This window comes from Saimiri boliviensis, chromosome 9, assembly GCF_048565385.1.
Source record: "Saimiri boliviensis isolate mSaiBol1 chromosome 9, mSaiBol1.pri, whole genome shotgun sequence".
In the NCBI taxonomy this organism is placed as follows: Eukaryota; Metazoa; Chordata; class Mammalia; order Primates; family Cebidae; genus Saimiri; species Saimiri boliviensis.
The window spans coordinates 14,989,520-15,061,608 of NC_133457.1; the positions used below are offsets into that span (position 1 = coordinate 14,989,520).

The 72,089-nt window shown below is 41.1% G+C and overlaps 1 protein-coding gene across 1 annotated transcript; it reads right to left on the reverse strand.

The window, feature by feature from the left end:
* Nucleotides 1-9,786: 9,786 nt before the first annotated feature.
* Nucleotides 9,787-48,688, reverse strand: CLRN1 (clarin 1). The gene is made up of 3 exons (XM_003925037.2): nucleotides 48,310-48,688; nucleotides 23,909-24,088; nucleotides 9,787-10,320 (listed from the first exon to the last, which is right to left on the reverse strand). The coding sequence occupies exons 1-3, from the start codon at nucleotides 48,560-48,562 to the stop codon at nucleotides 10,055-10,057; spliced, it is 699 nt and encodes a 232-aa protein (XP_003925086.1). The 5' UTR covers nucleotides 48,563-48,688; the 3' UTR covers nucleotides 9,787-10,054.
* Nucleotides 48,689-72,089: the final 23,401 nt, after the last annotated feature.

Below are 72,089 nucleotides of genomic sequence, written 5' to 3' on the forward strand. Positions count from 1 at the left end.
AATGGGAAGGCATACTAAGATTTAAAAAAAAGTGAGAAAGAAAGCATAATGATGAGTTGGGCATAGTGAGGCTTGAAATACTCACTGCGCATCTTCTTGTCCCTTTGGTCTGTGTGGTGGGACCATGTACAAAACAGAGTTGCAAATGCCCACCTGGTTATGGCAAGCCCTGGTGCCCTCTGCTCACCACAGCACAGCAGAAATAAATGGTCCTACAGTGAGCTACACCATGTGGTGGGTCAGTGCTCCCGAGGAAGCACAGGATTCCTTGGAATCATTGGCCCTGCAGAGATCTTTTGGGTGGATCCTCTTTCATGTAGTGGATAATCCAAATGTGAATTGAATCCTGAGTCTACACAATATGGGCTGGGGACCCTCCTGGATGCATTGATAAGACATTAATGAGAGCTGATGGGCATGAGGCTTCTCCTTTTTTTTTTTTTTTAGACAAGAGTTTCACTCTTGTTACCCAGGCTGGAGTGCAATGGCGCGATCTCGGCTCACCGCAACCTCCGCCTCCTGGGTTCAGGCAAGTCTCCTGCCTCAGCCTCCTGAGTAGCTGGGATTACAGACACGTGCCACCATGCCCAGCTAATTTTTTTGTATTTTTAGTAGAGACGGGGTTTCACCATGTTAACCAGGATGGCCTCGATCTTTGGCCTCGTGATCCACCCGCCTCGGCCTCCCAAAGTGCTGGGATTACAGGCTTGAGCCACCGCGCCCGGCCTGAGGCTTCTCCTTTTTGGTCACAGAAGGAAATGTGGTAGATAGGTGTCTGGAGAGGAGAAAAGCGGGACCTGCAACAAGAGAGAGTGCAAGCAGACGAGTGGCATCTCGGACAGAAGCAGGGCGGTCAGGGGTGCAAAGACTGGGAGTGCCACAGCAGTGGGAGGGGCTGTTCTCCACCCCAACCCCGCTCTACTGCAGGCCTCAGCGCGTTCCAGAGCCCTGAATTGCAGAGCATCCCTCAGTGAAACAAATCCTTTGTCTCAGCCAAGCAGTCTTCTCACAGAAGCCTCAGGAGCAGGTCAGCTGTGAGCTGTGTTAGTGTGGAAACTAGGATGACAGTCTTGTTCCTGGGGATCCAGGAGGATTTAGAAATTCCCGGAATGGAAGGAGAGGCACTTGGGGAGTGGGCAGAGCTGGGGAGCAATGCCTTGGTTCTCTGCTTGGAGGGGCTTGTAAGAGCCATCAAAAATTGGAAATTAAGGCTAGTGTGATGGTTATTTATGTGCATATATGAGGGCAGTCTGGAGACATTTAATTAGTTTCTGATAGGTAAACAAAGTTCAGGAAATGTTCAGTAACACCCCAGACTCACAGAACTGGTAAGAGGAAGCGCGTGGGCTTAAACTTAGCGCCCTTTCCACTTCATCAGGCTGGTTTAACTTGAATTTACTTACTGAGAAAACAAGCTGTACTTTCGTACAGTATAATTTCTGTGATTTTTGGAAACTGATTTGAGTTCTAAGAACGGGGGCTATGCCCTGTACTTTCCTTTCAAGCAGGACACATGGATGAAGCTTAATCAGTATCTTATGAGTCATTTGATTAATTCATTAGAACAAGCATCAGCATCTTCTCTTGAGTGCAACGGACGGTCACTGGCAAAGGATCAGGAAGATATGGGAGGACAATAGATCTTATGACTCAAAATAATCGCCTCTTTCAAAAGGAAAGTGTGAAAACTTCAACAGATTTAGAGTTAGATGGAACTTAAGGAAAATGGTAATGGCAGGAAGCTGACTGAATATGGGAACCTCAGCTGAAACTGGAAGCAGTCAGGTCTCTGCAACAGAAAGGAGGATTGAAATTGGCCCGCAGTCATTCAAGAAACAGTTTGTAAGTACTCAGCACATGTTAAGCATGGTTCTAGAGACCAGGATTTAGCACTGGACAAAACAATTGGGTCATAATTTATTTACATTTCTTCTTCCCCTCATGTAGTACTGTATGATAAGATTTGGATTTGTAAAATTTGTATCCCACCTTGTTCTAAAAAACTTAAAGCAACTTACAAAGGTGTAGTGATGCCAATAAATTAGGAGTTAAAAAGAGATGAGTGGGGCCAGGCGCGGTGGTTCATGCCTGTGATCCCTGCACTTTGGGAGGCCGAGGCAGGTGGATCATGAGGTCAAGAGATCGAGACCATCCTGGTTAACATGTGAAACCTCGTCTCTACTAAAAATACAAAAAATTAGCTGGGCATGGTGGTGCATGCCTGTAATCCCAGCTACTCAGGAGGCTGAGGCAGGAGAATTGCCTGAACCCAGAAGGTGGAGGTTGCGGTGAGCTGAGATCGCACCATTGCACTCCAGCCTGGGTAACAAGAGTGAAACTCCGTCTCAAAAAAAAAAAAAAAAAAAAGATAGATGAGTAAGAAAAAAATGGAATAAGAAGCATCAGAACGCAACTGAGCTAGGAATAAAGCTAGTTCCCGGTACACAAAATGCACCCATCAAATTCTAGATACTGCCACAGGCGAGCCACAGATGTCACCTCAGGCTTTGCAGTGACTAATCCATAGTGAGTGATGATACGACCCATGAAGACAAACACTAATAACAAAAACAAAACCCTTCTTTGGCAGAAGAACAGCTAATCCTGATACTGAGACCAGAAGGAAATGTTTCTAAGAATCCTTCAGAATCAGGACGCTCTGTGGCTGTGCCTCTGTGGCTCAGGACTATGTCATGAGCAAAACGACACAGGAGGCTGGAAGAGGGAGATGTCACTTTGAGTTCAGCAGTTTAATCTTTGTGAATTGATATTGAGTCTCCAGAAATTAACGAGGGATGAGTATGCCATGGTATAAGTGAGTCTCTCTAGATTTGTGTGGCAAAGACATTGCACATGTCTCCTGAGCAAAAGAATGTATTGTGATTCACAGAATAGCTGGGGGTAAGGCGAGAGGGATAACGTGGCTTGATGTCAGTGTCTTACAGAGAAATGTCAGTTTGCAAATTTGATCAGAATAATCTCAGCTCAGGCCGGTTGGTTTGCCCTATTCCTTATATATGTGTGGGTTTGGCTATAGGTCTGCTATAATGTGGGCGAAGGAAGACCAGGGAAAGGATGAAAACCCATTTTAGAATAGAAGAGACACCTAGAAAGAGTAATAAAACCACTTTGTCTACTCACTAGAAACTAAAGTGTTTTTGTTTTAATTTAAGGAAGTCCTACTAAAGTGATGTATTGAAGAATGAGATGCACATAAAAAAAAATAAATGCTATGGAAAATGTCTTTCTTTGATTTTAGAAAGCAATAAAATGAGTTAGAAATTGGGAAGACAGTCTGGGTACTGTGGCTCATTCCTGTAATTCCAGCACTTTGGGAGGCCAAGGCAGGTGGATCATGAGGTCAGGAGTTCAAGACCAGCCTGGCTAACATAGTGAAACCCTGTCTCTGCTAAAGATACAAAGATTAGCTGGGCATGGTAGTGAGTGCCTGTAATCCCAGCTACTCGGGAGGCTGAGGCAGGAGAATTGCTTGAACTGGAAACCAGGAGGTGGAGGCTGTGAGCCGAGATGGTGTCAGTGCACTCCAACCTGGGCTACAGAGTAAGACTCCATCTCAAAAAATAAAAAAAAGAAATAAAGAAATTGGGAAGACAATTTGGTCCATCATTATAAGGCAAGAAACTATATGTAAAGATTCCTATTTTGTATTAATGTATAGGATACAGAATCACATTTTTCATTTTTTTTTTTTAACCAATCATGATGAACAGTTTTGGGGAATCTGTCAAGCTCACATCCTCTTCTGTGACACACACACACACACACACACACACACACACACACACACCCCTGCATGCCTGCCATGCCAACACAGTGGTGAGGGGAGAAATGGGAGGGAAGGGAAATTTGTTTCCACTGACTTTCCAGCTCTTCGATCTACCCCTTCGTGAGGCCTTAATCCACTTACTCCCCCTAGTATCCTAGTGCTACGAGAGATGCTGCTGTATCTTTCCACTGGATTTGTAATTCTCATTCTCTCGCACTTTGCTTAAGATGGTTTAGGTGGGTATTTTCTCATGTTCAGTGCTCCCTGACTGAAACATTAAGTAAAATAGAAAGCCTTTCCTTTGTGGTAAAGGATAGAGAGGTACTTGATATGACATGCGTGCATTTTACATTTTTGTATATTTACGTATTTTTCAAAGGACATAAGCATATTATGTGGGGTAGAAACATGTATGAAGTGTGTTAAAGGCTTAGAAAAAGTCAGAAGGAGTTTCCCGCTGAGAGTTACTGTGTGTGGTAGAAGGATATTTCACTGGTGTTTTGGATGCTCTCCTCCCCTGTGCTTGTTTCTTACACTCCAGAAATCTCTGCTTAGTCCGGGTAACTGCTCATAAGCTTTGTGGAGAAGTGGGTGATGCCGGATCCAAGTGAAAAAACTGATCCTTAAGTTCAATAGCCACTAGTTTTGGTGTAAAACAGTGACATTCTTGCACGATTAGTTTGTCTTTGTCTCCAAACCAGCTGGAAAACTCCAAGGACTGAAGTTGGGCAGAAGTTTAAGAGGAGGTACTCCTAGATTAAACGTAGAATCTCTGCTAGAACAAGTACCATCGTTTTCCAGCACTAGAGGATGTTGGGGAAACTGAGTCAGTGCCCACTGTCTCCTCATTTCTGCCCAGGAGAGGACCAAGTTGACGGCCGGGAGCAGGTCTCCTGTCCACCAACCTACAGGAGAAGCATTTCTCTGGGTCTCAACACAGGTCTGACACAGGACTGTGGAGAACTCGTCATCTGAATGCTCCGCTCCTTAGAGAGGACGGAACAGCCACGCCTCCTAGAGGGAACCCTCCCAGATCTGGATGGTGATAGAAGCCTCCCTCCTATCTCCCAGCCGCTCTTCTTGATACATTTTTTTTTAAAGTTTTTTTTAAAAGTATTGTTTAATTAAGTAACAGCATTCTTACAGCATTTTGTGAAAATCGAAACTCCAGGATAATTTTTATTTTTAAAAATGATTTCCTGTGTTGAAAAATTTTCATCAGATTTTCCTGTTATGGGCAAACTTAAAAAGTCTTTTCTTAATACTATATTGAAGTTTTAAACAGAAACTAAAGATACAGAGTCTTCGAGCATATTCTTCTCTGCTCTCAACCAAAAATCAAGAAAAAAGGTATTCTTACTGTTTTTACATTAGCTATCCCAATAGTCGTTGCTTTAAAGACAGTTACATCTGTAGGAGATGCAAGATAAATCCTTTTTGAATAATGAAAAAACATTTATTAACCCACATTTGGAAAGAATCTTGAAGGGCAGCAGCATGAACAAAAGTGTTTGTTTACTCTTTACATACTGATGTAGACAGTTCACTCTCTGGTCTTCATTTCAGTGGGTGATGGGTAATGTGACCAGAGGGCCACAAAGGACAGAGAGGCACAGAGAGGAGCAAGTGGAGACGGTGCGAGATGACGACAGTGCACCTGGCATAGACTACGCCTTGGGAGCCATAGGGAAGCGTCTCCCTGGCAGGCAGCAGAGAGCTTTCTTGGAGAATGGGGTGTTGTTGGCTAGGCTAGGCTAAATTAGGCTAAGCTGCAGCAACAATCACCAAAAATCAGCAGCTTTACAGAGAAAGTTTATTTACCAGTCTTGTACTCTAGTGCAGGGCAGGAAGCCCACCCCTGTTATGCAGCCTTCCATCTGGATCTCACAGATTCCAAGGCTGCATGCAGCACCAGGAGAAGAGAGCTAGAGCTTTGCATATGTTTTTCAGGGCCAGGCCTGAAAGTGGCACAGGTTACTTCAACAACATCTCGTTGGTATATTCACACTCACCTGGCCCCAACTCCAAAGGAGGCTGGGAAATGTAGTTTTAGCTGTTTAACTGCACACCACAGAAGAGGAAACTGGTGAAGCACACACAGAATGTCCATGGGGAAAAGGGTGACTGCAGAGGAGCAGGGCAAAGGGAGCAGCTCTATGGCAGCAAATGAAGGTCTATAGAGCTGATTCTCCTGGGGCCTCCGGCCTGGGATGTGCAGCAGACACCGGCCTTCCCTGTATTAAGGCACACTATTCACTACACTTGGCTAAATAGAAAGGTGACAAATTTAAGTGCAGATCAGTCAGCCATGGCATCCTGGAATCCACACCTCTGGATTAGCTATGCTACGCTTTTTTGCACAGGCAAAGTTCCTGATAAATTGGAACCTGAGGAGAGTGCAACAACAGGGCGGCAGATGGTGTGCCCGGAAATTGCACGTTTCTGGTAGGGCACTGGCTGGAATTACTTGAGCGGCCCAAGCCGCCTCCTCCATGCACCCTCTTACAAACCATACCAGAGGGGAGAGAACGGGCTGGCAGGAACTCCCAAGTCTCAATTCTCCACAGTCGGGTTCGTGGCCGACAGAGGAAAGAGTGGACTTTTGCTAAGTGAGGGGCACACCTACTTGTAACTCATTCTGTCCACTACTTTCAGAGTGGGTCAGAATCCCTCAGACCAAGATTCAAGCAAAGAAACAATCTCCTAAGACACTTGCCTTTTGACAGCACCATAGCTGCCCCCCACCTCACCTCCACCCTGGGATCTCTACAACCATTGCCTGATACTGCCCATTAGGACTGGCAGGGGAGGCTCTGGAGGTTTCTGACGTGGGTCTTTGGACTTTGCAAATAGCCTAGTAAATCCCAGCTCTGGGCTGTGACACCCATGGGTGTGTCTGCTTGCCTTAGTGGGAATTTATCAGTAAGTCTGTAAATCAAAATATAATTTATTGCTCATGCATGGCTTAAAAAATATATATATATATATACTTTAATTAGGCTTACATCAGTATTTATAGGCGCAAGAGGGCTTTTCCCGAGGGAGTATTTTGGCCCAGAAGCAGAGACCTCAATCCTGCCCAGTCTTTCTTTCTGCCCTTTTCTCTAAACTGACCAGCATTGCTGTGTCCCTTGTCACTGATGGAGGTGGCCCATCAGCCATCAGCCCCAAGTCGGGACGAACTGCCACACTGAAGGCACTTGAGAATGGGCACATCACTTGAGCAGACATTGAGCACTAAACTAGCACAGGCCCAGGATATCTAAGTAGAAGGGACCAGGGGCAGCAAGGCGGTTAGAGCAACAGGGCCGGGCTTGGGACTGGTCTCGAAGCAGCATTTCTATTGTAACAGCTGTACTGTTTTAACTACACTAGATCTTATTGGAAGGGGAGAGGCTGAGAAAAACTGAGAGGGAGGTTAATCCTCTCCCGACCCCCGCCCCACTTTCCACCCTCTGGAGTCTACCCCTTGGTTCCCATTCAGATTTGTCTGGGTAAATGGCTGGGACAAATATCCATTCTAGCGGCAAGCCATGCTTACCTTGGAGCTGATGCACCCTACCACTGCCAGTGTGCACCCTCTGTCTCCACCAGGGTTAAGAAGGGGCCGTGGTCTCCGTCTCCTAGCCTTTTACCCAGTAAAGGGACTGAGGGAGAGAAGAATACCACTGTCCCTTGCCTTGATTGTATAAATGTATGAGACTCTGGCCACATTGAGGGGCCCTGAATACCTGTAGTGTGACATGAAGCAGCTTCCCTGGAGGACCAGATGGGACCACAAGACCAAAAGACCTTTGGAAACTGTAAGGCACCCAGATAGGAGTGCCCCTCCTCTTCATTCTAATGCACCATCTGCACCTGTTTTCGCTTTATTCTGAGGCTTGCTCCTATTCTGGTTAACATGTCTTGCCTTGGCTGGGTCCACCTGGAGCGACCCAGGGTGGAGTTCATACATTGTTCTTGCCATTCTATCTGGCAGATCATCAGCACTGATGTTCTCAGATATGAGGGTACCCGAGACAATGAAACAGGTTCGCCTCCCCAGGGCCAGCAGGGGGCCCCGTGACCTTGTGAGAAGCCTGGCTGCCACCTGGAGAGGGAGGGCTGGTCCCAGCAAAATGAATGTCATTCCCAGGGCCTTTGATTCCCACCAAGCAGGAGACACCATCGAGTGTCCTAGCCAGAACCCTCTTCTAAGGACTCCCCATAGGCCCTGGGGACTATGCGTTTCATCTGCAAGAAGAGAGGGAGACTCTGGTGCATTGCTGGTGCCCAGGCTGTTTCCTGCTTTATTTTGTGTGTGGTGTGCTTTGCAGGGCCCTTTTGAGTGTCTGTCACAGCCCTGCTTCTCCTTCCCATCCAGGGAACGTGATGGGTTTGCCTCTTAGGTCCTCATTAGTTTTTGCAGCAGCCACTCCAGGTTTTCTTTCTCTTTGTACATAACAGAGAGCAATTGGAGACTTGTTTTCTAAAGAGAAAAGCCTGGCATTTGAACGAGTTTTTCAAAACTCCAAGAAGACAGAGAGGGATCATATGAGTGTGCAGGGGGATACCTGGCCTTGGGGACCTCCAGCCAGCTGCCCACGAGGGATATGGTCCTTGTCCTCTCATTCCCACTTTCCGTTTCCAGTGCTTCTGTACTAGACCATTTCGGCTGAAGGTTTACACAACTGGGCTGTAGTCTGTTACCAAAAAAAAAATCTCCTTTGTGGCTAGACTGAATTGTAGTCTTCTAGAAATTCTCCAGGTGTATTTCCTGAGTTAAGGGGACAAACCAGCATCTGGAAACTCAGGGTGTGTTCTGATGTCTGCTTGTGAACAGCAAATTGACCCCAGAGCAAGTTATTTCTCGGGTATACAGTTGTTTCTTCCTTGTAAATAGTTCCAAAAGGGAAAAGGTGTTTTAAGGAGCACTTTCAAACTCATTATATGCGGGTTGCTTAGTACCCAGCACCTGTGGCCAGAGGCCCGGTGGTCTGTTTGCTGTCATTCTCTGCTTTTTCCTTGGTGCTTTCTAGAGGATGGCAGGTTGAGTATGAAGGAACCGGTTCCAGGCTCAGCTGTGGCCTTTAGTCAGCTGCAGATCAATTTGGTGGGTAATTCAGAGAAAAAAAATTGACCTGGGTCATGCTTTGTGACAGCCAGACCAAGATCAAGATGACACAGTGATACCATCATAATCCCAGATTTAATATAATTTTCACAATTGTATATTAGTACTCGAGACACTATAGCTAGAAAAAAAAAAGACAAAAACAGCCCCCAATGAGTCATTTTCATCAAGTGTACTAGTAGAGATCATTTTTCGTGATTCCTCAGTGGTCCCAACAATTATGTTCATTGAAAGTACTGTCATGAATGTAACTGGGACTCAGGCACAGGAGGAAAAATAGCCTTAGCTTGGTTCTTTCTGCTTTTTTTCTTTCAGAGTTTGTAAATTTTGACCAACAGACATGGTTAATAAGACTATGCTTTTTTAAAACCTATATTTTATATTTTATTTTATTTTTAAATGTTTTTAGCGACAAGGCCTCACTATATTGCCCAGACTGGTCTCAAACTCCTGAACTCAAATGATCTTCCCACCTTGGTCTCCCAGAGTGCTGGGATTACAGGTGTGATCCACTCCTGGATCACTTACAGGAGTGATCACCACTCCTGGCCTAAGGCTATACTTCAAGGAAACTTTAAAAAACAAACGTGTTGATATATTTTATAGATGTTCATTTAATACACTGCCATTTTAGGAAAGCGATTCCAGCTCAGTTTTCTGAAATCTGTGGCAAGAAATGTGTGGATATATCAGAAATAGTATTTGCTTTTATTAAAATACATTCTATGTGCCTTTTGATTCCTTTTTGATGGAAAGGCATCTTGCACTTTGACATATATATATATATATATATACGTATACATATATATACACACATATATGTATATATATATATGTGTGTGTGTGTGTATATATATATATATATATATATATATATATATATGGAGTAACAATCTGTCAATTCTAGTCAACCGCCTTTGACTACCTGTGTCAAGCAATTTCCCACCAGGTGAAACAACTTTTCAAACCCTTCCTTCTGCTTCCCTTACTTTCCAGCCTGTATCATTAGTACATAATTTGTAAACATTGTAACAGAGGGTCCTGATACTTTAATGTATGCAGACTAAATTGTACATAATATGTACAAAATTAACTATGTCTAAAAGTGACCAAATCTACTCCCTTACTTGTAAAATTATAGGAAGGTTTGCCTTTCAGTACATTAGGTCTGCAGCTACGTTAGTTGTTTCTGAGTCTTTAGATTTTGTAAAAGGGAATTGAAATCCAGCAAGTCGTATTAGGAGCCCATTCAGAAAATGAACAAAAAAGCAAATGAAAATGACCCAGAATGAGATGGCATAGTTTTCACTTTGCGTTTTGTAGACATAAGTCCCTTCTTTATAATTTGCAATTTTTTCTGAGAGATGGTGGATTTTCACCTCAGAGGCAAACAGTATCATGACAAGACAGCCGCAGGAGCCTGCAACAGAAGAAACGACGTGTTGTGACAAATATTTCCTGATTGTAAGATACAGGGAAGAGGGTAAATGTGTAAACCAAGGAAATCTCTTACCATCATCTCCATTTACATTCTTACACAAAAAAATACGTGCATATTTGTAATCATGAGCCTGATTCTTCAATCTATAGGTGATAGTGCCTGGGTTATGGCTCTGCTCTGAGTGAAGATTTGTGTGTGTGCTCAGAAGTTCAGTGGAGGGAAGGAGGTAGTTAGAATCAAGCTGATCTTACAAAGACTGGGAGATATTCCTCTTTGCATGATGTGAAGGCTGAATTGCTAGGCACTTTAAAGGCATAATGGTGGAATCAGGCTACAAAGCAGCCACTGCTATGATGTAGCTTCAAGAGAAAATATTTCTCTGTACTTCACAGGCCATGCAGGATAAATGCCAGTCATGCGGCCTCTTGTGAAAGGCCCCAGGCCTCCCTTCAGAAGGGTTACCACGGCTCCTTAGGCTTTCACTTTGGCACAGCTGCACAAAGAAAAACCTGAGCAAAGGCAGCTATGGATGAGGTGTTGAGGTGGCACATATGTCTATTCTCTTTGTTTATAACATAATTCAGATTTTAGCTACACATGTGACTGTCTTGAATGAAGATGACATTGTTCAGCTGAGGTTGGTTGGGATGTATGGGTGGAAAAGTCTTCTTGAGCTATACAGGTACTAGGGGCCTGTCCTTTCTTTCCCACTTTCTCCTTCCTATGGCTGAAATATGGATACAATGGCTGGAGCTCCAGCATACATTTTGGACCAATGTGGCCCCAGAAATGGAAGCCATATGCTGTGGAAAAGCAAGAAGGAGTCTAAATCCCAGATCCCTGGAGCCACTGAATCAGCCCTGGACTTCAACCTCTAGATTTTTTATGTATGAGAGAAATAAACATTTGTTTTGTTTAGTACACTATTGTTATTTGACCCCCCTCATCTATTGGTACAAAGACGAGGCTCATTCATCCGCCCCACCCCCTCATTGGTAGCCTAATCTGATCTTAACAGACGCAGCTGTGACTTGGATGACATTGTTGTAGGACAGGGGCACTCCATACTGACTGGAAGCTGGAAACTCTGGTAGCTCCCCTGAAGATGGACGACAGGAGACCTCTGGATGGGTGGATAGCACAGGGAGCAAAAGCAGGTGATAGGAGGGACCAGATCATGAGCACACTGGATGGCCAGGACTCCACAGTGCTTCCATAGCTACTGTTACACCCCAAGCCACTACAATAGGAATCCAGGTGATAGGAGACTTGCTGGGATGGTTTTCTGCCTTAGGTGAAACCAATTTGGGTTCAAACCCTGATTCCTTTACTTACTATGTAAAAATTAGGCAATTTTAATCTTCAGGTCTTAATTTCTTCATCTATAAAAGTTGGTTAATACAGATGAAGCATGATTTGCATTTGGCATTGTAATTGACACATATAAATGCTACTAATTGGTAGCTATTCCTATGGTGTTTATGGATTCCTTTTTTCTTGCAGGTCCTTATAATAGCTTGATTTAGGTCAAACCAGTTTGGTTTCAACTCCTGATTCCTCCACTTATGATGACAAATTAGGCAATTTTATTTCAAATTCTCATCCCACCCCATATCAGGAACCCCTGAAAACATAAGGGTAGGCAACGCAAAAGAACATGTTACAGTGTCTTTTTTTTTTTCTCCAAATAGTCTCCCACTAAGTTTACATCTCCTTTAGGACAGGTAAATGCTTTTTGTTCTTCAATTAAAGTTAATCCAAATATCCTAGTAGTGGCAACATAATGGCTTGAGTTTCTATTCATTAATTCACTCATTCATTCATTTATTCAATTAGATGTATGTGGCAATCATGGGGATAGTTGTAGAGATTTAAACATTAAAGAAAATACACATGGTTTCTGCTCTCACAGTGTATAATTGGGCAGAGGACATACAATCAATTGCTAACCAGTTACAGTGCCTGTAATCCAGGGGGAGTAGAGGGGCTGTTACTGAGAGGGTGGGGAGCATTATGGAGGGTTCCTTAGAAGTAGCCAGAAGGAGCTGTAGGAAGTTAGCTGAGCAGAGGGAGGCTGGACTCTCTGGGGAGAGCATTGCAGGCAGGAGGAGCTATGGTGCAAGTAGCAGCACCCATTCCTTTCCCAGAGTTCAGGCTCGGTTTGGGGTAGAGGTAGAGATTGCGGGGTAGGAAGGAGGGGAGAGGTGAGCAGAAAAGGTGACATCACATTTCTTTTACTTTAGAATTTCACATAGGACTGGCCCATCAGCTTAATCATCATCAGATAATCAAATAATATAATTTTCTTGAAACCTTACTTTCTACCAGCCTCAGAGTGGTAGCTGAGAATATTCCTTTGTACAATTTTGTCAGCCTATTTTTGTATTCTGAGCTTAAAACCAGAGCTCTCCCCTGGCAAAACCGTATTATTGCTTTATTGTTAGATCCTAACAAAAAGGCTGCAGTGCTGTTTTCTCTTTATCTTTTATTTGAAAATTGTGGAGAAAATGCCGTTGCTTTTACCATAAGAGCCTTCTTTGTCTGAGGAGATGGTGAATTTCAGACAGAAGTGAAACAGTATTTCCTGAGCACCTGAAAGGAAAATTCAAGCTCAGTTTCCTTTTCAAGTCGTTAAATATTTTAAAGGTACTACTTTGTTAAGGAGACAGGATCACAGCGAGGCTGTATTTCAAATTCCTAAAGTAAAAGTTACTTGGGGTGTCATAAGACTCAAAGCCTTTTGCCATAGCTCATATTTCAAGCACATGAGCCCCCAAAACAAAGTGTGCTGTCTAGGAGTAGAGAGGACAGTGTGATTTTGCTCTGCATTCTAGGGTTGACTGCGAGGTCAACTTTGTCATTTCAGGGCCAGGGGTTAGAAATCCAGCCTGAGTCTCATAACCTTTCAGTGACTGCTAAGAGATATGAAGGGAGGCAACTCAGTGTGAACTTGGGATATTTTTGCTTCTCTCTGTCCATGGCTCTAAAAAAGACATGGGATCAAGGATAATTATTTATGATTTATGAACCAAAAGACACACATGAAGAGTTTCTCTTTGCAGCGTGGCTGCTGAGGCTATGAAAGGAAGTACATAAGGGATATGAGTGATGTGAGAAGAAGACTCAGCCTACATACTTCCAATATGACCCTTTGAATCCAGCAAGAGGGGCTCCTGCTTTGGGCCCCACATTTAGAGGGTTCTGCTCTGTCTCTCTTCTGGAGAGGTCCCTTTCGACAGCATGAGGAATCCTTGAAGTCAATGGAATGTGCCTGCCTCGTGTGCCTGACTCACATTTTAGTTCATACTCCTGGGACCCTGGAATTAACTTTGCAAATAGCCCTGAGCCCATATTCAAGACCTATGTGGTCATTTCTCCTGGGTTAGTCCTCCCAGGGTCAGAGGGTGGCTGAGGAATAGCTGTTTCAAGAGACAGTTGATCAGCTTGAATCCATGGTGCAGTGTCCACAGACACATGCTTGAGGCTCTTTACTATGTGCAGTGGAGTCCGGCAGGGGAAGAGAAGTGAGTTTTCATTGATACTCTTGCCCAAGACTTCACAAATGGTAGGGTCAGTCCTGCATCTCTCTCTCCTCTTTTTCCCACTTATCCATGTATACCAAGAGCTCAAATTCATATGGTGCCATTTGGACAGATTTCTCATGTGTCTGTCCATCTGACCAACACTGCTCCTGCTCCCAAGAAAGGTTAGAATAAACCAGGACTTTGGAAAGCCTGCCAAACCTTGCTCGAGCTATGCTTTGGAATATAACCAGGCACAAGGCCCAGGTTTTGCTGCCCAGTGTCTTACTCAATGACCTACAGCCATTTTCCTTTCATCTGTCTGATTTCCCTACTGTCTGGCTGGAGCTGTAGGGTTTTTTTTTTTTTTCCTTCCTTTTAATGACTTTGATTACTGAGTTAATTTCTGACTGAATAGAATAGCTGAGTTATAGGAGTGTCACACCATGAATGATCAGTCAATTAACCAACGTTTGTAATGTGCTAGACACTGCACATTCATGGCTCTCCTCTGACAGCTGTCTGAGAATGAAGAATTGAGCTCTGATCTCCAGTCCTTACTATATGGGGAATGCAGGACGCAGCCAATGAGAGTTGCTCCTTCGTCCCTGCATGACGCTGAGGGTACCTATGCTTTTATGAGTGGGACACCCTGCCAGGATCTGTGGGAGTCCAGAGGACTTATGGGTTTGGATCCTCGAAGGAGAAGAAATCTCTGAAATGTTATCCTATTACCAATAAGATCATATTATGGGAAATAATAAATTGGAATTTCAATTTCATTTAAAGTAATGACCAACATTTTCAGAAAGCTTTCAGCATGTCATCTTCCACTGTCGTATAGGTGAAAAATATAATGGACCATTCTATTGCCAATACAGAATGATAAATTGATAATTTCCTTTTCAAGGAATATTAAGAGATGATAAATGGGAGTGGGAAAGCCACAACTTTACAAGTGCAGGTGTTCGTTTTCTCTAAAATTATGCAAATGTCACTAGAAAGTTGGTAATTGAAAGTAAGGTCACCAGCAATGATTTCTTCCCCAAATAGAAGTTGTTCTGACTCTACACTGCTCCAGAGACAGATTGCTACCATCTAGAGAGGGACAGAGGGACAAGTAAAGTGAGTTAATGCCATAGAGTAGATTTTGAGATTGCAATGGCAAGCAATTTGGTCATGAGTTTCCAAAGGATAGATGGAGATAAAGGAATAACACCATTGGGTCAAGCCTTTTCACTTTATCTTCCGTAATGGAAAGTTGAAGAGCCCATATTTAACCTAAGTTTTACAAATGTTATGTTATTGAGAAGGATGATGAGTGCAAGAAGAAATGGTCTAAAAATACAATGGTTATCTCAATAGAATTTATTTTCAAAAATAAGAATGTCATTTATTACTAGCAAATATGCAGCTACTTCTGTTCATTTATTCAACAACTATCTATTGAGTGCCTGTTGCACTGTTGTGGGAACTGGGGGTGCAGCACTAAATGAAACGGATAAGAATCCCTTTCTTCACAGAGCTCTCAGCGACAGAGACAATAGAGAGAGAGAGAGAGGCAATAACTAGATAAGTATATTCAATAGTCGATCAGAATGTGATATATACTAAGGAGAGTAAAGTAAAGCAGGGAAGGCGATAGAAAGGCTGGGGAGGGATGGCTAGGGGAGTCCTCATAGGGAAGATAACATTTAAGTGCATCTAGAGAGAAGTGAGGGAGTGAGAAGATAGATACTTGGAGGAAAATTATTTCAGGCTGAAGGAAGGGTGAATGTAAAGGAAGTAGGTGGTTTAAGTGGAGAGGGGTGGAAGGTAAGGAATAGAAGCAGATGAGCTGCCTGTGTGTGTTTCTGAAGTAGATATGTCAAGTGGTGCTTTGGAGGTCACAGCAAGGACTTGAGTTGTGACTCTGAATGAAACAGAAGGGAAGACATACATTCTGAGTAGGGCAGGAATCTCTTTGCACCTGTGATAGAAAATGATTAAGCATTTCCTTGCACAAGGTCATGGCTGGGCCGTGTATAAAGTAAATGAAACCCAGTCCTCCTACCACACCCTGGACGTGAATGACCTGGCGTGCGATTCCTCACAACACTGCCCATTCAGCCACTGCCCTGCGTATGAAAATGAAATTCTTTGCCCATGGCTGACATTGGCTGTCTAACGTTATTTCTCGTTTCCTTCTGTGGTCTCTTTTCTAAGCTGTATGTGGAAAAACTAGCAGAATAGTTTCATTGTTGGGTTTTCCTGCCACCAATCCTTTGTCCTTCCTCAGGCTCTGTAGCTTTGATGACTGGACATCCCTGCATGTCTGTGTTGAACTCCTGAACAACAAACAGCTCCTCCATAAGGATGAATGAGATAAGATGCAGATTTTTAAAAGTCACCGATTGCAAAATAATGTGCCCTAGACATATTTCAGAGGCCAGGGTATTATTGCTACTGAAACTGATATGTAATGTTAAGTGTTCTTCTATTTTTGTACTGTTCTTTATTTTCTTGTCTTTGGGTATATGAATGTGCTTATGTCCCATGCCATAGCTGTAATTATCATAATTAATTAGGCTCATACTAGGATAATCCTCTTTTTAAAGAAAGGCAGCAATTTTGTTTGTCTTGCTTGGTATAACTCATAGCAGATGCTATGTGTAAGAGAAGGCATAACTCATGATGCTGTGTGTAAGAGAAGCTACATGTAAGAAATGGTATATATAAGAGAATAATTATAATCATTGCAAATGGTAACAACACAATTTGCAGTAAGTCCACATTTTGGTAGTTTTTTTTATCACCCAAAAGGCCTGAGCCAATGCCTTTCATGTCATTATCAGAGCGTGTTCACAGAACTACTTGGATATTCTGCCACTGATCCGTGTGAAGTCCGCCAGCTGGCCTACTCTCTTTTACATGCAGGTCTAGGTAAGACTCTCACCCATCAACTGGGGAACATCCAGGGTGGAATATATAAAAGTCCCCCACTCAAATAGCAGTGCTACAACTAAAAACGATGAGTCTAATTGCTTCTATACTCAGCTGCCTCTTTTTTGGTTTTCTCTCTTCCTCTACCTCCTTAACTTCTCTCTCTCTCTCTCTCTCTCTCTCTCGCTGTATTATAAATCTTGGGGTTTTTTTTTCACTCACTTTTCCCTATTCTGCTTTTTCGTGCCTGCTCGTCTATTACAGGTGACCACCTTTGTGAAGAGGTATTACTACAATCCTACCTTGGGAATCCTACCTTTGTGAAAATGTGGCGCCTGTAATAGAGCTGCAGGCAGGAGAAGGCAGAATAGGGAAAAGGGGGCGAGACATTCCCTCTGGGACACGCATAACCTCCCAGTTTTCCTTTTTCCTCTTTCCCTTTGGACATTCCTACTCAGTGTCTTTTGCTGGCTTCTCCTGCTCTGCCACACAAAAAGTAGCTGCCAGAGTTCTTCAGGGATCGGTCCTAGGCCAAATCTTCTCTATGTACATTCTCTCCCTAGGTTATCTCATCCAATTTTATTGCTTTATATGATATCTATATCCTAATAATGCCCAAATTTATGTCTTTCTTCTAGACCTCTTCACTGAAGTCCAGATTCGTGTAACTGATTATTTACTTGACATCTCCACTTGGTGGTCTCATAGCATCTCAGGCTTGACATGCCCCAAATGGAACACATGATTTTTAGTGCTGAGCTCTTCTCCCTACCCCTTTCTTGCCCTAAACTGCAAGCCTGCTCCTCCTCTTGTCTTATCTGTAATGCCACCACTATTTATTAGTTGCATAAGCTACCTGTGAAACATTCTGAATGTACTTTCAGAATCCATTCATCTTTTTCCATCTCCAATGCAATAGCATTGTCTTTCACCAGACATTTCTTAAAGAGGTAAATTAGCTATCAGACATCTTTTTTAAATCTTTCAAAAGCTTTGCATTGCAATTAGAACCAATTCTAAAAGACTCACCATGGTAATGTTTAAGGTCCAACATTAACTGGTATCAACTGATCTCTCTAATCTCATTTTTCCCTTGTGCCATTTTCTCCTCACTGCCCAGCCCCTAGTCACATTGGCCTTCATTTGGTTCCTACAACAAGCAGACCTCTTTCCCTAGAGTCTTCAATGTGCTTTCTCTTGTATTTGGGATATTTTGTGAAGGTACTCAGTTCCTTCTTAGCTTTAGAACTCAGCCTTCCCTGACCACCATATCAAAGCCAGATCCCTGCTATCATTCTCTTTCATAGCAACTTGTTTATCACCCTCCTTGTAACTACAGCAAACTGTAATCACTTAATTATTTATTAAATTTCAAAAGTACACTTTTGAAATCGGATGAGATTGTTAAAAGATGTCTGATAGATGATTTACCTCTTTAAGAAATGGCTGGTGAAAGGCAATACTATTGCATATTATAGCAACCTGTTTATTACTCTTATTGTAATTATTGTAATCTATAATTACTTAATTATTGATGTACACTTTTGTTTGACTTTCCCACTAGACAACAAGCTCCATGAAGACAGCACTGTGTGCCTGATTCACTGTGGGATCACCAGCGCCTATTATAATGGCTGGCACATAGTGGGCACTCACTCAGTGTTTGACAAATATGTGAAATTTGTGCACCTATATCGCAACCCTCAGCATTGGCTACAAATTAAAATGACTCCAGACAGGTTAAAGTAAAACAGCAGTGCCCAAGCCCTACCCCCAGAGACTGTAATTTAATTAATGTTTGGGACCTGAGATCAGTAGTTTTAGAAAGTTCTTCAGATGATTCTAATGTACAGTCAAATAAGAGAATCACTGCCCAAAATGAACCATGGGGGATGATGAAGGTATTCCTGAAATCCTGCCTTGGGAAAAAGACTTCTCAGCATCAGTTTATAAATGACAAGATGAGAAACAGCAAATAGGCTGATTTGCATGGGTTTCATGCACCAATGATAATGGTCAGAAATATTACATGGAGAATGCTGAGGAAAATGAGCTGAACTGGAGGCTGTGAGAGTGGAAGAGATGTCTGGTTTGGGAGGCGACAGAATATGAAGCCATAAGTATGAGTGACTGTGTGACTGAAGCCATTGCTGGCCTGGTCTGTGGTGTTACTTTCTTTCCTTTTCTACCTCTAGGCTCTGGCATGCACATTGGGAGACATAAGGAGATGCCCATAGCATTACTCTGGGTAGTACAGAAAGTTCCAGATAGACAGTCGGGAGGACTTCTTTTCCCTTCCCTTTCTTCTCCCCACTTCTACATGCCTCAGGATGCCAAGTCTTGGGTGCCCATCCAGCAGGGAAGCAGGCAGTTGAAGACATGACCGTAGAATGACTTCAGCACCAGGATAGGGGGAAGCTTCGGGAACCTGGATGTGCATGCGGTAAGGAAAAAGAAAAGAGGGCCAAGGAGGAAACCATTTTTCTCCTCTGTTGATGGTGAGCATGGCCACCGGGGGCCGTGCACACCGGCAAGAGAAACAAGGGAGGAGAAGCAGTCGGTGAAGAGAGCTGACCTCTGGGGTCTCTTAATGGAATGTAACTCGTACCTGAAATAAAGGACCCCTAATGCAGTCTCTGGCCTCTGAGTACGGGATACCTTGGCTCACATTTAGAATGTTTGGGATAAGGGCTACCAAACCCTACCCTTACACCATTGTGGCTTAGAGCCAGGGTCTGCATGAACATTACATCTGTAAATACACATTTCAAAAGTTCCAAGGGCTTCTGGGTACCATATGAGATTTAGGGGAAGTGAGGAAGTCTGTGATTCCAAAGTGACCTGTTTATCCCCAGAGGTCACAAACTGTCAGTCCGTCTGACCCTCAAACATGTTTTCTTGTCATAACAGTTTTTATTGGGTTATTGAACATTTTGATATTTAAAAATAAATACTGGGGGCTAAGAAAAAAAACACTGGATGATCCAAAAACACACTGGGCTTTTATTCTCTGCAAGACACAGATCTGGAGCAGGCTCCTTCCCTTTCTTTCTCCCCTTCTCTTCCTTCCCTGATTTACAAACCTTAACTGAGCCCCATGCTTTTTTTTTTTTTTTTTTTTTTTTTTTTTTTTTTTTTTTTTTTGAGACAGAGTCTTGCTCTGTTGCCCAGGCTGGAATACAATGATGTGATCTTGGCTCACTGCAACCTCCACCTCCTGGGTTCAAACGATTCTCCTGCCTCAGCCTCTTGAGTAGCTGGGACTATAAGTGTGTGCCACCACACCTGACTAATTTTTGTGGGTTTGTTTTGTTTTGTTTTGAGACAGAATTTCACTCTTGTTACCCAGGCTGGAGTGCAATGGTGCAATCTCGGCTCACTGCAACCTCCACCTCCTGGGTTCAGGCAGTTCTCCTGCCTCAGCCTCCTGAGTAGCTGGGATCACAGGTGCGTGCCACCATGCCCAGCTAATTTTTTGTATTTTTAGTAGAGACGGGGTTTCACTATGTTGACCAGGACGGTCTTGATCTCTTGACCTTGTGATCCACCCGCCTCGGCCTCCCAAAGTGCTGGGATTACAGGCGTGAGCCACCGCGCCCGGTCCTAATTTTTGTGTTTTTAGTAGAGATGGGGTTTCACCATGTTGGGCATGATGGTCTTGATCTCTTGACCTTGTGATCTGCCCACCTCGGCCTCCCAAAGTGCTGGGATTACTTACGGACGTGAGCTGCCTTGCCCAGCTGAGCCCATGCTTTTACAACAAATTCGAAGGTGGGTGAGACAGAATAGAATGCAGCCCAGGGCCTGATCATTCCTGCATGTATTTGTGTACTCAGGTTCTCCTTGCATTAGAGCTGGCCAAAGGCAGAGATAAGAACTGGGATTTAGATTAAATTCTGTATTCTCTGAGTCATCTTGCTTTTCAAATGCTCTAAGTTTGGTCGTCTGTCAGAACTGTCAAATAATTTGTCTTCCAAATGGGCTGTTCTTCAGAATTCCATTCAGCAGCTGGAGCGTTAGCCAGCTGTGCTGCTAATAAGCTGTTGCGTCTCACCTTCACTCCAGCTTTGCTTTTCTGTGCTTTATGATGCCAGGTCAAGACTCCCCAAACTAGTTCTGCCTTGTCAGCTGCTTTCTGCCAAACGTGAGCACCAGGGGGAGAAGGAAGACAAGGCAAGAAAAGGAAAGGGAGGAGGTCCCATGCCTTCCACTTCACTTGCAGTTCTCGCTGGTGGCAGCGACTGGGAGTTTCCGACCCTTTTCCATGCTCACAGAAACCCCTCAAGGTGTCCAGCACCAAGTCCTCAAGATCTGAGACCCAATGATCTGGGGCCTCTCCTCAAGCTTCTAGGTTCTGGCAATGCCAAACTTTTTTTTGAGATGGAATCTTGCTCTGTCTGCCAGGCTGGAGTGCAGTGGTGCGATCTCGGCTCACTGCAACCTCCACCTCCCGGGTTCAAGCAATTCTCCTGCCTCAGCCTCCTGAGTAGCTGGGATTACAGGTGCCCACCACCACACCTGGCTAGTTTTGTTGTTGTTGTTGTTGTGGTTTCAGTAGAGATGGGGTTTCACTATGCTGTCCAGGCTGGTCTTGAACTCCTGACTTTGGGATCCGCCTGCCTCGGCCTGCCAAAGTGTTGGGATTACAGGCATGAACCACCATGCCCGGTTGGCAATGCCAAACTCTTTTGTTGGGTCCCCCAAGCCCTAGGGCGGTAGCTGCTTTCTGACATTACCGTCTCTGAATCACCTCAGGGTCTCCTTTTTGTTAAGTCAGTCTTCTACCACCTATCAATTCCCTGTAGCTCAAACTTGAGCCAGCCTCAGAATCTCCTGAAGGGCTTGTTAAAATACAGATGGCCATCCTCCCCCAGACCCCCAAGTTTCTGATTCAGTAGGTCTGGGGTAGGGCCTGAGACTTTGCTGTTCTGTCAAGTTTCCAGATGATGCAGATGCTGTTCATCTGGAAACTCTGGTTTGAGAACCACTGCTTTACATTCTATTCCTTCTGTTAAAATCATGTGTGATGGTCATCACTAAAACAGCACACCACCAGGATCCACCAGTTTGGTTTTGGATGTTCGCTGAGCAGAAGTGATCCCAACTCTCTTCTCATCTGGACCTTCACATGTGACTGAATCCTTTTCTCATTCTGTCTGCCCACACCCTGAGCCTGTGCTCTTGCTCTTCTGCCCTGGTTGCAAAGCCCTTAGTCTTCGTTTATGATATTCCGTCTCACTCCTCACTGGCTCATGTTCTATTGCTTCAAAGTGCCTGTTCTGCCAATTCCTTCTCATATGAGTTCTGATTGCTAAAACCTGTTCTGTCTAGGTGACCAACTTAATATCTCCTTTCTGGGCTTGCTATTTCAAATCCGCAAATACATATTGAATTGTCCACTGCGTATAGAGCTTCATGCTGAATGCTTTTGCCAGAGATAGAAAGATGGGCAAGGCTTAGACTCTGCCCTTATAGGGTAATCATCTGTACAGTTTAAAACTGTATTATATACTTGTGACAAATAACAAGAATATATTAGCAGAATCTCCACTGTCAAGAGATCTACTTTGGTTGGGTGAAAAATGTGATTAGCAGGATGTGGATGGCGTGAGACCCTAAGCAGCATGCACAAGTAACAGTGAACAGAGGCTACACTGCGAGTGACCTGCTAACTACAGGGCTTTGTTTCATATATAGAGAGAGCTATACATATCTGTGGCTGGGGTTGAATTGTACGGGAGAAGGGAACCATGTCAAGAGCAAGAAAGTACCTTGAGCCTGGTACGTGGTGGCTGACAGCCAAAGGGCAACTTCAGGAGAAAAAGAAACAGTTAAATAGAGATTTTCGTCACATTGATTGCTGGTGTGAGTTGTTATCTTTCTGTATCTCTCCTTGAAACCATCAGTAAAATCACTTGCCTCCTGGGAACCTGACAGTGTGTTGAATCTTTTTGCAAATGTAGAATGGGGCAAAATCGGAGATCCCCTACAGAACAGCTGCATGTGCATTATATACACATTTTTCATTTTCTTCTCTTTTTCCTTCTCCCACTTGCCGATAGTAAGCGCCCTTTGGCACTGACCGGATTTTGTATTCTTTTCCGTCAGCCCTAGCTATTGAGTAGCACATGTTTATTGATGAACTGTCTTCCGGCTTTAGAGTTTATCCCTGTCCAGATATACTTAGCATACACAAAGTACCTACAGGCTTGAATATGCCTGCTCATATGTGGGTGGAACACTGGCCCTTTACTCTTTTTTGATGGCATTTGTTTATTTTTATTATGTATAAATAATGCCACATTATTGAACACTTAAAAATACTGTTAAGCATGAGCAGAAATAAAAGTCACCCATAGTGTCATGGTCAGAGACAACCACAACCAACAGACTGGAGTCTATTCATTCTCTCTCTTTCTCTCTCTCGTATATACATATATAGCCTCTATATACATATATGTATACATGTGTTTTATATGTCTATTCTCTATATTTTATAAATATCAAATTAGGTTTATAATGTTTTTTTTTTTTTTTTTGAGAGGGAGTTTCGCTCTTGTTACCCAGGCTGGAGTGCAATGGTGTGATCTCGGCTCACCGCAACCTCCGCCTCCTGGGTTCAGGCAATTCTCCTGCCTCAACCTCCTGAGTAGCTGGGATTACAGGCACGCACCACCATGCCCAGCTAATGTTTTGTATTTTTAGTAGAGATGGGGTTTCACCTTGTTGACCAGGATGGTCTTGATCTCTTGACCTCGTGATCCACCCGTCTCGGCCTCCCAAAGTGCTGGGATTACAGGCTTGAGCCACCGCGCCCGGCCCCTATAATGTTTATATAACTTTACCTCTGCTTTTTCCACTTTTTGAGACAGCATTTATCCTCTCGATTACACCTTCAAAAATATAATTTGATGTCAGCATCATACCTTATAGACTTCCATAAAGTACCTGCTGAATTCCCTATTGTTGAATTGTGGTTATTTCCACACCTTTTGTTATTATATATAATACTACAGTGTGCATCCATGTGTATGTATTAAGACTATAACTTTATATTTAGGTAGACCATCTTTTTGACATATTGAAAAGTAAATTTGTCTTCAGAGGTAGAATTTTCTACTTACCTGAAATGAAGCTCAAAAGATACAACCCTAGGGGACCATGCAGAGTTTCAAAGGGTTTTCCAAAAGCATTGTACATGAAGAAGGCTGCCCCCACCATGGTGAGCACAATAAAGATGGCAGAGAAGAGAATGACATTGACGTGGATGCTCACTGGGATCACTTTGAGCAAATCTGGAAAGACTGAAGATAAGACAAAACTAGGGTCAGAAGAAATTTCATTAGCAGTAGTCTGCAAGTATAATTTTAAAAAATTAAATCTCTCTCCTTTTTAAATTTCAAACATCACTAAAATCTTTCTGATGAATACATTTTCACTTACTAACTTACAAGGGGTTTACAAAAAGGTTTAAAGATAGGATCATCTTATAGAGTTCACCAGTAAAAATTGGCAAAGAGGAGACTTGAGGTAATTTATTTTCTGTACTTGGTCATATGTAATGATTTTAACAATTAAGTGCTGGCTTTATAACCCAAACCTATACATTTTAATGATCAAGCTTTTAATGGCCTTTCTCAGTAGTCATTTTTAAAATAGCTTAACTTGCAATGATATTTTAAGTGTGGCGATATCTGGGGAGTTCAAACATCAGGAAGTTTTCATATTTACTTTGTTACCAAAAAAAAATTGTTTCTAGTCCACACCAAGATTAAAGAATGGAGATATTTTTGTCAACTTCAATATTTTAATGCAGCACAAAACTGTGGGGAAATAATTTCTGATACTATGAGAAATATTTCCGTGTAGAAAACACGCCAAATCTATTTCTAGATTTTGTGTTCAGGGCAAGTTTTTCTTGTTTGTAGAGAAAGTGAAACCGTACATTTTAGGGTTTCTCTTGTCTGATGAGGCATCAGCATGCATGGCATCAGCAAATCTGGCAGAACCAGTCTGGAGAAGTTTAATTCAGTTCATTTTAGTTCCCCAAACATGTTACAAGTGCTTAATTTATTTACTGAGCACCTACTATGTGCCAGGGATTCTGGGTGCTGGAAGTAGAGCCATGGAACAAGATGGACAAGGTCCCTGTTGTCTCACAGAGCTTATAACCTAAAGGGAGAAGACAGACCACTAGACCACGCAACAGCTTATTTCCAAAGATGGACACAATCAATGCTTTTCCCCCTTTCACACACGTGTCACTTCCCATTTAAGAGGTAGAATTTTTCCCCCAGTGCCCTTGAACTTGGACTAGCCTTGGACTGCTTTGACCTCCTGAATATGGCAGAAGTACACTGTGCTAGTTCCAGGCCTGTTTGATCTTGGAATTTTTCTCTTGGAAGCTTGAGTTGCCAAGAAGTCCAGGCTACTCTGCTAGAGAGAAAGCCTGCCTGGAGGGGCACTGAGGCACCAGACACAAGAGGGAAGAAACTGTCCTGGATGTCCACCCCAGAAAAGAAGACTCCAACCCAGCTGCTGTGTAACTGCAACAGTTAGGAGAGGCCCTGTCAAGAACTGTCCAGCCGAATTAGTAAATTTTTGTTTTAAGCCCCTGAACTTTGTAGAAGAACTGTTATTCAGTAGTAACAGTGACAGAGGCATAGGAATTCTAGGCAAACAGGGGCAGGTCTCTGGCAGAACCTGACTTTTGAGCTGAAAAGCCTGAAACTCACTGCCCAAAGTGAGAACTTCTATCCCTGTGTGCCCGCTCTTTCCCAATTGGTTTTTTCTAAATAATGTCTTTTTACCAATAGAATGTTGCCTTTTCCAAAATTACCTATGACCCACTCTACCCCGCCCCCATCCTGTGCCTATAAACACCCCAAACTTAACCAGTAGACATGAGAAGTGGCTGGACATCAGAGAGAGGCAACTTGACTTCAGAGATGGTGGCTGGACATTAGAGAGAGGTGACTTGACTTTAGCGGAGAGCGACCTGTCCTTCCCGTTACCTTTTCAGCTTCCTTCTCTGCTGAGAGCCACTTTCATTGCTCAATAAAATTCTCCACATTCATCATCCTTCAGTTTGTCTGTGTGACCTCATTCCTCTTGGGCACTGACAAGAAATTCAGGATGTACAAAGTGTGGGTACTCAAAAAGACTGTCACACTGGCCCTTTGCCCTCACTGGCAGAGGGCAGCCAGCCCACGTGATGAAGCAAAGGGACCACTGACCTGATAACACATTGCTGTCTGCAGTTGGCAGAGCTAAGAGAGCATTGTGAAACACCCTCTGAGGCCCTGGGGTTGCAGGCACCCCCACCTGGATGCCACTGCAGGGCCTGCATGGAGTTTGCTCCAGCACTAAAGCAGCCAGCCGGTTTCTGCACTCGTTCACTTGTGTGCTCCCTCCTGCAAGGGGTTGAGTGGGGCAGGCTGAGTACATGGGGCACTCCTGTGTGAGTCTGTGAAGGGGTCAAGACATCAACAATAAGATAGTTTCAGATAGTGATACATATGATGGAGTAACAAAATAGGTAATGGGATTTTGGGTGATCTCTGAGTGGATGGGGGTGGTCGGGAAAGTGGCATGAGTTCACACCTGAATGTTGAGAAGGAAATCACCCATGAAGATCTAGGGGAAGAACTTTTCAGGGAAAAGGAGCACAGCTGAGGCAGGAATAAGCCAGTGCAATGGAGCCTGGTGAATGGTGGGGAGGCAGAAGTGGGATTGTTGTGCTGGATTCAGATTGTTGCACCCACTGGGCCCTGGCCTATTGACCATGGTGAGGAGTTGGCTTTTTATTCTAAATGTATTAGGAAGCCACTAGAGAGCTTTAAGTACGAGAGTGACACAGTCTCCTTCGTGATATTAAAAGATCATTCTGGATGCTGAGTAGTGATCACAAGGGGGTGGGAAAGGACAAATATCCAGAAATCTGAGGGAGGCTATTTACACAGGTGAGAGATGGGGGCTGGCCTATGGTGGGAGAGGTTGTCAGATTTGGGATACATTTTGGAGATGGAAGATAGGACTTGTTCAAAATCCAAAATTTTTGTCCTGAGCAGCTGAATAAATGGTGATGCTGTTAACTGAGATAGACTAGTAGAAGAAACAGGCTGGGGCACCAGGATGGGAAGTGAGGCAAGAGTTCTGTCTTAGATATTTTACATTTGAGTTATCTTAAAACCTCCAAGTAGAAATGTCAAATAGAATTTATGTTTCTGGAGGTCCAGGGAGAAGACTGGGCTGTTTAAGAGGACTGGGACTAGGGTGAAGCAAACAAGGTGCCTAAGGTGGAAAAGGTAAGGCAGCAGTCACGCTCCAGGGCCAGTTCTGCACGTGCATGGGCCCAGGAAAGAATGTTTCCTTACACTTCATGTGCTAAGTGCCTCAATGACCTCTCCCTAGTCCTAGCTTTGGTATTTAAACCAATTGGAATAGACATCACCCAGGGAGAAGCTGCAGTTTGAGAGAGAAGCCCTGGGGCTCCCCCATGTATACAAGTGCAGATGAGGGGAAAAGACAGCCAAGAACACTGGGAAATGAGTAATTTGTGAGTTAGGAGCAGACCCATGAGTGAGACAGCAGAGGAGCCAATGGGAAAAAATAATGTTTCAAGGAGGACTAAGTGGTCATCTGTACAAATGCATGCCTCATGGCTGTAACATGCTACTCCCAACCAGATGCTGGAAGCGGGTAGGAGAGAAAGTTTGTTTGGTTCAGAATAAGCCTTTCACCACTGCTGGATGTAACTAACTAACTACACATGTACATACATGAAATAAGCTAAGTGCTCTCCAATAGGGAGTATCCCCTCTTCGTAAATACAGAGGTGTTTGCATCCTGATGGTGTTTACCAGTGTCCTCACTCAGGAGTCATGGCCAGGTCATTTGACTACTGAGGTTCAGTTGCACTACATTTCCTTTATCTTATCATAATCAGAGAAATGCACATTAAAACTGTGAGATGCCATTTTCAACACATCGTGTTTACAAAGATGAAAACATTTAGCAATATCCTGTGTCCGCTAGGGTATAGGGAAATGGGGATGCTTGTGCATTTTGCTTGGGAGTGTAAATTGATATAACCTCTTTTGAGGCAGCTGGGCAATATCTATAAAGCATTAAAATGCACGCATCCTTTGGCTCAGGAGTTCAACTTTGAGGATTTTACCCTATGAATATTTTTGCACATGAATCCAATAAAGTATTACAAGCATATTCATTGTAGCATGGTTTGATAATAAGAATAGGTTGAAAATAACTTACATGTTTAGCAGTAGCATATTCATGTAATGGAATATTAGTCAATGATTACAAAGAATGAAGCAAATCTATAACAGCATGTATGGAATTATTCATCAAAATGTGATGTGAGATGAAAAAATGAGCCAAATAAATGAAGACGGATGTGCATCATTCTGCTATTTGCGAAAAAAGCCAAAAGAGAATGTGTATACTAACAAATATTAATAATAATGTAAGCAATTATCTGATTTAATTCTCCCAACAGCCCTATGAGATAAGTACTATTTTCAGAAACTGAGGCACAGAGGCCAGGCATCATCCCCAAGATTTATATTTAGTAAGTGGCATACCATTCCTATAGAACCTATTCCAAAAAAATTGAGGAGAAGGGACTCCTCCTCAACTCATTCTAGGAGGCCAGCATCATCTTGATACCAAAACCTGGCAGAGAAAACAAAAAAAGAAACTTCAGGCCAATATCCATGACGAATATCATGCAAAAATCCTCAACAAAATACTTGCAAACTGAATCCAGTGGCACGTCAAAAAGCGAAACCACCAGAGTCAAGTAGGCTTCATCCCTGGGATGCAAGGTTGGTTCAACATAAGCAAATCATAAAGAGAACTAAAGACAAAACCCACATGACTATCTTAATAGATGCAGAAAAGGCTTTTGATAAAATTTGACACTGCTTTATATGAAAAACTGTCAATAGACTAGGTATTGAAGGAACATATCTCAAAATAATAGCCATATATGGCAAACCACCAACATCATGCTGAATGGGCAAAAGCTGGAAGAATTTCCCTTGAAAACTGGCACAAGACAAGAATGCCCTCTCTCACCATGCCTATTCAACATGGTATTGGAAGTCCTGGCCAGGGAAATCAGGCAAGAGAAAGAAAGGCATCCAAGTAAGAAGAGAGGAAGCCGAACTATATCTGTTTGCAGAGAACATAATTCTGTATCTAAAAACCTTATATTCTCGGCCCAAAAGCTCCTTCAGCTAATAAACAGTGTCAGCAAATTCTCAGGATACACAAAATCACTAGCATTCCTATACACCAACAACAGCCAAGCTGAGAGCCAAATCAGAAAGACAACTCCATTCACAATTACCACAGAAAGAATACAATACCTAGGAATACAGCTAAGCAAAGAGGTGAACAATCTCTACAATGAGAATTACAAAACACTGCTTGAAGAAATCAGAGAAGACCCAAACAAATGGAAAAACATCCCATGCTCATGGACAGGAAGAATCAGTATCATTAAAATGGCCATACTGCCCAGAGCAATGTATAGATTCAGTGTTACTCCTATCAAACTACCAATGACATTCTTCACATAACTAGGAAAAAAACTATTTTAAACTTCATATGGAACCAAAAAGAACCCAAATGGCCAAGATAATTCTAAGCAAAAAGAATAAAGCTGGAGGCATCAGGTTACCCAACTTTAAACTATACTATAGGGCTACCGTAACCAAAACAGAATGGTAGTGGTACTAAAACAGGAACATAGACCAATCAAATAGAATAGAGAGCCCAGAAATAAGGCTCTGTACCTACAACCAGCTGATCCTCAACAAAACTGACAGAAACAAGCAATGGGGGAAATACTCCCTACTGAATAGATAGTGCTGGGATAACTGGCTAGCCATATGCAGAAGATTGAAACTGGACCCATTCCTTACACTGTATACAGGAATCAACTCAAGATGGATTAAAGATTTAAATGTAAAACCCAGAACTATAAAAACCCTGGAAGACAACCGAGGCAATACCATTCTGGACATAGAACCTGGCAAAGATTTCATGACAAAGACACCAAAAGCAATTAGAACAAAAGCAAAAATTGACAAATGGGATCTAATTAAAATTAAGAGCTTCTGCATGGTAAAAAGAAACTCTCAACAGAGTAAACAGACAACTTAAAAAATTGGAGAAAATATTTACAAACTATTCATCTGACAAAGGTTTAATACCCAGCATCTACGAGGAACTTAAATTTATAAGAGAAAAACAACCTCATTAAAAAGTGGGCAAAAGACATGAGCAGACACTTTCCAAAAGAAGAAATGTGGCCAACAAACATGAAAAAAAGCTCAACATCACTGATCATTAGAGAAATGCAAATCCAAACCATAATGAAATACCATCTCACCAGTTAGAAAGACTATTATCAAAAAGTCAAAAAATAGCAGATGCTGGCAAGGTTGCAGAGAAAGGGGAACACTTACACACTGCTGGTGGGAGTGTAAATTATTCAACCACTGTGGAAAGCAGTATGGTGATTCTGCAAAGAGCTAACAGCAGAATGACCATTTGACCCAGCAATTGCATTACTAGGTACCTACCCAGAAGAATAGAAATCATTCTACATGCACGCAAATGTTCATTGCAGCACTATTCACAATAGTGAAGACATGGAATCAGCCTAAATGCCCATCAATGACAGATTGGATAAAGGAAAGGTGGTGCATATATATACCATGAAATACTATGCAGCCGTAAAAATGAATGAGATCATGTATCTTACAAGCAGATGGATGGAGCTGGAGGCTATATCCTTAGCAAACTAACACAGGAACAGAAAACCAAAGACTGCATTTTCTGACTTATAAGTGGGAGCTAAATGATGAGAACTTATGAACACAAAGAAGGAAACAACAGACACTGGGGTCTTCTTGAGGGTGGAGGGTTGGAGGAAGAAGAAGAGCAGAAAGAATCTGTACAACAAACTTTCATGACAAGAGTGTACCTATATAACAAACTTTGACAGGTACCCCCAAACCTAAAACTTTTTTTTTAACAAAAGATAAAATTGCTCAGCTGTATTAGTCCATTCTCTCATGTAAAGAAATACCTGAGACTGTGTAAAAAAAATTTTTTTTTGAGGCAGGGTCTCACTCCATTGCCTAGGCTGGAGTGCAGTGGCTCTATCTCAGCTCACTGCAACCTCTGCCTCCCAGGTTCAAGTGATTCTTCTGCCTCAGCCTCCTGAGTACCTGGGATTATAGGCATCCACCACTATGCCTGGCTAATTTTTATATATTTAGTAGAGACAGGGTTTCACCATGTTGGCCAGGCTGATCTCGAACTCCTGACCTCAAATGATCTGCCTACCTCAGCCTCCCACAGTGCTAAGATTACAGGCATGAGCTACTGCACCCAGCCTGAGACTGGATAATTTATAAAGAGATGAGGTTTAATTGGCTTACGGTTCTACAGGCTGTACAGGAAGCATGGTGGCTTCAGTTTCTAGGGAGGCCTCTGGGAACTTAACAATCATGGTGGAAGGCAAAGTGGGAGCCAGCACTTCACATGGCCAGAGTAGGAGAAGGAGAGAGAGCGGAGGTGCCACATACTTTGAACAACCAGATTTCATGAGAACTCACTCACTATACAGTATTAAAGGGGGACAGTGCTATACTATTCATGAGACCTCTGCCCCCATGGCCCTTTCACCTCCCACCAGGCACCACTTCCAACACTGAAGATTACAATTCAACATGAGATTTGGGCAGGGGTGGCATCCAAACTGTATCATCAGCTCTGTTTGGAAGACGGTGGTAGTGGCAACGTGGATGTTAAAGGTCACAGATGTTGACCTCCTGTTGTCAGTACTTGAACTTGTCCATGCTGCCCCATCTTCCAGCAGCATAACAGTCTTAATACTTCTGGCAGTGTAGCTGGTTTTACAGGAAGGACTGACATTTCAACATTATGATGATCTGAAAGTTATAAGCATTCAGTAGAAACCGCACTTGGAATTTTGAATTTTAATCTTTTCCCAGGCTAGTGATATCCAATAAGAAACTCTCAATGCTACACCAAGCGCAGCTCCCAGTCAGTCACAGCATCATGAGGGTCAACAACTGGTACTTTACATTGTCCTGTGTTGCCAGGTGATTTGGCTCAGCTGTAGGCAGTGTGTGTCCTGAGCACATTCAACGTAAGCTAAGCTAAGCCATGATGTTCACTTGATTAGGTGTTTTGTTTGTTTGTTTGTTTGTTTGTTTTTTGAGATGGAATCTCATTCTGTTGCCCAGGCTGGCGTGTGATCTCGGCTCACTACAACCTCTGCCTCCTGGGTTCAAGTGATTCTCCTGCCTCAGCCTCCTGAGTAGCTGGGATTACGGGCACTTGCCACCACACCCTGCTAATTTTTGTATTTTTAGTAGAGACAGGGTTTCACCATGTTGGCCAGGCTGGTCTTGATCTCCTGATCTCATGATCCACCCGCCTTGGCCTCCCAAAGTGCTGGAATTACAGGCATGGCCCACCGCATTGGGCGATTCAGTGTATTTTCAACTTAACGATATTTCAGCTTATGATGGGTTTATCGGGAAGTAACATCATCATAAGTCAAGGTTCATCTATACTACAATAACCTGCCTTCTGGAGCCTCCCTAACACTCAGTCAGCTATTGACTTGGTTTTTAATAGTCGTTACTGAAAACAAACAAACAAAAAAACAAAAAAACACCTCTGATTCCATTCATCTCCCCACCTGCTAAAAAAATGGCTACTTCATCATCTCTGATAGGGTGGCTAGGTTAAGCCTGTCTGAAAATTGAGGGTTGTTGCCGAATTGAAACAAATGCAGAAAGAAGTTGCACTGATTTACTTCTTGGAAAAGCCAGAAGCTAAAATAAATTATCATGTGGAGCAGTTTAATTCTTATGAAATCTCTGAATTTCTCACTCTTGTGAGAACATCACCCAGCAGGACACTAATCCCTGCATGCTAAATTTACACTTTATCAGGTTTCTTCTTCTTCTTCCTTTTTAATCAAAAATTCCTGAGTCTGTAATGACCAGCCAGAACTCTGATAACACTCTTCTGTTTTCTGACCAACACTAATATGACTTTTTCTTGGTTAAAGCTGAGAGCAGACCATTCAAATAAATACTGAGAGATTGCACTTCAACGATGTTGGGTATCGTATCTCTAGGAGGTAGACTTGCTTGATCTTTCTGTTCTTTTAGATTTAGGATTACAACACAGAGAAAGGATTTGAACATGTTGATCTGTGAAGGAGTTGTCATTGATCCAGCAAGTCACTTCTGGTCTCCAGAAAGTACTTGATTAGCTATTGACAACCGAAAGGGAGTTATTTATTAAAACACACGGCCAATGCCACATTAGTAACTTAACTTTCTGTGCATTCAGAATTATCCTCCCTCTCTTTCATTCTTTCGTCTCTGATTTCTTCACTCTATGAGTCAATGCGTCTAGGTCTCCTCATCCTAAACCATCCCAGGCCGCCAATTGCCCTTCTTTCCTCTCCATTACCACCAAACTTTTTCAAAGAACAATATGCAAGTAATAACAATAAGAAAAAAAAAACAGCCAATAATTATAAAACGTTTGCTATGTTTCAAGTACTGTATTTTTTCTTTGAGATGGAGTTGTGCTCTGTCACCCAGGAAGTGAGTGGAGCCCACGGCAGCCTCCACCTCTGAGGTTCAAGTGATCTTCCCACCTCAGCCTCTTGAGAATCTGGGATTACAAGCATGTAACACCACCCCCAGCTAATTTTTGTATTTTTAGAAGAGACTGGATTTTACCATGTTAACCAGGCTGGTCTTGAACTCCTGGCTTCTAGTAATCCACCTGCCTCAGCCCCCCACAGTGCTGGGATTACAGGCATGAGTCACCGCGTCTGGCCAAGTACTTTATATATATGTAACACAAATGAGCACATTTAATTCTAACCATATGGGGAAGGTATTATTTTATCCTTAACGTATAGATTTCAAACAACCAAGGCACAGAGAAGTTAAGTAACTTTCCCAAAGTCACACACTGGCATTGATTTTATTTTTTTCCTTCCTATTTTTAAGATGAAAGTAAAATTAGCAGAGCATAAAAATATCCCTTTTTAGTGTATAGCTCTGTGAGTTTTGACAAATGCATGCAGTTGTGTAACCCCCACAGGAATCAAGATATAGAACAATGCCCCATTCTAAAACCCCCCCCCTACCCCCACCAGGAAACTTTGCCCCTTTGCAGTCAACCCATCCTCTGTTCCCAGCTCCGTATCTGTAACTCTATAAGAAATTACAAAGTGTTTTCCAAAGTGACTGTACCATTCACCTTCCCACTAGCAATGTACGAGAGTCCTAGTTGTTTCACAACCTGGCTGGCACTTGGCAGGTTTTTTAAGTGGTAGCCATTTAACAGATACGTAGTTTATCTCTGTGTTGTTTTAATTTGCATTTCCCAAGTGTCCAATGATGTTGAGCATCTTTTTGTGAGCTTATTTGCCTTCTGTAGGTCATTTTTGATGATGTGTTTATATCTTTGGTGCATTTCTTATTGAATTGTTTATTACTGAGTTTTGAAAAATCTTTATGCATGCTAGATACAAAGGCTTTATCAGATAAGAAATTCACAAATATTTTCTCCATCTGTGGCTTGTATTTTCATTCTCTTATCAGTGTCTTTTGAAGAATAGTTCTTATTTTTATGCACTCCAGTTTATCAAGATTTTTTATGTATCGTGTTTCAAATGTGAAATCTAAGAAGTCTTTGCCGAATGCAAGGTCACAAATATTTTCTATGTTTTTCTTCTTGAAGTTTTTAGTTCTAGATCTACATTTACATCTGTGATCTATTTCAGGTAATTTTTTGTATATGGTACAAGTTTGGGTCAAGGTTAATTTTGTATTTTTGTATATAGATATCCAATTGTTTCAGAACTTAGAAAGCTGACCATAGACTTAACATGGAACCCAGGAATCCCATTGCTAGGTATTTACCTAAGAAAGTTGAAAACATGTGTCCACACAAAAATCTATATGCAAATGTTTATTCATATTTGCCAAACAAACTGGAAACAATATCCACTGACAGGTGAATGGATAAACAAGCTGTGGCCCATCCATGTGATAAAATACTAGTTAGCAATAAAAAGATACTGTTACTCACAATAACACAGATAGATCCGAAATACACTATGCTAACTCAAAGAAATCAGACTCAAGAGGCTGCATGCTGCATGATTCCTTATATATGACATTCTGGAAGAAGCAAAATAAGGACAGAAAACAGACCAGTGGTTGCCAAGCAGTTGGGGGTACGGGAGGAGCTCGACAAAAATGGGACGGGGGATCTTGAGAGTGTTGGGCACGTTCTATGTCTTGGTTGTGGTGGTCATTATAGGTCAGCATGCATTAGTCAAAATGCCTAGACCTCTAAATCTAAGAAGGATGAATTTTGCTGTATGTAAATTATGCCTTAACAAACCCACCTGAAAACAAAGCTGAGTGGAAAGAGTTTTGGGAGGAATTCAGTGCAATGGAGAGAAAATAGTAGTAGTAAGAGAGGGTGACAGGACCCAATATGTTTTTGTTTCGTCTTTTACTTTGTTTTTAGCGGTTGAAGGACCCGGGTTGGCAATTGAAATGGAATTTCAAATTGCCTTATTAAAAAAAAAGAATTAATCCAACATACTTGGGGGATGGTCAGCATGTTACATGGAAACTGACTCCTGTTTAATAGTAGGTTTAAAGTTCCAGATTTGGAAAAAGAATTGATTGCACACCTGAGCATGACGAAGCTCTTTTTTGTTAGCAGAGAAGGAGGATTGAAGGAAGATGGGTTTTCTTCTTACCCTGTTTCTGTTAGTTTTTCCCAAAGCCCAGCTGTCTATGGATAACTATTTTTTTATGAACAACATTGTAACAATAAAGTTAAAATTGGAATTTCACCCATACTCTTACCAATATGAAAACAAAATTTTTCTTTTTGTTCCTTTGAAATCTTTGTTCGTCTTACATTTCCTATATTACTATTATCACAATGCAGTTTTGAGATCACCTTCTGTTCTTTTCACTCAGAATATAAGCATTTTCTGTGTAACACATACTGTCTTCATAACTATCATTTAGATAACTGCATGAGTTCTCTGCCAAACGGATGCCCTGCAATCTGTTAGGTCATCTTGTATCGTTTCCATATTACAGCTCATGCTTCCCGGAACATCTCTAAGCACATACCTTTCTCTTTTTTATTTTGGAGATGGGGGATCAGTAGGAATAACCTTTCTGGGTGAATTCCATAGAAAGGAATTACTTGGGTAATTGTGCTTTCTAAAAGAATCAGTCGTGGTATGGATACAAGGTAACCTCAAGGACATGAGTGGCATTTTGTAATCCATATATTAAGCTCTACTTTTTCAACCCTGATTCAAAGCTTGATTGCCTCTCCACGAAGTCTGGAAAGCAGAGATTTCTGACAAGATACCTAGGCAGAAACAGAGAGCTAGAAAAAACTAGTCACTGAGTTCTCTTTCCTCGTAGGAGAACAGAAGGCATCTAAGTCACAGGAGAGAGAAAACAAAACAGGAAATCCATGCTGCATGCCCTGGCCTGCAGACAGAGGCTGTCATACCCTCATTTTCCCTGAGTCTGCTGTTATGGAACAGAGCTGAGTAAGTCGTAAGTTAATGACTTGGAGTGAAAACAGTGATGGGGATGCTCTCATGGGAAAGCTGCCCTCCTGCAGTCATTTGGTGGGGTGCTCTATTTTGGGGCTGTGATCCTTGCATCCCCGTGCTTACTCTCCTGCTCAAATGGGGAGACCCCTGAGCCTCTAATCCAGGCGTCCCCCAACTTTTTACACAGGGGGCCAGTTCACTGTCCCTCAGACCGTTGGAGGGCCGCCACATACTGTGCTCCTCTCACTGACCACCAATGAAAGAGGTGCCCCCTTCCTGAAGTGCGGCGGGGGGCCGGATCAATGGCCTCAGGGGGCCGCATGCGGCCCGCGGGCCGTAGTTTGGGGACGCCTGCAATCTATGGGCCCCCAATCTGCAACACCTTTTCTAGATTTTTCCTCTCTGTCCCTTGTCAGATATTCCAAACCTCCCGTACTCTTAAGCATCTATCACACTCCACCTCCATTTCTTTTAGTCTGTGAACCTGGCTTATAAAGTGCTCAAACATATCTTGTGAACTAAACTCTCTCATTTCGCAGAGAAGGGGAAGGCTATCATGGAATGCCCTCAGCTCGACAACCCCATTGCCATCCGTCTACACCTTCTCCATGGTGCATGCCCAACCTTCCCGTTATTCTTAGGGGAAGAAAAATTTTCTCTTCTCCAAGGCTGGGCTTTCTCCCTGTGCTCTGAGACTCATCCTTTCTCATCTTTGCAGGGAACTTTCTACTTGACTATTTACCCTCCCATTTTTCTTCAGCCTTTTCCTCCCTACTGCTCCATGTCCTTAGTACAGAATTATTCTCAAAGTCTTCTCATTGTACACACACCCCACCCCACCCACAGCCTGGTCTTAGGAATCCTCTGGCTAGTTCCTGACCTCAGTTTGTTCCTTTTATACCTGCAACCCTTATCTTGGCATCTTCATCTCCCAGTCCCTCCTTAGCTCTTTCAGGGACCTCCTTTCCCCACTACTTCCTCAAGACTGCTTTGGAAAAGGTCCCCTGTGGTGTTCTGGCTGTAACATTCAAAGGACCATCTTCAGTGTCTCTCATTTGACATCTCTGTGGCATTTAGGCATGTTGACGGTTTTTCTTGGTGAAGGTCTGTTTTCCTAAGGTTTCACCTCACTGACTCTCCCCTCCATCTCCTTGGCAAGTCTCCCCTCTCTGCCCATTCATATTAGTGTTTTCTAGGGCACACCTTTGTCTACCTTCTTGTTCAACTCCCCTCCCTGGGAAATACCACCTCCGCTTATGGTTCCAACGATGGCCTCTAATCTGCTGCTTCCCACTTCTGCCTCTACCCCAGGCCTCTCTCAAAACCTGTAAATTGGTATAACTGATGGACATCTCTGGTTGATGTTCCACAAGTGACCGAATTAAACATGACCAAAAATCATTTCATACTCCCTCTCAACTTTTTCCTTCTGTATTCCTTATCTCGGAGAACCTAACAACTGTCCATCCAGCAGAAACCTGGGCTCATCTTCTGTCATCATTGGTTTCTGTTTTGAATATTTTGGAAATATTTCCCTTCCTTTCTATTTCTCTGCCAATGGTTTGATTTAGACCCTCAAATATTGGAGGAGGCTTCTAACAGTTCCCCACTTCTCTTTTGATTTTCTTCCAATCCATCTTCTGTCCTGTCACATAGCTGCTTGCCTTTCTTAAATGGCTTCATGTCGTCTGCAAGATAAACTTAACTGCCCGACGATGAACAGGGTGTGCCATGCTCTGGTTCCTGCCTTCCTCTCCAGCCTTACTTTTTCCCTCCACACTCGGACGCATCATCCTTACTAGGGCCACAATAGGCTCTTTGCACATTTGCCTATGCTGTTCATTTACTTGGAATGTTTCTTCAATGCCATCTAGTGAAATTTACGTCATCTTTAAGAACTTTCCTCTGAATTTCCTGTGCCTACTCCTCACAGAGAGTATCTCTCTCCTTCCTGGAGCTTTCATAACAAATACAATAATTGTGATGATAATGAGGGCTGCTCAACCATCTATAGCTCATGGTAGGATTTGCTCAGCTTGACCTCTCTGAAGTTAGATGTGGCTGTGTAACAAGCCTTGGCCAATAAAATGTAAGTGAAGGTGGCATGTGTCAGTTCCAGGTCAGAGAATTTAATTGCCAGTGTGAGAGCCTCCACAACTCTTTGTTACAGTAGCTGTTAACATTCCAGATGGTGGCCGTATCCTGGAATGAAGCTCCAGCCAATCTCCAAGAAATATGAATCACAAGCAAGAAACGCGTCTTTGTTGTTTCAAACCTATAAAGTTTAAACTTGCTTGTTAAAACATAACCAAGCTGATCCTGGATGATATGCTAGTACAGCTCTCCCAAGTGGCTGGTCATTTCAAAACACTTCTGCTAGATTCTGGGTTGTTGAGCAAGTATCCTCTAATTCCTTTCACATTTTCAGAGGCTACCAGAAGGTTTAGGCACATTATGGGCTCTCAATGATCTTTTTAGGGGAAGGACGGTGAAAGCATTGAAGGCTCGTATACTCTTTAACTTACAAATAATTTGTCTCCCATGTCAAGTAATGTTATTTTCAATAGGTCACAGCCAGGAGTGGTGGCTCATGCCTGTAATCTTAGCACTTTGGGAGGCCAAGGCAGGTGGATCACCTGAGGTCAGGAGTCCAAGACCAGCCTAGCCCAACATGGTGAAACCTCATCTCTACTGAAAATACAAACATTAGCCAGTCATGGTGACAGACGCCCGTAGTCCTAGCTACTTGGGCAGCTGAGGCAGATGAATTGCTTGAGCCCAGGAGGCAGAATTCTTTGCAGTGAGCAGAGCTTGCACCACTGCACTCCAGCCTGGATGATAAAGTGAGACTCTGTCTCAATAATAAAAAAAAAGGTTACTGGAGAGTAATAAGATAAAAAGTGTTTTTACTAACTGCTAATTATGTTCCTTTATTGTCTGCCATTAATCTGTGTTTTATTTGATATTTCTAAATATATGGTTTTCATTTCAGTTGCCTTAATATTTATTTTACTTCTGTCTGCTGGGGTTTTCTATTATATTTTGTTCTAAAACTTTGTTACCCGTTTATCTATTACTGATTCCAGTCTAACAGTCACATCTCTTATCCTACAAATCTTAAAAATCCTAGTAAATTGAACGTAAGTCTATATTTAATGGCATTCAGGAACCTCAGGCAGTTGGAATACTATGTACCACCAAAGCACAATGAGTGGAGGTGCTGGTGGGAAGAGACACAAACAGCCAGGCATTAACTGAGCAGCAGCATGGTGGGTTGGACAGAGCGTGGCTTTTGGAGTTAGGAAAGTCTGAGATTAATCTGGTTTTGCCATTTATTATGTTGGTCTCTATGTCTCAGTTTCCTTAACCATCAGCATAGACGATAAAAGAAAGAAATCACAGAGCTTACAAGAAACACAAGTAACATCATTTATGTGGAAGATCTCTATAAATTTTAAGTAATTGCCTAAATATTTTTTAATATCGTGAGAAGAGCAGAAGAATTGTGTTTCCTCTGAGAAGAGTGGGGAATGTAAGAACTCAATGTGGTAAAAATCCCAGGAGGAATCATTGAGGGTGGGTGAGAGGGATTTGGCCCACGGGTGATCAGAGTACATGTCTCTGCATTGGGACCAAGGAATACTCCACAGGAGTCCTTGGAGTACATGGAATTCAGGCAAACTTTCTATCCTGTAGCTCAGTGTTTTACCTTTTTTTCCAACCAGGTGGGTGACTATTGCTATAAATAATGCTAGAACTTTGGATTTATGGTTAATTACTTATTTGAAACCAGTTACATACTTTCCTCACTGTCTGATATATTGCTCTCATTCTTGCTTTTATTTCCCTTATGCAATTTCTTGGACATCCTCTGTAATGGCTGGTCTAAAATGATCTTTGGACTGATAACACACCTCTAAGGAGAACCCCTGAAAGTCTATTATTTGGAAGGAACACAGCCCTTCCACAGGAGACAGGCAGATGGAAGTCAAAAGTTAACTTTATTTCTGATAAAACTATTAGAGAACCTAGCTTAGATCTTCCATCAAGTTCCCCAAATTAGGCAGCCTCACCCATGCAGTCACGGACAGGGCCAGACAGCTTCAGGCCTCCCTGTCAAGGACAGAGGTGACTCCTTTAATCCAAACAGTTGGTGAGCAGGCTCCTATAACTAGTGGGCAGATTTGGAAACAGGAGAAACCACTAGTATGCTCAGTTTCTTCCCGCAAATTCATCAGATTACTCATTGCCCTGAGGCCAGGTGGCTGTGGACAAGGCATAAGACCCTTCATGAAGGTGGAAGCCAAAGATCCCAGCTTAACCTTTGATCAGAAAACTGCCCAACTGTGTGGAAGAAATGCTAAATACTGCTCCTTCCCCCGGCCCCCTCTTCGTGGCTTCCCCCTGCCCTGATAGTATGGGCTTCTAACACTTGGCCTCACCTGTCTTGGCCACCATCCACCTCAGTCATTCTCAGCCTTGGCTGCACATTAGAGTCCCCAGAGGAACTTTTAAAGCATTCCAGTGCTCAGGTTCTGCCCCCAGAGATCCTGATTCAATTGGTCTGGGATGGAGCCTCAGCATCAGTAGTTTTAAGGACTCCCCAGATGATTCTAAAGTGCAGCCAGAGTTCTGGACCACTGATCTAATAGTTCTGGTTTCATCAACCCTTTTTGCCTTCATCTGGCCAGATGTAAAATGCGGAAAAGGCCATCTGTGAAGCTCTCAGAACTAAGGCAGCCTCTGATAATGATGTCAGCAGTGGTGCCGCAATTTCTTCCTAGATTAAAGCTATTAAGGCAGTTTCAGAGGTCCTATTTTTTGTCTCAGCTTGTCCTTCTCTACATAAAACGATGTGTTTTTTTTTTTTTAAAACAGTATTTGGCCCCCTGGTGCTCAGCTATTCATTTTCTTGAAAGAGAATAAGAGGGAAGATTTCTTTCTTCTTACAGAAATGCTCTTGACATGGCTTTCCCCTCAGTCCATCTGCAGCCAGTCATTATGAAAATCCAGTAAAAGACATTCTCTGACATCAGCTCAGTGCATTCATCTTATTTAATATCACTCATAATCTCACACCCAGGTATTGAGCCAGGCTTCTGCAGGCTATGTGGTCAGGTTGAATTAAATCCATGACCCCCAGCACTTAAAAGGAGGAGACCTGATGTTACGATAAAACTATTCAAAATCTGATTTTCTCAGCCCCTTACCTGAATTTCTCTCAGCTGAAGTGTATTCAACTCACTCAAGCCTATTCAGAGGCAGCCCCATCAGTGAGTCTTAATCACCCATGGTGGCTTAGGGAGGACAGCTGCTGTGGCACATATGTGTCTCTGACAACAGAACCCATTTAACTGCTCCTAATCCACAGGGGTATGATTATGTTGGGGTAATAACTCCTGAGAATGGCTTTGCCACAGTTACAACATGCTGAGCGGGAGCAAAATATGAACCCTGCATAAATTAGTGTACCAGGTACAAAGTTTGCTATGAGTCAGTTCTATCATACCTCTAATAAGAGTGTATCTCACCATAGACAATTGTGTTTCGCTGCATGATGAGAGGTAAATTTGTCAGTTTAATGTATATGAGTTTTGTTTTTTAAAAATACACCTATAACTTTATGAAACCCCTAATATATTTCAGAGATAAAAATGAACTTTTTTTTTTTTTTTCAAACAAGATTTTTTTTTTCCTTGAAATGAAATTTCACTCCTGTTGCCCAGGCTGGAGTACAATGGCACAATCTGAGCTCACTGCAACCTCTGCCTCCCAGGTTCAAGTGATTCTCCTGCCTCAGCCTCCTGAGTAGCTGGGATTACAGGCATGTGCCACCATGCCTGGCTCATTTTGTGTTTTTAGTAGAGATGGGATTTCATCATGTTGGTCAGGTTGGTCTTGAACTCGACCTCAGGTGATCCTCCCACCTCGGCCTCCCAAAGTGCTGACATTACAGGCGTGACCCACCACACCTGGCCTCAAACAAAATTTTAATTGATGCTACAATTCTGTCCCCTTGGCTCTTAATACAATACTAGTTTTTGAAATGAATCAAATTCCATGTGCCTGCTTTTCTTTTGTTCCTTGACTCTGTTAAAAAACTGTTGATGTCACCTCTGCCATTTTGTTAAAGAGTCTGCCATTTTGTTAATTGCTGTGGTAAAATCACTGCTGTGGTCAAAGTAGCTAACTTTGAAGACATACCATGAGATTGTAGTTGGCAGGGATCTTAAATTAGCTAATCACACATGTGATCGGATCTCTCTGCCTTATACCTAAACTGCCAACATTAAGGTAATATAATTACATAACCCAAAGATTGACCATAAGCATGTGACTTCCTCAACCAATATTATTAAACAGGCTTGACTTGGCTATTTTCCCTTGCAAGGATCAAAGATTAAGATTTAGACATCGGGGTCACTAAAATATGAAATAAAAAGGCAATGAATGAATTCAAGTCATAAGGCCAAGTACTCTCAGATGGATGCATGAGAACAAGCTTTTGTGAGGTTTCAATACTATTCTTAGAATAGATGGTGAAACTGAAGGATAATCTTACATATTTTATCTCTTTGTATCCTTTTTTCATATTGTAAGGGTGCAGAATGTAGCAGAGGAAAGAGCATGACCTATCATATGCATCTGAATTGGAATCCCAAGTCTGCCACCTACTAGCTATGTGACTTTGGAAAATTGCTGTGACCTCTCTGTTTCCAGTTTCCATGTGTCTTCAAGAGAAACAGCATTATAACATCTCCCATGGAAGGGTTGTAGATAATGAATACAAAATGCCTGGCACCTATGAGGCACCCAATAAATGGGCAGCTGAAATACTATTTATTTGAATATTGCTTTTATCAGTATCATTCTATCAATATAATATTGGTAAAAGCAATTCAATATTATGACTATATACTAATAGACTTTGATCATTCTCAAGGTCTAATCTTTTGTGAGTGGCAGAGACTCACCCCATATTTTTTTCTTCTGAGAAGTCTGAAAGTCCTTGAGGAAGATGAGTCACCTACAGCAATTAGAAAAGAAAGCAGAGCAGCAAATTGTGAGAACAGTTGCAGAGTCATCCTGCAATAGGCAAAGTTACTACACCAGGGTTAAGTTCCAGAAGTGCCACTGAGGACCTGCCCTGTCAGACTCCTCTTCCTCTCCCAGGTAGGCTCGGGTCAATGATTTTACTACTTTTAGGGTGCGGGATGATTTAAAGGGAAGGAAGGCATATGGGTGTGCATGTGCACATGTGTATACAGGCAAAATTATAATTCTTGAACAATGTTGATTCTGCAGTTTTTTTTATATGAATATGGAAAGATAGTTATTAGGGGAAGGGATAAATAATAATTCTTTTTCTAGAGTAGGCAGGCAGAACCAGAAGTTTCTTTTCCTCAAAGTCAGTTTCCCCATATTCCTCACCAATTGGAGGATAATTTCTGCCAAGTTCCTCTCCTGTGTAAAGAATACCCGTGGAGAGGCCAGGCACAGTGGCTCATGCCTATAATCCCAGCACTTTGGGAGGTCAGTGCAGGAGGATTGCATGATCCCAGGAGTTTGAGACCTGCCTGGGCAACCCCATCACTACAAAAAATTTTTTTTTAAAAGTTAGCCAGGTGTAGTGGCACATGCCTGTGGTCCCAGCTACTCAGGAGCAGGGGCAGGTCATGTCAGCAGGAGACAAGAGTCACACTTGGAGTAGACCATGGAGATAAAGAGTACTAACTCTCTGTGACAGGCACTGAGCCCCTGAGCCCCAACTATTTCATCCCAACATGTGTTTGAGAAGCCACCTGCTTGCTCACAGAAGTAGCTTCAACATTTATCTGCAATCTGGGTCAAATGCTTCATTTAGTAAAGAAATTCTGCTTTTCTAAAATATGAAATGAACTAATTTCTGTTCAGCTTTTTATGAATTTTCAATCATGAGGTTCAAATTAAAATGCTTTTCAAAGTATGACTAAAGTTGCAAGCTGTGATACATGATCGGTTAAATTTTGTTTTTCACATTTTAAGAAAATAATTCCATATGTTTTTACCAGCTCATTGAACTGTCTTGGCAATGAATAGATCAGTATATCTAGGAATGATTGATACCATATGATTCTTGGGTATCATATTTTGATGATATTCTGCAGTCTTTCAAATCACCAAAACAGAAACACACACACACTGAACTCAAAATTGGCGGTTTTTGTCTTGATGGCTACATTTAGAGTTTAAACATCATCATTAAAATTTTGCAGGTGACATATCAAGAAAAATTAAGTCCACCAGTTGTGTCTCTTTGAAAGGAAAACATTCCTTCATTATAATGAATGAAATTGTGTGCTAGGTATGAATGTTGGTGACCTCTAGAAAATGAACTGCTGACCCATAAGTGGATGAGAATCAGCCAGAGTAAATGAGGCAGAAGTATTCCCAGCGTAACTGTGCATGCTGGCAGGGCAGATTCTTGTTATAATTAAAAGAGCTAGAGTGGTCAATAGGGAACATTTAATAGGAACAAACATGACTACATTGCCAAACTATTTTTCTGGTCCATTCTTTCTTCTAATGTTATGCCATATAGCTGGGTTTTAAAAATGACAAGCATTGTACATGAAAATAACACACATGGACTTGTACAGCAGAACTCAGGAAAAATTCACTTAGAATATGAACACCGTCATGGGCAACTTGTTCAGAGCAAATCTCCATCTAAATCTGTACTGACCAATACAGTAGCCATAAAAATGAGCACATGACCCTATGCAAATCAGACATTGCCTCCTCCAGCCTCTGCATATATACCTGACTGGTGTCCACAGTACTTGAGGACCTCCTCTTTCAGCTTTGGGGCCCCCCTCTCTCTGTCTCTGTATGGGGGAGCCTCTTTCTTCTGCTTCTCTTTTCTTTCTTGCCTATTAAACTCTCTGCTCCTTGAAATCACAAAAAAGCACGTGAAATGTGGCTAGATTGAATTAGATATAATGCAGATGTAAAATATACTCTGGATTTCAAAGGCAGCATCAAGAAATAGAATGTAAAATGTCTCAATAAATTTTTATTGATTATATGTTAAAATGATAATATGTTGGATATCTTGGGTTTTAAAAAATATCATTAATTTCATCTGTTTTTACTTTTGTTTCCTAATGTGGCTACCATGACATTTAGCATTACATATACGACTTGCATTTGTGGCTCGTGGTAGATTTTTATTGGGCAATGCTGATCTAAAGGAAAAGTTTAGGTAAGCAAAATAGTGTTTATCCACCTAGTAGAATTGAAATATACCTTTTAACTGGTGATAGCCTGACAACATGAAGAAAACTGGCCACGAAGTGATTGTTAGCTTAATCAGTTACCTTTTTCATTCCTCCTAAGATTCTGCAAATTCAAATGTTTGCTTAATAACTTTCTAAAGGCACAATAAGAAAGAGGACATTCTGGGAAATGAATTGTACACTAATTATAAGTTGAGCTCTGGAAGAAACAGAAGAGTCATCCTCCTGAGCTCTCTGGAAGTCCTTGATTTTTGCTCCAAAGAAGCCACTACCAAGAAAATGAGGTTTGACCTCTTATTCATTTATATGAACAGGGCTTATACATTTCTATCAGGAACAACATCAGAGGATTCTCATCCAAGCAAACGTTGATGAAATATCCTTGACAGGATAATGACATTTTGAATGGAAAAAATGTGAACCACGAAGCTGCATTGCAATGGGGGTATAAACTTTGAGGGTGCAACGTGTCCCAAAGGCATGTTGATTAGGAAGTTTTAACACTGAGAGGGGTGTTTATTTAAATGAATATTATGCTCTTTGGGGAGTCCATTTGATTTTTTTTTTTTTTTTTCGTTTTCCCAACTCTCTCTCATGCTGCGTTGAAAAATATACCTTTATGCTTAGGGGGAAAGAAGCTATACTGTAAGTATTCTTTGCTGGGCCTCACCAAAATGAATGAGATTTTAACATGTATAGTACATACCGTACACTTAATATGTATAGTCTATTGTATATAGAGGGAGTTGTCAGAACAAACAAGTAAATGGAAGATTTTCTTCACTAGGCTGGGGGAGAAGGTTAGGGGTATCTGGGAACTTATGCAATCCTGTGAGATAAGTGAGGGTACTGTTTATACCCCACCAGTTCTGTGAGTCCTTACAGAAAGCAAAGGGAGGGGCACCCAAATAGAACAACTTTCATCGTAGGCAGAACCAGCGTAGGGCACAACCGCTAGTCATTCACTCGACCCCGGAAGAATGTGGCTGTGTGAGGATTAAATGAGACAAAGTAGACGCAGTGGTTAGTACGTAGTAAGTGTTCAGACAACGTCTTATGATTGTTTTGAAACATACCCTATGTTTATCTTCATTTCACTGTAGAGAATGTAAAGTCTCCAGAAAATTCGACAGTACCCTCTCTGCTTTTGTCTCAATTCATTTGTGAGAAGCTTTACTCACGCTTTGGCTGCCGGTGACTCATGGTTAAATCATCTCTCATCTTTTTTCCTTTTTGGTTGTTTAATACAGTTGCATATCCCATGACACGCTGTTTTGTTTCCTTTCTCCCCCTTCCCCGGGAAAACTAAGCAACGCTAACAGCCCCATTACCGTAATGAATAAAAGCCATTCAGTGAAAAGAACTGGTATCCACTTCATCAGTTAAAAATCTGACGGCTAATTCTTGGAAATTTTCTGGAGCCCTATGAAAATTCATATCACTTCGTAACCTATGTGAGCTGAAGGTTGGTGTCCAATGACTGCTGAGAAGATAGAAGGAATGTTACAGAAATATAAACAGACCAGCACTGAAATTTAATTAGGCACTGCATCTGTTAATAATAAATTCAATTAATTTAGCCTTCTACCTATACTAGAAGGGGAAAAAACCTGTGCAAAATAATAATTCATTTTAAATGCTTCAATTGGTAACCTCCTGTCCTGAAGAGTGATTTATGCAGTAATTTACTGACTGTGTCTTCTTAGATTGTTCCAAACCAGCCCTTCCAAAATAATAATAACTTCTGAATGTGTGTTGTAGGAGATATAACAAATGACTTCTTATTAATTTTCATTTAATGAGTTGCCTATTCACATGGTAATTTTAAAAAATTCTCTTCTTAAGATAAACAGGTTATAAATACTGTGGTTAACACTTCCATTTCACAAAAATCACGACAAGAAAATCTCATTCTCTGCATGATTTGCGGGGTCAATCAGTTTAAAATTTTCTATACTAAATAGGCATCTATTTCTTTCCCAGTTAGCACAGAAGATCGTTTTAAATTTCTACAGCCAAATGATTCCAAACCGGTTAAAAATGAAAACTGAATATTTAGCAGCAGCCAAGGTCTTAGCAGGAATAATGGAAGGAAGTGGGGAGCAGGAAATGAAATCATGAAAAAGGTGGCACAGGAGGTAGGGTTCAATAAGGTGCCCAGGACCGTGGCTCTTCTTATAAAGAACAAAAGGCATAAAGATCATTTTTTACAGCTTTCCTACTTTCCCAAGTTCACTTTTTAAAACTCCATAATTTCTTACATAAATATTAACACTTAAGAATCTTAATTGCTAATCTTTCCAAACACCTTAATTTATGTAACAATGAACTCTGTTACCGTAATAAAAAGCAAGTATAAATTAATGAAAACAAATAATAAAAATTAGGAAGAAGAAATTGCTCAGAGCCTTAGGTTTTTCCCAGGGTTCACACCAGTTTAAAAAGTCCTGCAGTAAACAGGGCAAAACTCTTAAATAGAATTCCTCACAATACCTGGAAGAGTCTGCCTAAAGTATTAAATAATTCACATGCAATTGCTACTTACATGAGAACCGAAAGGGCCTTGCTCCTAACCCACACTGCCTCACGCCTTCTCCGTGGAAAAGCCCGTACTGCATTTCGCCCATAAACTTGTCCAGTTCCTGCCCTGAGGCATTGACGAGCAGGGCTCCCGTTTTGCAGAGGACAGTGGCTTTGATCCACAAAGGTGTCCCCAAGGCTGTCACAACTCCGAGGGCACATGCAAAGCTTAACACTCCAGCCATGCAAAAAATGATTTTCTTCTGTTGGCTTGGCATGATGAGAAACAGCCTCTGTGAGGGCGAGGTTTAAACACAAGACCTTTGTGAGCAATGGGAAGGGACTGCCCCTGTGACTGCATTTATTACAGAGGCTGAACGGACAGATCCCAGCTGAGAAGGCAACTTCACCATCGACGGTTCTCGCCAGGTTGAATGTCAGTAGATGAAGGTCTCTTCATCACTGGTACTTGGTTTTTCTCCTTTTCTGCTGCTGCTTCTCCCTAATTGGAAATCTTTGGACTAGGAATCTATAAAACAGAAGTCTTTCAAACTGCCTTCAAGTATTTCCTCTGTGTCACTTGGTAACAAAGGTCTAAGATAACAGATGGAGTCCTCAGTGTAATTTGATAAATGTTTCCCTTCCTCAGCCTTTTGTCTGATTGGGTGAGGTGAAACTTTCTGAAACAGGCTTGAATCTGATAAGTTTTCAGCAACTTGAGAAGTTCATTTATTGATGTTTTTATTTTTGTCGTTTGTTACTGTTTCTGGTGGTGGGGGAAGGATCTTTAGCAGAGGTAGGGAGAACATATGTACATGTACTGATAATTGATGTCAAAAATTTTTAATTACAGCAGGATAAAAATATTAAACAGAATTGGATCCTACATGAATATTCAGTGCTCCAGACCAACGATGGGTCTTTATCCTTCCAACTTAATTTCTCCCAGATCCATGGTTTATACCAGATATATCAATAGAGAATTTGATTCAAATTTTTCTTGGCATACAGACATACAGAAATGCAGAAGCAAATATCTGGATTTCTAAATGCTTTCCTTTAACAAGTTTAGCTGCTTTAGGATAACAGCACGGGAATGTGTTTCTGGGTCCAAAGAATACGAAGATCTGTAAAGATAAGGGCATATTGATGGAAGGAGGGATTGTGGTCAGATAAGTGACTCTGGATTCATCGAAAAAATGCACACGTCTCAGCAACGGTAATCCATTAGGGAGATAAGAGGCAGTTATGAGCAAAGATTAAGTAGCAGGTAGGTTTGGTTAAATGGTCAAGACCTGGAAACTAAAGTTCAGAATTCAGTAACAGCTTTTTAACTCTGCATTTCCAATGAAATTCCTCCTTCTACAGACACAGGACTCACTCTCTCTCTCTCTCTCTCTCTCTCTCTCTCTCTCTCTGTGTGTGTGTGTGTGTGTCTGTCTGTCTGTCTAGTGAATATTATATGCCGTTATTGTCCTGAGCTCCGACCTACAAAGTTAATGTTTAGTAAGAACTTCGTATGTCTGGCAACTTGTGAAGTATCCTACCTAAATTATCTTATATAATTATTATAATTATCAAAAAGTTATGAAGAGGAGGAGGAGGAATAAAGAGAAAGAGGAAGAAGAAGAAAAATAGTAATAGAAGAGGAGGGATGAGGAGAAGAAAGAGGAGGAGGAGGGAAGAAGGAAGAAGAAAGAAGAAAGAAAAAGAAGTTACTCCTATCTTATATATGAGGAAATTGAGGCTCAGAGAGTTTAAGGATCTTGCTGAAGAGAATAGTGGAGCTGGACTTCAAATCCAGGTCTTCTGAGATTGATATTCTATTCTAAGCAAAGCTCCTGACCTTGAAAGATGGCAGACGCTTCAGTTTGGGTTGGATTGGTCTGGAAGTAACAGGCTAGCCCATTATTAGTTACATATCTTGAGTGTTTGAAGAACAAGGACATCTGTAAATAGAACCTTTGCAGTTGGCCAAAAGCACATGTTTCTGCTAGCTTGTATTCTTTTGAGCCACCTTTAAGCATGACAGCTTAGAGGACGTTAGTAAGTGAAGACTTACTTCACACCATTTTCAGCATTAATGAGTCTCTATGTTATGCACACTTTGAAGGGAACTTGGAGGTACAGACTTGGAGTACTGGTAAACTTCTCACTGCTCTCCTCTCCTAGGAGTCGCAACAGCCACTCTCATTAAGGACAGACAACTAAGTATAGAACTCATTCTAGAATGCCAGTGTACCTTCAGCAGAGGAGAGGGCCAATGTAAAACATGGCCACAGAAGAACTGGGCATATAGAAGATTCCAAAGAGGCACTCAAAGTTTACAGTATTAGTAAGTCTTTTTATTTTGTGTAACTTGACACAGAGTAAGTAACTCATCACTGTTTATTTGACTCTCCAATGAATTCTCCATGGGATTTAGAATAATTGCTATCATGGTCCGCTAGCAAAACAAGTGGATGCCAGTGCCCCCAATAAGTGGTTATCTGGGCATACATGTGCCACAGTCACCCTAGAAAACTTAGTTCAAGATGTCTAAGCCAGGCAAGGTGGCTCATGCCTGTAATCCCAGCACTTGGGGAGGCTGAGGCAGATGGATCACGAGGTCAAGAGCTTGAGACCATTCTGGCTAACATGTTGAAACCCTGCCTCTACTAAATATACAAAAATTAGCTGGATGTGGTGGTGCGCACCTGTAGTCCCAGCTACTTGGGCGGCTGAGGCAGGAGAAACGCTTGAACCTGGGAGGCAGAGGTTGCAGTGAGCCGAGATCACGCTACTGCACTGCAGCCTGGTGACAAAGTGAGACTCAGAAAAGAAAAGAAAAGAAGAAAGAGAGTCTAAGCAGATTTGAGCTTACTAAATCAACATATTCTGTGATTGGAAGAGACAGAACATTTCCAAAGCCTGGGCAAATAAATTACCTACCACTGAATACTATTAACCACTACGTAAAGGATATGGCAAGAGAAGGATAGTTAGCATAGGACAGTGGTTTAATTAACCCAAACTCAGCCAAATGTGTCCAAAGCTGTCCAAGGAGGAAAGCCCTGATTATGGATGTAGAGGGCAATTAGATCACATCAGTTCCTAAGTTTGCATCAGCCTGTAGTGATAGGTTCACTCGTCTGTAGAGACATGAGAAAAATAAATAAAACATATTGAGCTACTCTTATATCCTGAAATTAGTCCCTTACTAATTTTTATTGTAAAAATTTTCTTTCTTTAATGAGATAATGGTAGTTGAATTTTTAATGATTTTATTGGACACATTCAGAAACTGACAAACCTATGTCTGCTCCTGATTTAAAACAAAACAAAACAAACAAAACCCACTGGTCTATGACATGCAAGATCCCTGAGTAGAAAGGGTGAGGCTCACCCTTTGAGGCCTAAATCCTCTCACCCTTTGCTCTGACACAGTGGTTCTCCGTTTTGCTGCTCATTAAAATCACGTGAGAAGATTTCAAAAGTACTGATGTCTGTGTCCTCATTCCTGAGATTCAGATTTATCTGATTTTAGAGTATGGCCTTAGCGTCGAATCACCCCAGGTGATTGCATTGTGCAGCCAAGGACGGCAGCCACTGCCCTTACCTCCTTCCCACACAGCTACCTTCTGATTACAAACTAGGCTTTGCAGCTATCTCAGTGCTGGAATGCACACAGACGTGAGCATCTGGCTCGCTGGAAAGCAGTATGCTATGCTCATAGCAAATTAATAAATTGGCACTATCATTTACAGCTGAAACTTTCCTACATTTTTTCCAGCACTAGGTTTCAGCTTTTCCCTAACTAAAGACCAGGCCCCGATTCACAGATTTACCTCCAAATCACCATGTGAATATCAATGGTGCTGTATCCTGTTCACGTGAGGCAGCCCCACCCCTGCCTCTTCTCCAGGCAGCTTCCTTTCAAACTTCGGCGTCAGCCACCCACAGGCTGCGTAGTAGCAGCGTGTGTGATGCACCCGCTGAGAATGATATAATGGAACCTGGCAGTCATTATGCTTGACAGCCTTCTTTTGAAATTTCATCTTAAATGTCTTGAATGACAGTGATGACACCATTTTCCTTGCAGTCCCTCTGAGAATTTGAGTCATTAATGTCAGCAAGTTTTCACCAAGTATCCTGCTGAAATCTTTACTTCTCTCAATCTTAATAGGAATACATTTGGTGACATAAGAAAATGGAACTAGGCCTCCCCCTCCTGTGACCCCTTTCAGGTGCTGGATAATGATACAATTCTTCACAGTGACTACAAAGTTTGTAGAGAAAGGAGCACAATTGCAGACTCTTCCAGTGTAGCATTTGTGCCTCTTCTCATACTCACTTGGCTGCATCAATTTTTCCTTATAACCATTTGAAAACAAAAGAAAAAAAAGGAAGCCCCATTCCAAAGGCATGCAAATTCTCACCTGATTTGTTCCTCAAGTATACGAGACAGTATGGCATGGCATGGGAAGATCCTGTACAGGATCTGTTTCCTGCTCTATCACTAAATTAAGAATTCCTGGCAAGTTGTGGTGGCTCATGCCTGTAATCCAGCACTTTGGGAGGCCGATGTGGGCAGATCATGAGGTCAGGAGTTCAAGACCAGCCCGGCCAACATAGTGAAACTCTGTCTCTACTAAAAATACAAAAATATTAGCCGGGCATGGTGGCGTGTGCCTGTAGTCCCAGCTACTAGGGACACTGAGGCAGGAGAATCACTCGAACCCAGGGCCTGGAGGTTGCAGTGAGCTGAGATCTTGGGCAACAGAGTGACACTTCATCTCAGGAAAAGAAAAATTCCTTCTCTGGCATTAATTTGACATATTTATGAAAAGAGTGGTCTGGGCTACATAGGTGATTCTAAAATCATTTTTAAGCAGAAAAACTGTTGCCTCAACAGAACTTTTGTGTGAAATAAGGCAAAAATTGAGCTGCTGTACTGGAAGGGTGGATGGTCAAGGAGCTGTCACGGGGCTCCCCCGTTCCCTGCTTCCTGGAGAGTCCTACCCACAATGCAAAAGACAGCTCTGAGAAACACAGTTTGACTCCTTTAATTCCTATTTAAAGAAAAAAAAATAAGTAATAGAACTAAAATTTGGCCATTGGTTAGATTATGTCTTTTCTTTGCTGTGCTAACATGTTAACTATTATGGAATATTGCATTGCCCAGGGATACTGTATGGCTGATTATTCCAATTATTAATTTTTAGATTATTTAATGAGAGGTTCTATATTTTGTCTGATTTGTCACTGGTAGTACTGATTTTGATTTTTCTCCAAAGGCATCATTATACTCCAAGGCCTCTCTAAAAGCGATTCAACAAGGGTCTATCAAGCCTCCTATTCTAAGACAAGAGGGCTTTGTAAATCTACCCCATTCTTCCTCATCTTTAAAGCAAAATCTGGCAAATTTGATTGACGTTCCTTGACTAATTCAAGTTGCTGGTGATCCTCAAGTAGCATTGTAATTTTCTAATGACTGTAAGGGAAAAAAACAGTCCATGGAAAGAATTGATTGATTTATTAGAGAGAAAATTACCACATGTGTTAGACCTTGATTGCAGCTAATATTTGTGGAGCTAATTGCTTGAACTGGAGGATTAAAAGGATTGAGGGAAAGGAAGAAAAAGAAAACAAAGTCCTCTTGGAATACAGATGAACCCACAGTGGATTTGGACTGAGAGGGAGAATTCAGTACAGGGGTTCTTAGGGCTAATGATGGTCGTGGAGACATTTAGAGTAAGTAGAAGAGTTTTGCTTCTGATACAGAAGTCACAGAGGAACTGAGGAGTGGCGGAAAGTTGCTGCCCATGCCGTCTGTTAAATAAGATCTAGTATGAGACCTTGGGATTTGTCTGGTTTCTTGTTGGTATCTCTCATTAAGGTTATCTTGACACTTAACTTTCACCAGGAAGAATGTCTGAGCTATTACATAAAGGAAGAAAACGTTACTTAACCAAAGAGGTACAGAAAGAAGGCATAATTTAAGACACTTCCTTTAACAATAATAGGCAAACCACATTCCTAGCACAGGGAGACAGATAATAATTTTCCTCGTTGATATAACTTAGGGTAGATGTGCTAAAATGGTAAATTTTGGGGTAGTTTGATTTGGTGATAACCAACTTTTGTTTTGTTTTAAGACAGGGTCTCACTATATTTTCAGGCCAGTCTCAAACTCCTAGGCTCAAGTGATTCTACTGCCTCAGCCTCCCAAGTAGCTGGGACTGCAGGCACACACCACAGAGATGCCAGCCACATTTGAATGATATGACCCCACTCTCTCTAGCCTACTTTCATTAGGAATAGACATCTAAATCAACCAGATCCTGTCTCCTGAAAACTTAAAAGTGATACTGAGAGATCCAAGTCAAATCAAGAAGACAGTCTGCAAATTTGAGAGGGAAGCAATTTTCCCCCTACCAATAAAACCTTGAACTGCCCAGTAGTACCCAAATGTATTGCTCAATTTTTCTCCAGCTGTCACCATTCTCCTTTCTGGCAGTCAAGTATAGTTCTCTGTTTTCAAAGTTTCTTTGTCTTTTACCTCTTTTGTCTTTTGCCTGTTTGTGTGCATTCTAAAGAAAACTTAGGGGAGGCATTGATTTTCAGCTTTCCCACCATCTGACTCTTGGTCCGGTGTACTAGGTGAAACTGACTGTGATGGCCATTTAGTGAAGGACAGGTGGTAGCTACTCAGACCCCACATGAGGTACATATATGTGTGGGCATCAAGTGTCCCCAGTCACCGGGTCTCTGTGGCCAACACTGCCCTAGCTTAGTAGAAACTTTATTTATTTTTTGAGATGGAGTTTTTGCTCTTGTTGCCCAGGCTGGAGTGCAATGGCACAATGGTGGCTCACTGCAACCTCCGCCTCCGAGGTTCAAGCAATTTTCCTGCCTCAGCCTCCTGAGTAGCTGGAATTATGGGTGCCTGCCACCACGCCTGGCTAATTTTCTGTATTTTTAGTAGAGACGGGGTTTCACTATGTTGGCCAAGCTGATCTCGAACTCCTGACCTCATGATTCGCCTGCCTCAGCCTCCCAAAGTGGTAGGATTACAGGTGTGAGTCACCGCGCCTGGCCCAGTGGGAACTTTCAATCAAGCTGGTCTTGTTGGTCCTTCCTTCCTCAGGGATGAGTATTTCCCTTTCATGCTGTCACTACAGGTGTTCAGGTCCCCACCCTCGTGTCCTGGAGGAACCATAAGAGTCCCAGGCTGCTGAACTTCCTGGGATTGACTTCCTGGAGAGAAGCAGAAGGAGTAGAGAGGGCTGAACTGGGTCCTGGAGCACAGATAAGCAAACCTGCTGTTGGTCAGTGGATTCTGTCAGTGGTGGGACTCACTAGCTGATCCCAAGAAGGACTGGGTAGCAGCACAACTGGGTACAATCATCTAGGACTTGACTTCCACTCCAGCTTAGTTTCCCAATACACTCCCTTCTTACTACGGGGTGCCTTCCTCCTTTTCACTTTCCCAGACTATGATGACCTTTAGGCAAACTGGCAGGCAGCAATGCGTGTCCTGCTTAGATCTGACTCTTTCTACCTCTAACACCCCGGGGAGATACACAGGAATCAGACATATAGAGAAGGAAGAAAATACATGAATTAATTTTTCAAATATCTTCTATCATAACTGTTCTAGATATGCATGCTTTCTCCTCTTTCAGTCTAATTATCAAGAATAAATACCTTGCCTACCTCTGAGAAGATGAAAATCCTTAATGAAGTGTGTCTGTGTATTTTAGAAAAATAATACTTTATTTTAGCAAAATATAGGCTAGTCTCTAGGGCAGTGAAGTATTAAAACTAAATATTTTAAACCTGATGGCCAAGACAGTTTTATTAAGCACTAATAAAACAAGGCAAAATTTCTAGGTTGAGTCTGTCTATAGAATTACTGTAGTTGGGAACCAAAACTCTTTGACTTGTCATGTGCTGAAAATTACCAGCAAGGCAGATCAGACATGACATTGTGTCTTTAAATGATGTATAATGCCTGGGCACCAAGCCATGGGCACTACTGAGAATAGATGTAAATTTAACAAACCTAGGGTCCTTATGGAGGAGAACTAAGCTTCACTCTATGCCTTTACTTCTACTGGGATGAAAACTAAGCTAGCTGATGACATTGTCATATTAATTACACAAGAAATATTTTATCATTATGAAAAAGATTATTTTAACAAAGAGATTTTAAAAGGAAAACCATACCATATGCAAAATTTATTAGATATGTATTGTAGATCTAAGAGTAAAGCCTAAAATATAAAACTTCTAGAAGAAAACATAAAATCTTTGTTTTTTTTGGTACAGATTTTTTAGACAAAAAGTATGAACCATAAAATTAAAAACAAATTGATAAATTAAAATTGTCTGTTCTTTGAAAAACACTGTAAATAATGAAAAAAAACAAGCCACAGATGGGGTGAAAATATGTGAAAAAAATATATATGATAAAGGACTTACATAAAGATTGACCTTCTTCACAGAACTGGAAAAAAACACCTTAAACTTCTTATGGAATCAAAAAAGAGCCCAAATAGCCAAGACAATCCTAAGCAAAAAGAACAAAGCTGGAGGCAGCATATTACCTGACTTCAAACTATACTATAAGGCTACAGTAATCAAAACAGCATGGTACTGGTACCAAAACAGAGATATAAACCAATGGAACAGCACAGAGGCCGCAGAAGTAATACCACACACCTACAACCATCTGATCTTTGACAAACCTGATGAAAACAAGCAATAGGGAAATGATTCCCTGTCTAATAAATGGTGTTGGAAAAACTGGCTAACTATGTGCAGAAAGCTGAAACTGGACCCATTCCTTACACCTTATATAAAAATTAACTCCAGATGGATTAAAGACTTAAATATTAAGACCTAACACCATAAAAAAAAAATCTAGGCAATACTGTTCAGGACATAGGCATAGGCAAGGACTTCATGACGAAAACACCAAAAGCAATGGCAACAAAAGCCAAAATAGACAAATGGGATCTAATTAAACTTAAGAGCTTCTGTGCAGTGAAAGAAACAATCATTAAAGTGAACTGACAACCAATAGAATGGGAAAAAATGTTTGCAAGCTACCCATCTGCCACAGGGCTAATATCCGGAATCTACAAAGAACTAAAACAAATGTACAAGAAAAAAACAACCCCATCAAAAAGTGGGCAAAGGATATGAACAGGCACTTTTCAAAAGAAGCCATTTATGCGGCCAACAAACATATGAAGAAATGCTCATCATCACTGGTCATTAGAGAAATGCAAATCAAAACCACTTAGAGATACTATCTCATGCCAGTTAGAATGGCAGTCATTAAAAAATGTAGAGACAACAGATACTGGCGAGGACGTGGAGAAATAGTTGCTCTAATTGACACTCCCACCACAACTTTTACAATGTTGGTGGGAGTGTCAATTAGTGCAACCATTGTGGAAGACAGTGTGGCAATTCCTCAAGGATCTAGAAATAGAAATGCCGTTTGACCCAGCAATCCCATTACTGGGTATATACCCAAAGGATTATAAATCATTGTATTAAAAAGATACACACACACATATATTCATTGCAGCACTGTTTACAATAGCATTACAATAGCAAAGACCTGGAACCAACCCAAACACCCATCAAGAATAGACTGGTTAAAGAAAATGTGGCACATATACACCATGGAATACTATGCAGCCATAAAAAACGATGAGTTCATGTCCTTTGCAGGGACATGGATGTATCTGGAAACCATCATTCTCAGCAAACTGACACAAGAATAGAAAACCAAACACCGCATGTTCTCACTCATAAGTGGGTGTTGAACAATGAGAACACATGGACATAGGGGAGCATCACACACTGGGGTCTGTTGGCGGGTGGGAGGCTAGGGGAGATTGGCGAGGGATAACATTAGGAGAAATACCTAATGTAAGTGACAAGGGGATGGAGGCAGCAAACCACAATGGCATGTATATACCTATGTAACAGTCCTGCAAGATCTGCACATGTGCCCCAGGACTTAAAGTATAATAAAGAAAAAGAAAGAAATCTCTAAATTTATAACAATAAGAAAATGAATACCCCAATTTAAAATGGGAAAAATATTTGAAAGGTATTTCTTCAGAAGAGACATGGGTAGCAAAGAAGCCCGTGAAAGGATGCTCAATATCATTAGTTAGAACTGCAGTGAGATACCACAACCTATTTATGAAAATGACTAAAATTTAGAAAACAAACAAACAATTGACAATTGACACCAAATTCTGGTGAGGATGCAGAGGAATTGGAACCCTTTAGACTACTGGTGGGAATGCAATGTGGCACAGCTACTTTGGGATACAGTTTAACAGTGTCTTTAAAAGTTAAACACATACTTAACTATGACCTAGTAATCCTACTCCAGATATTTACCAAAGAGTAATGAAAGCAAATGCCCATATAAATATTTGTACACAAATGTTAATAGTGGTTTTATTCATAATTACCCCAAAATGGAAACAACCCAAATGTTCATCAACTGCTGAATGGATAAACAAATGGTGATATATCTATACAATGGCACGCTACTCAGGAGAAAAAAGGAACAAACTGCTAACACATGCACCAAAATAAATAAATCTTAAATGGTTTTTGCCAAGTGGAATAAGTCAGACTCAAAGGGCCGTAAGTGATTTCATTTATATGGCATCTGAAAAAGGCAAAACTTAGATCAAGAATAAAAATTAGATCAAAGGTTGTCAAGGGCTGAAAGTTGGGGGAGGGTATTGACTACTGAGGGGCATGAAGGAATTTTGTTCAGTGATGATTGTGGCAGGATTATGTACCTGAAAACATTTGTCAAAAATTCTTGAACCGTATACCTAAAAAAGGAGAATTTTACTATATGTGAGTTATATCTAAATAAAAGAATTAGATTATCTTTAAAGTCACCACTCAGCATACAACTCTCTATTTTCTCATGCAAATGAATAACCTCTTTAAATATGAATTAACCTCTTTTTTATAATAGAAAACAGGATATTCAAGTCAATTTAATGTTTTATTTAACATAGCTGTTATATATACTGTTACATACAGGGAGCATTGCTTGCCAAAGAATTATAATTTAAGAAATGCTTCCCTCAAAAATTGTTCTATTATAAACATTCAATATGTTTCGAAGAAACATCATCATCAAGATACCTGGGTAGTTCCTAGCACTAACTTACCATGACCACATTCAAGTTAACCTTCCTCCTTGGCTCTCATTTTTTCCTTCTTCAAACGAATAGGTTGGACATGATTTGTGCTTCTGGACCTCTTCTCTGCCCGTACAGGTACAGATAAGGAACACTGTCACCAGGAACAGTTCTCATCACAGACGGTGATTTCCAGTGGGTTAAGGAAAGCAGCTAAGGAAGGAAATAACTCCCAAGGGATTATTTTGATGTATCTTTCAGGGATGTAGAGATATTTTTAAAGGCTTCACATGTTTGAAATTCTTGGGGGAGTTATCCCCTACTTGTCTGAAAAATTATTACATTAAATAATCTCCATGAGTCAACTTGGTGCATTCTGGGATTCTGCCGAGGGCATAATATTTATAAGGCAATGTCTACCTACCACTAACTTCATGCCACACATAAGTTTTTATTTTTGTGATGATTCAGAAGACACTCTAGTATTCCCTTTGAAAGTTCTGGTTTTTGCTCTAAATAAGTAAACTGGAATTCTGATTAATTCTTCAGTCGGGTGCAGTGGCTCATGCCTGGAATCCGAGCAATTTAGGAGGCTGAGGCAGGAGGGTAATTTGAGGTTTGAGCAACATAGTGTGACCCCATCTCTAAATTAATAATAATAATCTTCATCATAATTCTTTAGTCTCTTGTGACCTTAGTAGGAAGAGACCCATTCTCCAAGCCCTAGCAAAAACATGTCAACGAGCTTGTAGTGCTGAGGGTTCAACTCTGGAATGTGGTGCCTCTGGTGATGCAACACTTCCACATTACCCCCTTCAAGTTTGTTTTCTTTTTGTTACCTCTCTCCTACTTCCCTGCCCCCCATCTGTCTCATTTCTCTGTTTGTTTATCTCTTAGGGTCCCAAGAGAAACCTTTGGCTCAAATATAATCTGAAAAGGAGAGTTTAATAAAGAGATAATTTACAAAGATGTGGTAGGGGTTTAGGAAAACTATGATGGATGATAGAATCCTTATCAGAGCTGAAGGGGGCTGAGGAGGGCCCTTCTGTTGACTTCTAGAGTCCACCATAGAATTCTGATAGGGATTCTATCAGAACCTATAGCTAGAGAAGCTGCGTGGAGAGGGCCACCTGCCAAGAACCATGCCCTTTGTTGACTTCTGGAGCCCACCATAACCCCACAGAGAGGAAGATGAGAGAATAAACAGCTTGACCTGACTCTTCTCCTTTCCTCACCTCTGATCTGCTGCTGGGGCTCCCATTGACCAAACACAACAGGAAACCAAAGGTCAGCCTCTCAGGACATAAGCAAGGTTAACAAAATAGATATGGAGGGAGCAGATATAAGAAATCCTGCTAGCTATGCTATTTATCTATCCATCTGTCACCTATCTATCTATCTGAAATAGTTAATACATACACATGGCTTTAGAAATTCAAAAATTGTAAAGGAGTAAACAGTGAAATCAAGTCTTCTCTTATTTCTGACCTTCAGTCTCCCAGGCACTATCCCCCAAGGTAATTTCTTATGAAACTTTCCTGTTATATTCTCTAATCATCTTAGCATAGATGTAAATTCGTCCTCCTTCCACCACTTGCATTCTCAGCCAATGGCAATATGCCACGCAAACCCTTCTATATCTAGGATTTTTCACTTAATAAGACGTCTTTGTGAGGATTCCAATGGGTATACATACATGGTGGTTTTGGGTGGTTGGTCTGTCTAATTGTTTTGACAGCAATGAATTCAACTTTTAGTAATGATTGGGTAAGATCTCACTGAAGATACATGTGCTGTGGCTCATACACGCATCCACAGCCACTGACTGCAACTCCCAAGGAAATATTAATACATACGCTTTCCTTAATTTGAGATCTGGAAGCAATTCTCGTCTGCGTCCACATTGGACACCCTGTCCTAGCAACGACTAGTCCAAGATGTGCAAGGGTAATGTTTCTGAGTGTGGACTCTCTGTTTGTCAGGGGTGGAACGAGGTGCTAAAGTTTGACTTTATACGGTAACCAATGTAGGCAATTTACTGTCAGCCAGGAAGCAGTTCCAAATGCTTGATTTGGACAGGGCTTCCTTGCATATACTTTATCTTCTTCTTTCTTCCCAATTTGGATGCCTTTTATTTCTTTTTTCTTGCCTAATTGCTCTTGCTAGAACTTGCAGTACTGTGTTTAAGTGGTGAAAGTTGGCATCCTGCTTCATTAAAAGAAAAACTTTCAATTTTTCACCGTTGAGTATGATGTTTGCTGTGATTTTAAAATACAGCTTTTATTATGTTGAAGTGGTTGCTTTTTCTTCCTAGTTTGTTGAGTGTTTCTTTTTTTAATGAAAGGATGTTGAATTTTGTCAAATGATTTTTCTGAATCATTTGAGATGATCATGTCGGTTTTTCTTTCATTCTGCTAATATGGTGTGTTGCATTTGGTGATGTTTATACATTGAATCATCCTTGCATTCCAGGAATAAATCTCATTTGATCATGATGTATAATCCTTTTAATATGCTGCTGAATTCAGTCTTCTACTGTTTGCTAAGAAATTTTGCATTGGTGTTCATAAGAGATATTGGTCTGTAATTTTCTTACAGGGTCTTTGCTTGGCTTTTGTAACAAGGTACTGCTGGCTTCATAGAATGAGTTAGGATGTGTTCCTTCCTCTTCATTTTTTGGAAAAAGTTTGGGAAGATTTAATACTAGTTCTTCTCTAAATGTTTGGTAGAATTTATCAGTGAAGCCATCAGGTCCAGGGCTTTTCTTTGTCAGGAGATTTTTGATTCCTGATTTAATCTCCTTAGTGGTCATAAGTCTAGTCAAATTTTCTGGTTTTTTTGTTTGTTTGTTTTTTATGATTTAGTCTTGGTAGGCATGATGGTTAATATTGAGTGTCAACTTGAGTGGACTGAAGGATGCAAAGTACTATTTCTGGGTGTGTCTGTGAGGGCGTTGCCAAAGGAGATTAACATCTGAGTCAGTGGACTGGGAGGGGCAGACCCACCTTCATTCTGGGTGGGCACCGTCTAATCAGCTGACGCCATGACTGAGATAAAAGCCGACAGAGGAACATGGAAGAACCAGACTGGCTGAGTTTTCCAGCTTTTATCTTTCTCCCATGCTGAATGCTTCCTGCCCTCAAACATCAGACTCCAAGTTCTTCAGCTTTTAGATTGTTGGACTTACACCAGTAGTTTGCCAGGAGCTCTCAGGCCTTTGGCCACAAACTGAAGGCTGCACGGTCACCTTCCCTGCTTTTGAGGTTTTGGGACTCAGACTGGCTTCCTTGCTCCTTAGCTTATAGACGGCCTACTGTGGGACTTGGCCTTGTGATTGTGTAAGTCAGTACTCTTTAATAAACTCCCGTTCATATATACATCTGTTAGTCCTGTCCCTGTAAAGAACCCTGACTAATACAGTAGGTTTTGTGTTTCTAGGAACTTATCTATTTCTTTCTTCTAGGTTGCCTAATTTGTTGGCACACAATAATTTATAATACTGCATTCATAATCCTTTTTATTTCTGTTAAGTAGTGATGTTCCCACTTTCATTTCTGATTTTAGTAATTTAAGTCTTCTCATTTTTTCCTTAGTTCATCTAACTAAAGATTTGTCAATTTTGTTAATCTCTTCAAAGAACCAACATAGGTTTTGCTCATTTTCTCTATTGTTTTCTATTCTCCTTTTCATTTATCTCTGCTTTAATCTTTATTATTACCATCCTTCTGCTAGCTTTGGGTTTAGTTCATTCCTCTTTTTCTAGTTCCTTGTCAAGTGAGATTGCTGATTTGAAATTGTTCTTTGTTTTTAATGTAAGCATTTATGGTTGTGCCCGCTTATCTGTGCTTTTACTTTCCTTAATTTCAGTTACTCACAGGCCTGAAAATAGGTGAGTATAGTACAATAAGATATTTTGAGAGAGAAACCACATTTGTATAACTTTTATGGCAATATATTGCTTGATTATTATATTTTATTGTTTATCGTTTACTATGCCTAATTTACAAATTAAACTATCATAGCTATATATGTATAGGAAAACACATAGTAGATACAGGATATTAGCTGAGGTTTCAGGCATTCACTGGGGACCTTGGAACGTACCCTCCATGAATAAGAGGAGACTACTGTTTAGCTATAAATTTTCCTCTTTTCAATATGTCCCGTAAGTTTTGATATGTTGTATTTTATTTTTATTTTTCTCTAAGTACTTCCTAATTTCCCTTGTGATTTTATCTTTGATATATTGATTAAGAGTATTGTGTTTAATTTCCACAAATATTTGAATTTTCACCTTTTTTTTGGTTATTTATTTCTAACTTTATCCGTTGTGGTCAGTGAAGATACTTTGCCCAACATCTATCTTTTCAATTCTATTGAGACTTAACTTGTGGCCTAATATATGTTCTATCCAGGAAAATGTCACATGTGCACTTGAGAAGAATATATATGCTGTTTGGGGGTAAACTGTTCTAGATATGTCTGTTTCATCTAGTTGGTATATTGCGTTAAGTCCTCTACTTCCTTATTTTTCTACCTGGTTGTTCTATCCATCATTGAGAGTGGGATATTGAAGTATCTGACTATGGTAGAACTGTCTGTTTCTCCATTCAGTTGCGTTAGGTTTTGCTTCATATTTTTGACAGTCTATTTTTAGGTATGTATAAAGGTTTATAATTGTTATCTTTCCTTCCTGTATTTGAACCTTTTATTAAAATGTAATATCCTTCTTTGACCCAAGCAATGTTTTTGTATTTAAAGCCTATTCTGTCTGATGTTACTATCACTGCTTCTGCTCTCTTTTGGTTACTATTTGCATGAAATATCTTCTTATATCTGTTCACTTTCAATCTGTGTCTTTTTCAATCTATTTTATCTAAAGTGAGCCTCTTTTAAACAGCATACAGTTTCTGTGTTTTTAAATCTATTCTGCCAATTTTTCTTTCAATTGGAGAGTTTAATCTATTTACATTTAAATTAATCACTGCTAAGAAAGAACTTAGTTTTGTTATTTGACTATTTGTTTTCATTATGCCTTGTAGGGTTTTTGTTTATTTCTTACATTATTGTTTCATTGAAACCATATGTTTCATTTTTTTTGTAGTGAAATGTTTAAATTATTTTCTCATTTTCTTTTGTGTGTATTCTATAACTATTTTCTTTATAGTTACTATAGGAATTTTATTTAACACAGTAAAATTATAACACATCAATTTGAACTTATACCAGCTTAACTTGAATAACAAAGAAAAAACCTACTTTTTTTTACAGCCTCTTCCCTACCTCTTTTAGTTGTTGATGTCACAAAATTATATGTTTTTCTATTGTGTGTACCAAAATATATTCTAGTAATCATTTAAAATACATTAATTTCTTAAATTATGTAGAAAATAGAATGTGGAGTTATAAACCAGTTACCAAAATTCTACATTTTAAGCAATAAAATTTTTTTCAATGTGCTAGTCTCTTAAACCATGTAGAAAACAAAAGATAGTGTTACAAATTGTTCATATGATAATCTTGACTTTTATAATTGTACGTGTGTGTACCTTTATTGAGATCCTTATTTCTTTATAAGATTGTGAGTTACTATCTAGTATCCTTTTATTTCATCCTGCCTGACTCCCTGAACATGTCTTACAGGGCAGGGCTATTGGTGACAAACTCCCCCAGCTTTTGTTTTATCTGGGAATATCTTAATGTTTCTTTCACTTTGAAGGACAGTTTTGCCAGATATAGGAGTCTTGGTTGACAATTATTTTTTTTTCTTTTAGAGCTTTGGATATATCAGCCTTTTAGTTCCGAAGCTTCTGATGAGAAATCTGCTGATAATCTTATTCGAGATTTCTTGTATATGATGAATCATTTCTCTCTTTCTGTTTTCATGAGTCCCTCTTTGCCATTTGAAAGTTTGATTATAATCTGTCTCTGTGTAAGTCGCTTTCCGTTTATTTTACTTGGAGTTATTTGAGCTCTTTGGCATTTGTATCTATAATCTTTATGAAATTTGGAAAGTTTTCAGCCATTATTTCTTTATCTGTTCCCTCTTCCCCTTTCTCCTTTTCTTCTTCTGGGACTTTCACAGTATATTGGTGTTCAACAGGTCCCTTAGGCTCTGTTCACTTTTTGTTAATCTTTTTTCTTTCTGTTTCTCAGACATGATCATTTCTGTTGTTCTGTGTTCAGGTAGGTTCATAGGCTCTTTCTTCAGCCTGCTCAAATCTACCTTTGAATCCTTCTAGTGAATTTTTTATTTCATTTATTGTACATTTTAGCTCCAGAATTTCTTAGTGGTTTCTTTTTAGGTTTTCTATTTCTTTACAGCTGTTTCCACTTTGTTCAAACATTGTCTTCTTGACTTTCTCCTTATCTCCCTTTAGTTATTTGAGCATCTTTAAGACAGTAATTTTAAAGGTTTTTGTCAACTAGTTCTACCATCTTTTTTTTTTTTTTTTGAGACAGAGTCTTACTCTGTCACCCAGGCTGGTGTACAGTGGCATGAGCTCAGCTCACTGCAACTTCCACCTCCCAGGTTCAAGGGATTCTTGTGTTTCAGCCTCCCAGGTAGCTGGGACTACAGGCGTGCACCACCACTCCTGGCTAAGTTTTATATTTTTAGTAGTGATGGGGTTTCACCATGTTGACCAGGCTGGTCTTGAACTCCTGGCCTCAAGTAATCTGCCTGCCTCAGCCTTCCAAAGTCCTGGGATTACAGGCGTGAGACACTGTGCCCAGCCACCATCATGTCTGTTTCAGGGGCTGTTTTGTTTATCTTTTCCTTTGAATGAGCCATATTTCTTGTTTCTTTGTGTATGCCTTCAATTTTTTTTTAATTGAAAACCAGACATTTAACTCTAATGCAGTAACTCTGGAAATCAGATTCTTTCCCTTTCCTAGGTTTTGCTGTTTGTTATTATTTTTATTTTTATTTTTTAAATGAATACATTTTTGTATGTTTTTGCAGTGGATGGTACTGTTTTTTTTTTCTTTCCATATTTAGTGCTTCCTTCAGGAGCTCTTGTAAGGCAGGCCTGGTGGTGACAAAATCCCTCAGCATTTGCTTGTCTGTAAAGGATTTTATTTCTTCTTCACTTATGAAGTTTAGTTTGTCTGGATATGCAATTCTGGATTGAAAATTCTTTTCTTTAAAAATGTTGAATGTTGGGCCCCACTCTCTTCTGGCTTGTAGGGTTTCTGCAGAGAGATCTACTATCAGTCTGATGGGTTTTCCTTTGCAGGTAACCCGGCCTTTCTCTCTGGCTGCCCTTAACACTTTTTCTTTCATTTCAACCTTGGTGAATCTGACAATTATGTGTCTTGGGGTTGCTCTTCTCAAGGAATATGTTTGTGGTGTTCTCTGTATGTTGGCTTGTCTTGCTAGGTTGGGGAAGTTCTCCTGGATAATATCCTGAAGTAGATTTTCCCACTTCATTTCATTCTCCTGGTCACTTGCAGGTACACCAATTAAATGTAGGTTTGATCTCTTCACATAGTCCCATATTACTTGGAGGCTTTGTTTGTTCCTTTTCATTCTATTTTCTCTAATCTTGTCTTCATGCTTTATTTCATTAAGTTGATCTTCAGTCTCTGATATCCTTTCTTCTGCTTGATCAATTTGGCTATACTTGTGTATGTTTCATGAAGTCCTCATGCTGTGTTTTTCTGCTCCATCAGGTCATTTAGGTTTTCTAACCTGGTTATTCTAGTTAGCAGTTCCTGTAACCTTTTATCAAGCTTCTTAGCTTCCTTGCATTGGGTTAGAACATGTTCCTTTAGCTCAGAGGAGTTTGTTATTACCCTTTGGAGCCTACTTCTGTCAATTCATCAAACTCATTTTCTGTTCAATTTTGTTCCCTTGCTGGTGAGGAGTGGTGATCCTTTGGAGGAGAAGAGGCATTCTGGTTTTTGGAATTTTCAGCCATTTGCACTGTTTTTTCCTCATCTTCATGGATTTGTCTACCTTTGGTCTTTGATGTTCGTGACCTTCACATGGGTTTTTGAGTGGTCATCCTTTTCATTGATGTTGATGCTATCACTTCCTGATTGTTAGTTTTCATTCTAATATCAGGCCCCTCTTCTATAGGTCTGCTGGAGTTTGCTGGAGGTCTCCTCCAGACTCTGTTTGCCTGGGTATCACCAATGGAGGCTGCAAAACAGCAAAGATTGCTGCCTGTTCTTTCCTCTGGAAGCTTCGTCCCAGATGGGCACCTGAGAGATGCCAGCCCAAGCTCTCTAGTATGAGGTGTCTGTCAACTCCTGCCAGGAGGTATTTCCCCATCAGGAGGCACAGGGGTCAGGGACCCACTTGAGAAGGCAGTCTGTCCCATAGCAGAGCTTGAGCACTGTGCTGGGAGATCCACTGCTCTCTTCAGAGCTGGCAGGTAGGAATGTTTAAGTCTGCTGAACTGTGCCTACAGCCACCCATTCCCCCAGGTGCTCTGTCCCAGAGAGATGGGAGTTTTATCTATAAGCCCCTGACTTGGGCTGCTGCCTTTCTTTCAGAGATGCCCTGCCCAGAGAGAAGGAATCTTGGTGGGCTCTGCCCAGTCTGAATTTACTGGCAGCTTTGATTACATTGTGAGGGGAAAACAGCCTACTCAAGACTCAACTTCCTGGTGCTTCCTACTTTGCCATCTTCTCAGAATTCCCTTCTTGCACAAAAGTTTTTGAAACCATTGAATCTTTTGTCACCTCCAAATAACACCATAAATAAGCAGATCTTGCGTCTCTAAAAGTTCTAAAAGTCAGGAGTAGTCATATGTTCAGAATGAGTGCTAATAATGTGCTGTGAAGATGAAATTGAATAATAATAACACCTCAAGATAGTGCTTAGCATATAATAAATGCTTAATAAATGTTAACTATTCTTTATTGTAATAATTTTTATTTAAATTATAATTGCTTTCTGAACTGGGGAGATGCCTCACCAGAAACAGTTAAAATATCAAGGATGTTTTAAGAAAACTGCTGGACCAAGAATTAATTCTTGCTACATATTAGTTCCAAAATGTTAACACTGAAATGTTAACAGCATCTTTGCCTTGGGGAATGGCATTGAGTGTGAAGGAGGAAAAGCAGAATGGAACTTTCGCTTATTATTTCATTGGCTTCTGTTTTTTTAATAACAATATACCAAAAATTTGGTATAATTTTTTTTTTTTTTTGAGACAGAGTTTTGCTCTTGTTGCCCAGGCTGGAGTGCAATGACACGATCATGGCTCACTGCAACCTCTGCCTCCTGGGTTTAAGTGATTCTTCTGCCTCAGCCTCCCCAGTAGCTGGGATTACAGGCATGTGCCACCACGCCCCGCTAATTTTATATTTTTAGTAGAGATGGGGTTTCTCCATGTTGGTCAGGCTGATCTCAAATTCCCGACCTCAGGTGATCCGCCCGCCTCGGCCTCCCAAAGTGTTGGGATTACAGGCATGAGCCACTGCACCCAGCCTGGTATAAATTTTTGTACCAAAATTTTAAACATTAAACATAAGACTTAAATTTTTGACAATTTCTTTCTCAATATCCTAGTGGTTAGTTACCATTTTAATATATCTTTTCATACAGGTTGTCTCTGAAATATATAACTTTAGAAAGATTTAGAGCTCTTAAGTGGGGCTATTTTGTTCCATTTTAGTCCTTGGTAGCAACTCCCAACCAGTGAATTCCCTATAGGAATACTCACAATTTAGTGTATACAGTATGATTTAGTTTAGCTCCAGAAAAAAAGCAGACATTTTTCTCTTTGAAAATTTGAGTGGCTTTAATGTATTGTGAGTGTGTGTGTAAGATCTCATTCAACTGCAGTTTTTTTTATCTCATCAAAGTTATCTCTTCACATCCTTATGACATTTGCCTTATTTTTAATTTGTAGGAATAATATCCAGGTCAGAGGAGTCAATTTTCCATAGCTAATTTTCCAACTAAAAGCTGATGTAAATACAGACACAATTATGTTGGCATTTCCAGGGCATTGAATACCAAAGAAAATATATTTTATGATTATTTTTGGGACATGAATGCACCTGTATTATAGGAGACTTGATAATAAAGAAAGATTTATCAATTGAATTACTGGTGTTACACTTGGGCATTGTGTAGCAATTTTTTTGTCCTCTGAATGACTGCACGGGACAGGGCTAAATCTATGATGTAGCCCCAAATGAACTCTCAGAGGTATGGTTCCTGGCAGAAGTGTCATGGCTGAAACTATCCCCTGGCCTGAAACTCTGCCCAACATTGTGATACTCGTGGTCAAGTGTAGACATCCTCTTTAGAAATTTCAAAGATTTGGCAGGATGTCTTTGCAGTAGAAGTACTCTTTGTGTTTGAAAAATTAATTGAGTTCAGTATAGGCATGGAGAAACATCTGGAGGAATACACCAAAATGTTAACAGTGGCCATGCCTTGGGGAATGGCATTGAGTGGGAAGGAGGAAAAGCCAAAGGGAACTTTTGCTTATTGTTTCATCTGCTTCTGTATTATAGAACTGTTTATAACTTGAATGTATTAATTTCAGAAAAGAGGCAGCAGCAGCCTTTACCAGCCACCTGGTCTCCCAGCTCAGAAACCAGGGAAGTAGATACACCATTTCTTTTTCCTTCACTCCTCATGCCTGATCAGTAATTGATCTCTGAGTTTACTTCCTAAATATCTCTCAAATGCATCCCTGCTCCCCATCTTCACAGCTGTGCCTCAGCTCAGGCACTCAGGAGCACTCCTCTGATTAACACAAGGAGCCTCTGAACCTGACTCCCTACAGCTCCACCCATCTCCCCTCAGCTCCTGAGAGGCATCACCACCACCAGCTCCCCTCACTCCCTCACCTTCCCCCCCTGCAACTCCTACCCTGACCCAGAGCAAACCTGACCTGGCCACTACCATGCTGAAAATCCCCCACCCAGATACTGATAATCCAGGAGGCTATAAATGTGTTGGGAAAGAGGGTAGATGGGGAGTCTCTGTACCTTCCTGTGAGTTTTGCTGTGAACCTAAAATTGCTCTTAAAAACTAAAGTCTGTTAAGTAAAATGCCCCACGTAGCACTCGTACCCAGCTCTAACCTCTTCCCTACAGACTTAAAAAAATTTGATTTGATTATAATTGCAAATCTGACCAAGAACACCCAAGACCCAAAGAAATAATTATTCCTCAGCCTGGCATAAAAAGTTCTCATGATCAAAACTACCCATCTTCCTAGCCTCAACTTCTCATACCCCTGTGTTCTGTCACCTATGTGGCTTCTTCCTCCTGGATTTGCTCCTTCCTGCTTTGGTTTCCTTTGAAAGCTTTTGCTCTTTCTTCTCTGTGAAGCCTTCTGGGTACCTCTAGGCAGAGATGGTTCCACCCTTTCTAAATGGCTGATTAGCCCATAATCATATATTATGTAATGATTAAACTCCTTTCCCCCAACACTGTTGTTTTTTGAGAACAAAGAGCTTTATTTATTTTGCCTATGTATTTATAGAGGCATACCTCGAAGATATTACAAGTTTGGTTCCAGAACACCACAATAAAGCAAATATCACAATATAGCAGGTCACACAAATTTTTTGGCTTCCCACTGCATATAAAAGTAATGTTTACACTATATTATAGTCTATAAAGTGTGCAATCGCATTGTCTAAAAAAAAGTACAAACCATAAATAAAAACACTTTATTGCTAAAAAATGCTAATGATCATTAGAGCCTTCAGCAAGTCATAATCCTTTTGCTGGTAGAGGGGGCTTGCTTCAATGTTGATGGCTGCTGACTGATCAGCGTGGTGTTTCTGAAGGTGGAGTGGCTGCGACAATTTCTTAAAATGAAACAGTAATGAAATTTGTCACATTCATTGATTGTTCCTTTCTCAAAAGATTTCTCTGTAGCATGCAATGTTATTTGACTGCATATTTCTCCCCTTCAAAACTGCAATCAGTCCTCTCCTCTAAAATCCTGCCACTGCTTTCTCAACTGAGTTTGTGGAATATTCTAAATCCTTTGTTGTCATTTCAACAATGTTTGCAGAATCTTCACTAGGAGTAGATTCACCTCAAGAAACCACTTTTTTTTTTTTTTTTTTTGGCTCATTCATAAGAAGTAGCTACTCATCCCATCCTGAAAGTTTTATCATGAGATTGCAGCAATTCAGCTGCCTCTTCAGGCTCTACTCCTTTTTTTTTTTTTTTTGAGGTGGAGTTTTGCTCTTGTTACCCAGGCTGGAGTGCAATGGCGTGATCCTGGCTCACCGCAACCTCTGCCTCCTGGGTTCAGGCAATTCTCCTACCTCAGCCTCCTGAGTAGCTGGGATTACAGGCACGCACCACCATGCCCAGCTAATTTTTTGTATTTTTAGTAGAGATGGGGTTTCACCATGTTGACCAGGACGGTCTCAATCTCTTGACCTCGTGATCCACCAGCCTTGGCCTCCCAAAGTGCTGGTTCAGGCTCTACTTCTAATTCTCTCTTGCTGTTTTCATCACATCTGTGGTTATTTCCTCCACTAACATCTTAAACCTCTCAAAGTCATTCATGAGTTTTGGAATCAACTTCTTCCAAACTTCTATATTAATATTTTGACCTCCTCCCATTAATCATGAATGTTCTTAATGGAATTTAGAATGGGAAATTCTTTTCAGAAGGGTTTCAATT

Excerpts from the sequence above, each read along its gene's own strand:
- CLRN1 (XM_003925037.2), bottom strand. The coding sequence starts at position 48,562 with ATGCCAAGCCAACAGAAGAAAATCATTTTTTGCATGGCTGGAGTGTTA. Across the intron at positions 24,089-48,309 it reads AAGGCCCTTTCGGTTCTCAT|TCTTTCCAGATTTGCTCAAA; the intron begins GTAAGTAGCAAT and ends TCTTATCTTCAG. Across the intron at positions 10,321-23,908 it reads TCTTTTGAGCTTCATTTCAG|GCTCCTGCGGCTGTCTTGTC; the intron begins GTAAGTAGAAAA and ends CTTCTGTTGCAG.